The following is a 72,089-nucleotide window of genomic DNA, read 5'->3' as shown; positions in this document are numbered from 1 at the left end:
CCATTTTATTTGTTAGTATGGATGTCACCAGTAACAAAGTTTAAATAAAGAAACATTTTCAAATCATAGAATACATTTAAGTTTCTCCTCCTGCAACAGGAACCAAAAATATGAACTTCACATGTACGAATGGCATTCTAACAACCACCCTCCTCCCGCTTCCCACCACTCCAACTGTTGTGTTGTCTCAGTGCAGGAGGAGAAAAATGGCCTTGTAAAATGAAAGGAAAATGAACCATTCACCTTGAAAACCCCACCAGCCTGCGGCTGCTGTGAGAGCCGCTCTCTATCCATCCCATCGCTGGCTGAAGTCACATACATCTCTGAATAATCCCTTCCTCCAAAGCAGCAGGAAGTTGTCTTGTCAGCAGGAAGCTTCACCGTCTGGATTCTTTTTCCTGGAGAAAAGCATGCATGCAGTTTCTTGTTTGTCTACTTACAGCAAAAAATTTAAACAAATTATTGCAAATAAGCCCTGTGGAGTCAGGCGCTCCACAGAAGCAAACAGGGGGGCCCTGGGAGGTCCCACGCTCTGTCAGGACACTCATAGAACCCTGGGACACAGAAGGCAGGTTTCTGTTAACCACACTGCTGCCGATCAGGTGTTATTTGACAAGTTTCAATCTCAGTTATCACAAATGAATCGCGACCCAAATCCCAAATTAGAGCATGTCCTCTAATTAAATGCTAACATCCACAGCACAGACATCCCCATCTGAGCTCATCATCTAGGCTGCCATATAGGCAATGGAAATGGGATTTAATTCCTCCCTAAAACAGGTCACATGAAACCCGCCCCAGACCTGCTGACTTCTCTGTTTTAACTACAAAGGAAGCCTGGAGCGAGCAGAGCTCGTGCAGCTCTCGCTACACCGCCACTGCCTGAAGTTAAGGAAGATTAATTCCTAGAAGATTTTCCTGAAATTTTAATAACCTTTCAAATAATGCTTGCATAAAATAGAGATCATGGGACACGTCTGAAGTTTACAAAAAAACTCAGGGCTACCATAAATATTATGCATTTATTACGCCAAGAAATAACTATCATCCTAATGACAGAAGAAGTAAACAGATTGCCTCTGGTGTTAACCAGAAGATTGCTGAGACACTTCAAAGCAGATTTTTCTACAACTCCTCCAAATTCTGGGCAATATAATAATGGCTTGTAGCCATCATGCCCGTCTTGTTTATCTACAACTGACTTTCACTTTCTAGAAATACATACGAATCCCTTACAAAATACGTGATTTCCCTGGGTCTTCCGTTATGTGTGCACAAGACTTGGTTCCCTTACAGTAACACACTGTTCAGTGATGTGCTGAAACAGCAGAATAACAACCTTGATATTGGGAACTTTACAAAAGGATGAAAAAAAAATTGAGAACTAGGACTGCTGGACACCTCTGAGAACTTTTTGGTCAGCTTCAGGGTAGGGTGACGTTTCCTAGGATGTGTTTATCAAAGCACTTTTGTCTCATTCATTATGTCCTCTAAAACCTTTTGCCTCACCCAACAAGTTGTGCTTTGGTCTCCTGCAGTGCAGTATCAGAACTGTGAAGAACTGACAGAAGCACACACCAAATGGCTTCACCTGTTCCGCAATACTGAGCAGGGCACAGGCACAGTGGAAAAGAAAGATGTAGCTGTAGGTGTCCCTGTTCATTGCTACAGAGTTGAACTAGATGACCACTAAAGGTCCCTTCAACTCAAAGGATTCTGTGATTCTACGTTAATGAAGCTATAGGTACAGTTCTACCACAGTTTTGGCTCAGACACACCTGGTTGGGGTTGCTGCTCCCCAGGGATTGTATGGACTCTATTTTGGTGTGAGAAGATACACTGGCTGTGCAGTCTAAGTTACAGCATGGCACACGGTACAGGACTAAGGGGCTCATCTTACTTGCTAGCACGAACGTAACCCATCTACCCAAACCTTGGGACTGAGAGGGATGTGTGGGTTTGTTTTTGTTTTGCTAAATGCCCTCACACAAGAGCTGGATACTTTCATACTGTCTTACTTTCATTTCCAAAATAAATGAAAGAAAATAGCAAGCTAACAATGGTGAAAGAACCTCTTGTATGAAACGGACAGTGGAGTTTGACTCTGAGATTCCTTATATTGCATAACAAGCTTCTTTGACACTGACCCACAGTGATTAAAGTAAAAATCAAAATAAAAGTTAAAAAAAAAAAAAAACATTATCAGTGTAATGGTGCTCAGGTTATATACAAATGTGGTTACCTCCTTTTTTTTTTTTTTTTCCTGAGAAAAGCAAATTTATCTAAATATTTAGAAAATTGGGTGAGAAGAAGCCCTCTGTGTTACCTGGGAGTGACAAGGAGGGCCACGAAGATGGTGAAGGGCCTGGAGCATCTCTCCTATAAGAAAAGGCTGAGTGAACTGGGTCTGTTCAGCATTGAGAAGAGAAGACTGAGAGGGGACCTGATCCAGGTCTATAAATATCTAAGGTGTGGGGGGCAGAATGGCGAGGCCAGACTGTTTTCAGCAGTGTGTGGAGACAGGACAAGGGGAAACGGCCGGAAACTGCAGCATAGGAAGTTCTGCACAAACGTGCGCAAGAACTTCTTTACAGTGAGGTGACGGAGCACTGGAACAGGCTGCCCAGGGAGGTGGTGGAGTCTCCTTCTCTGGAGATGTTCAAGACCTGCCTGGATGCCGACCTGTGCGACCTGCTGTAGGAACCTGCTTTGGCAGGGGGGTTGGACTCGATGATCTCTGGAGGTCCCTTCCAACCCCTACAGTTCTGTGATTCTGTGAAGGACCAAAATGAGTTCCAAGGCAATGATCCTGCCAACTGGCTCCAGCAGTGGTTACTCAGTCAGCTGGAAGTGGAGAGATTACATGGCTATGGGTTACGTGGTGTCTTGTAAAACACTCCAGAGGCCACCCGAAAAAAAACGGTCTGACACAAAGCCTGAGCAAAAAGGAGAGGGAAGGGCATTCAGAGGGTGAAAACATGCATCAAAGAAGAGGCATGAGCCCATGAGATAAGGGAAGAGGCCCCGAGTGCATCAGCAAAGTGGTCCCAGTGGGGAACAGCCTGGATGATACCGTTTACAAAACTCTGAGATGAGCAACATCTTCCTGGAGATGTGAGAAAATCCACACCTGGATGCTCTGAATTCCACCCAAAAAAGTATTTTTCAAAGTTTGGTATCTCTAGATGAGAAACACTTCAACAAGCCTTTCAGAGACCCTGTGCAATCAAGGGATATTAAAAATGATTGATGAGGAAGAATTGGAAAACAACTGATTTCCCATTAAAAGGCATGGTTTCATAAAACCAGATCACTAAATGACTGGAAGGTAAGACACGAGTTGGCACACACACAAGTTGGACATCCCTTCTGAGCCCTTGGAAAGCCAGTGGGATCAGTCAGCACAGCCTTTCCCTGTAGCACATTCTGAATCCAAGGGCAGCAGCTACCTAGGCTAAAGAAGCCTCAACCTGAAAACCTGCTTCACCCTGAACCTCAGAAGCTACATTTAGAAAAGATGCCAAACCAACAAGTTTTCTTGCCCAGAGCTGCTGGGATCTCCCAGCTGGAGCTTCGTCCTTCTGGGGTTGTATTCTGCAGGACAGGAGGAAGTCCCACAGGTTGGCAGAGCCTTGGATGGATATAAATAAGAAAGAGAAGGAAAGAGGCTATCTGAACCTTAGTTAAGACCCTGGAGGAGTCAGTAGAGAGGTGGCAGCCTACTTGGTGCACAGTCAGGCTCTGCAGCACGCTGCAGAACAGGCCCACATCAAGGGATGCTGGCATCCCTTAGTCTGCAGCCCTATAAAACCCCATGACTTCTGTTAGAGCAGGACCAGCACAGCAGATCCTGCACTGCATCATGCAAACCTGTGCTGTCTGAGACTTGTCAAAAACAAGTTCTCATTCTCACTCACTGGCCCCTTGCAGACAGTGTGGTTCATTCTTTCTCAAGTGCTTTTCCAGAGTTTATACCCAGACAAAATCATGCCTGGCAGACCACCAAAGATGAAATGGGAGTAGCAACACATGGCAGACTCAGACAATGGGCACACCCAAGACATTACTGTGGGAATGATAAAATGCTGTGGGACTCATTAAATATTTTTTTGTGATTTCAGTTGCAAAATTTATCATGCAAATAATGTTCAACAATAAAAAAAAAAATGTTGCTGGCATCAGTGTCATGTGAAACTTGTATTAATTTCAGCAGGGTGTCCAAAACAAAACACCATGTTAAAAAAGCAAGACAAAAAAAAAAAAAAAAAAAAAAAAAAGGCTTAAATCACCATTACCATTTCATGGCTTATCAATAATTTTCCACATCACCTATTACCTGTAAAGGTGAATACTGATGTTCAATTTAGAGGATGCAAGAGGATGGTAAATCTTTGGTGGATGCAAGAGGATGTCATGATGGATGATTAGCTATTGCCTACCCACCAAGAGTGGTAACACAGATGAGCTGCTCCAAAGGCAGCTAGGAGAAATCTTTGGATCCACTGGCCTCATCCCTATGGCAAATTTCAACTTCCCAGACACCAGCTGGAAATAACACACTGCCATGACATGCAAGTCTGCAAAATTCCAAAAGAAAGCTGAAGATCACTTCCTGTTACAAGTACTTAGTGAGCCAACTAGGAAAGGAGCCCTACTGAACCTGTTGTTGAGAACTGAGAAGGCTGATGGTAGGTAGAGATGGTAGGTGGCCATCTTGGCCACTGTGATAACGAATTAGCTGAGTTGAACACTTTTGGTGTAAGAAGAAAAAGGGCCAGCAGAGTTGGCGCCCTGGGAATCAGCTCTGGAGTGTTCAGGGGTCTGGGAAAGCTGGCTGATTTTTAAGAACCACCTTTCAAGAGCCCAAGAGCAGGCAATCCCATTGTGTCAACAAGTCATACTGGCTGGCGTGATGTCTGACAACAAAATAAGCTGTTCTAAATATGTCAAGAGCGAGAAGAGGCCTAAGGAAAACACTGCATTGTGCAGATGGTCAGCTAGCATGCAGGGATCAGGAAAAGTCAGAGTCATGTTTAGTACCTTTCTTGCCTGTTTTCAATATTAATGTTAATATATATTTTAATATTAATGACAGATCTTGAGCTGCCCAATCCTCTGAGTTGGAAGACCATGACTGGGAGAGTGCTGACTTTCCATTTCTGGCCACTGAAATTGTAAGGGACCATTTGTAACAGTTGAATGTTCAGAAATCTATGGGGCCTGACAGGAATGGACTTCAGAGTGCAGAAGGAGACAGCACGTTATAGCTGATGACTCTGAACAGTTCACCCAAGACTGAGGAAGCCTGGTGAGACTGCCATTGACTGGAAGCCAGCTGATGTTACACCCAGCTACAAGAAGAGTATAAAAGAAGACATACAAAACCACAGAGCTGTTAGCCTAAACTCAGTACCCAGAAAAATTATAGAGATCGTTCTGGGTGCTATAAAAAGGTGCCTAAAGAACAAAGCTATTATCAGGCATAATCCACATGAATTCATCAAGAGAAAGTCCTGTCTTAGCAATCTGATATCTTTATACAGTAAGGTCACCCGCTTGGTGGACGAAGTGGATGTAATCTTTCTTGATTCTAGTAAGGCCTTTAATATCATCCCTCACTGCATCCTTCTGAACAAGTAGCCCAGCTATGAGATGAACAGGTACCTGCCATGCCATACTAAGTGTGGAACTGGCCTTGCAGGGGAATGTAGATAGACTAGAGCACTGGGCAATCAGCAGTGGCATGAAATTCAATAAAGAGTGCTGGGTGCTGCATCTCACTGCTCCCTGCAGCTCCCTGAGTTGGGAAAGCAGAGGGAGATGCCAGGCTTTGCTCCTGGGAACAGATAGCAGGACAGAACAGCACAAAGCTGCATAAGGGAAGGTTCAGACTGGGCATTAGGAAACATGTATTTACCATTTAGGTGGTCAGAAACAGGAACAGAGAGGTGCTTGGAGCCCCACACCTGCCAGCATTCGAGTTGCATTTGGACAATGCCCTCAATAATATGTTTTAACTTTTGATTAGTCCTGAAGCAATCAGGCAGTTGGATTTGATGATCTTCGTAGGTCCTTCCAAACTGATTTAACTGTTCTCATGTTCTGTTCAAATGTTCTATTTTAACTCAAACAATTCACACGTGTAACAGTAGTTCCTCACTGCAGCTTCACCTTTTCCAACACAGCAGAGACTGGGAACAATGGAAACTTATTTACAAAGCTAACTTCTAGAAGTAATAAAAGACACTTGCTAAAAACCAAACAAACAAAAAAAAGACTTAAGAATAACAGTTGTACCATTTCTGTGTTGAGGGGAGAAGAAAAACTACTTGTTTTTTTTTAAATGCAGACTTTGCAAGGACTCACCTGTCTCAGGATCAAGGCGAATCACTCTCCCACCATTGTAGCAAGCTACCCAGAGTTTGCCTTCTGTATCAATGCACATCCCATCAGGAATGTTCTCCTCTTTTTCCACTTTGTATATACTCCTACGGTTGCCTGCAAGGTAGAAGAAGTACAACTAAGAGATGCTCTCTTCCAGTGTATCACTCATGCTCTATATTTAGAATAGAAACTAATGATTTAGAATATAACCTAGTGATTTTTAAAATAAATACATATATGAATATTATATATATATATTCAGAACATGAACTATGTATTCTGAAAGCAGACTGAATTCTTTCAAGTATGGCTTGCTTCCAGTCAGAGAACTGGAGATTTTCATCAGCCTGCTGAAATATGCCAATTATCAGTGTTACAACACAAAACTGACCTTCAGCTACATAAACTGAGAGTTTATATAAACAGAGATTTAGGAAAAGCAATAACTTCAAAGGCACACTGTCAACTTAAAAACAAATAGTTCTATCTGAACTTCTATCCACTGTTATTAAAGAAAATTAAAACCAACTTTCCAACATTGTTTATTTTATGCTCTGACAACTTCAATGTTTCTCATATGTTGCAATGCTTTTAATGAGTTCCCTTTCTGCTCTAGGGATTATCAGATTGCCCACAGAAAAATAAGCAGGGGGAAGAAGGGAGAACCACACCATTTCCTAAAGGAAAAAAAAATAAATCATAAACCAAAAACATAGCAAAAACATCAGGACAAGATGCTACACCTAAAATGATTTAAAATGTTTTAAAATTAACAACATTTCAAATTGACAGGATTCTTTTAAGGCAAAATCCTGCAGTCTGTGCATTCAAAAGCAATTTCTTAGTCCAAGTCACTCAAATGTTTAATTTGCCCAAGCATGTAAGAGCCCTTATGGGCTTGTTTTGCTTTGTTTTAAATGAGTGAAGGAAGAAGACTTTTGAGTTACTGTTTTCCAGCTGTTGCTAAGATCTGTCTGCTTGGGATTTAAAAACCAAAATAGGGTGAAAAATAATCTAGAGAAGCCTAGCAGCAGTTTTGAAAAGCTAGCCTCATGCAGCCACAGAAATCTAAGCATACAAGGAACCCTGCCCTTTTTATGCAGGAAAATCAGATCAGATCATGTTTAATAACAGGAGTCCAGATTACTACTCAAACTCCACCGTGCAACTGTGATATTTTATGTTAGCAACTGCCTCTGATTTGTTTGAGATATGGACCCATGGGGGCACAGGTTTGTTTTAATACGGCTTCTGCTGCTTTGTTCTAAGAAGGATTCTGAAGAAGTGCACGTGAAGCTCAGAACATAATTCATTATCTTGGTAAAAACCAGAATGAAAACTAGCACGCCAATCTTCAGGCACAAATGACTATTCTAAAATACCACATTTCGTACCAATTTTTCCAGTTTGGAGATCATAATCAAAGGCATCCACTGAGTAGGTCAAGCTGTCAATGTAAAAGAAGGTTTTGTGATCCAGCGACCAGTCCAGCCCATTGGAAATGTCCACCTGATCAAAGTGCTTCACCACAGAGTGGTCAGGGCAGAGCATGTACAGGGAGCCCTGGCGAGGCTCCAGCACTGCGGGTCGAATCTCTTCAGCCATCGTACCTGTGCAGGGCCATAGGGCAGAAAGCAGGTTCAAAGGGAATGAACGGGGTTTGGTGGCAGCCCCTCGCTGTGATGATGCCCACGCTGCCAGTAGGAGAAGGGAGCAGCGGAGGGGCTTCAGAAATTCAGGGAAGAACAACAGAGGAAGGCAGATTTCAGAAGTGCCTGCATCTAGCAGATGACAAAACAGAGCCTTTGTTTTGACTGCTGAAATGGCATGCAGTCAAACTTCTCCAAAATGCTTTTACTTTCAAAAATAAAGAAAGGTGTTGGCAACATTTTATTTCCAACATACCTTAACATTTGGTATTGAAGAAGCATAGGAAATACTTTCCCTCAGAAACTGTCTTATAAAAACAAATCTCATCTTTGTGGCTCTACGTTGTCAGCTGACAGTGGTTCTTGAGAGGATGCAGAAAAGCAAGCTAAGGTAAACCTGAAGACCTAACTGCACAGCAGGCACACAGAGCAGTGCTTTTAAAGCCAGGAGAGAACCAGGAGATGGCTGAGACAGGAAGATACCTCTGGCTGCCATCTAGTCTCACCCCTGCTCAGAGCATGTTCCTCAAGACCAAGGTCAGTCTGGTCTTCAATATCTCCACAGATGGAGACAGCATAGCTGCTGTGGGAAACCTGCTCCACTGCCCGACCATCCTAACAGATGACCAGCAACAGAGTTCTCTTACATTTACACACGATTTCCTTAATGTCAGTCTACAACCTCTTGTCCTGAGTACCACTGAGCAGAATTCCAGATCCCCCTCCTTAACCAGCACCCCACCAGCTTCTTACAGCCATGGGTGAGACACCCCTGAGCCTTCTCCTCTCTGTGCTCCAGTGCTTCCACTGGCACTTCGTCATTCAAAATGAGCACACCAGCAGGGTGAAGACAAGGTGTCTTAAACTAGGCAGACCCTGAATAGTAGCTCTCTTTTTACAAAAAGAATCCTGATTAGGTGGTGGCCAGGTGATCCAAATACATTTCTAAATGGGACTGAATAGTGGAAGACAAAAAAATCCTTACTATAAACTATATATAAAAATACATGTAAACTATTTTTAATACTAACTATAAACCAACGCTACATCTCCAACTGACTGCTGCATGCTGGCAGTAAAACCACAGAGGAGGAGCATGGCAAGGACTGAGCAGCCACAGAAAGGAACCAGGTGCAGCATACCTGCAAAATACCTCCCTGCAGGATCTACTTTCCCATCGTTGAATCGGTTCTTTGCTTTATCTCTGTCCACCTGAGCAATGGGGGTTACCAATTGCTCTTTCCATTTCAAAGCAGCAAACTTGGTTCCCAGCGTGATGACATAATCCCCCGACTTCCGAAGAGCCACAGAGCTCACTGGAGCATCTAGAAACAGGAAGGGAGGAAAGTGCCAGTAATGGCAGATTAGTATACAGTAGTTAAATAAAAAAATCAGTGTGAAGACAACATCTCTGTAAAAGCCTCCAATCAGATGCAACATAAAAGAGAGCAACTTTAAATAAAGCAATAAAATCTGAGATAGGATTTAACAGAAGAGACTTAGGAATATGCATGGGACTGATCACCAACTCTCTAACTAACTAAAACATCTGCCATATTTATAGCTTTGCAGAGATATAGTTTTGCTAATTCAACCACCATAAGCCATCCATGCTGCCAAAAGGAGCTGCTCCCTGGTGGCCACCAGTTCGTGGCACCCTTTGGTTTGTAGCCCCACCAGAGACACCACCACACAAGAAACACAATGCAGGCACTGCCCAACTGCATGTGTGCATGGGGAATGGGGAGCAACACGAGGGCAGATCTTTAGGGTGTGAAGTGTTCCAGCCAACCCAGTGCTTCCCAGACCCTTGCTTTCTCCATGCCTCTATTTGCAAAGAGGGCACATTCACCTTTTCATATGACTTGCTGCACTGAACCAGGGCTGCCAGGAGCTCTGCTGGGCCCTGCTGAGGATGTACACGTGCAACAAAGACAGCACTGTATCAATATGGCACCCTCGTCTCCCCAAGCTGCAGGGTCACAGTGCCACCAGCCACAAAACTCTGAGCAGCAGCACTCATTCCAGGTTCAGTTTGGCTAACTGTCCTACTCAGGTACGTGAGCACACTGCTGAAGCTGCAGGTAGTCCTGGCTCAGCTGTGCTGGCAAAGTGGATGCCGCTTTCTTCTTCCTGGTAAAGCACTGCAGGAAAAAGGTACAGCAGGCCGGAAAGATGGAAGCAGCCACCACACTGCTCCACTTAAACACAGTGTAAGCAACCATACCACCCCTCACATCTGGCTTGGCCACAGCCACCTAGAGGGCTTTGCTGAGGAGCACCCATTGGAACTGCCCTTCTTTGCAACACCATTCTGAGCTGCACAGGAAGGTGGCTGTAAGGCCATAGCAGTCTTCTGCCTGATGAGCAGAAAAGAGCATCTAAAGCTGTTGCTAACTATAGGGTACCATAATTCTCTGTGAGCCTCAGTAATGCATCATTTCTCTCTCATTTTCCACTTTGGACATCAACCTACTGTTTTAACTATGTGGCACTCTCTGAGTGTTCATTTTTTTTTTTCTGTCTATACACTGTGGTATTCTCAAAGGCACAGCTATTCATTATAACTATCTTACTACTAAACAGAGGAAATGGAAGGAAGTTAAAAATACAAACAAACAAACCTGAAGAGCAGCTACTTTAGCTGCTATCCCTCCTACGTTTGCAGAAGCTGATCAGGAGACATGAGAGCAGCCTTTCTGTATCTAAATGGGGACTATAAGAAAGAAGGGGACAGACTCTTTAGCAGGGTCTGCTGTGATGGGACAAGGGGAAATGGTTTCAAACTAAAAGAGATTTGGGTTGTGTATAAGGAAGAAGTTTATTTACAGTAAGGGTGGTGAGGCACTGGAACAGGTTGTCCAGAGAAGTGGTGGATGCCCCATCCATTCAAGGTCAGTCTGGATGGAGCTCTGACCACTCTGATGTAACTGTAGGTGTCCTTGTTCATTGCAGGGGGGTTGGACCTTTAAGGGTCCCTTCCAACTCCAACAGCTCTATGATTCTCCAGTCACACCACCTGTGTGGCCCAAGCCAGGAATGCAGACAGTGGGCAGTGGCACTGCTGCAGCCAGGTCAGGGGAAGGGAGTTTGGGAAATAATGCTTCCAAATTAGCGTAACTCCTCCTCTCATCTTGAAGCTGGTAGCTATGCTGATTTTAGGGTCAGAAAATCCAGGCCAATGAGGTGTTGGGTAGGCAAATCAAGTGTCTTTCACCATGAGTTACTGACATAGCATTAAAACCCAAGCTAAAAAATGTCAGGAGCTGCCCTGAGACAGACCCACAGAAATTTACATTATCACTTCCAGAAGTTAATGTGCAACTGTTTATTAGCGCTAGCACGCCTCTTCTTTTCTGGAACAAAGCCCTAAACCATTGAACACAACCAACCATTGCACATCACAGAATTACAGAATAGCCAGGGTTGGAAGGGACCTCAAGGATCACGAATCTCCAACCCCCTGCCACATGTAGGGCCACCAACCTCCCCGTTTAATACTAGACCAGGCTGCCCAGGGCCCCATCCAACCTGGCCTTGAACACCTCCAGGGACGGGGCATCCACAACCTCTCTGGGCAGCCTGTTCCAGCACCTCACCACTCTCTCTGTACAGAACTTAAAGAACTAACATCACCAAGCATCACAGCAGCTCCTTACCCACGGACACAGCCTGCACCTGCCTGCTGGCTGCATCCCAGCGGCACACCTTCCTGCCCGTGATGTCCACGTACAGTAGCGAGTTCTCCTTCTCATCCCACACCGGAGACTCCCCGAGCCTGTATCGGTCACTCCCGATACACTCGATCTTAACGGAGGACATGCCTGAGGGAAAAGCACAGCTGTACACATCTGCGGGCAGCGGGAGGGCAGCGCGGCCGGGCACACGCGGTTCTCCACCGCGAAGCCGTCACGGCCAGCACGGGAGCCGCTCGGCCCAGGTCTGTGCCCGGCCCTCCCCGGTCGCCCTGCCGCGCCTCTCGGCGCCGCAGCTCTCGCCGGGCGTTGCGAGTCGTACCTGAAAGAAAGAAAGAGTCGATCCCAGCGGTAACAGCGCGCCTACCTGCTGCCGGCCCGCACCGCCGCGCCCGGCCCGACGCCACCGCTCTTATACGGCGGGAGGCGGGGGAGGCGGCCACGCCAGCCCGCGGCCGAGGGGCAGCGGCGCGGGGCCGGGCCCGGCTGGCGGCCCTCCCCGGGGCACTGCGGGGCGGGGGCCGAGCCGGGCAGGGAGCCGACGGCGGCACGGCGCGGGGTCACGTAGTCGCAGTGCTACTTCCGGAGCCACTGAGACACGAGGCGGGCAGCCGGGCTCTCGTGGCCCTGAGCCGGGTCTGCGCACAGAGCAGTGCGTTTCACTCAGTGCTCTCACCTCGTTCGCAGAATGACCGAATCCTCCCCTACGACGACAGGCTGAGGGAGCTGGGCTTGCTCAGCCTGGAGAAAAGAAGGCTGTGGGGTGACCTCATTGCAGCCTTTCAGTACCTAAAGGGAGCCTACAGACAGGAGGGGAATCAACTCTTTGAAAGGGTAGATAACTGCAGGACAAGGGGAAATGGTTTGAAGTTGAGGGAGGGAAGATTTAGGTTGGATGTCAGGGGGAAGGTCTTTATAGAGAGTGGTGAGGTGCTGGAACAGGCTGCCCAGAGAGGTTGTGGAGGCCCCGTCCCTGGAGGTGTTCAAGGCCAGGTTGGATGGGGCCCTGGGCAGCCTGGTTAGTATTAAATGGGGAGGTTGGTGGCCCTGCCTGTGGCAGGGGGGTTGGAGATTCATGATCCTTGAGGTCCCTTCCAGCTCAGGCCATTCTGTGATTCTGTGACCCAATGCAAGTTATTACTTACTGCCAGCACAGAAAACAAACATCCAGGAAAAAGAAGTGCCACAGTAGCTCTGGGTTTTGTGTATTTCACAAAGAAAGTTAAAAGATAAAAATAAAAATAAAAAATCATTGAGAATTTAATCATAGTATCATGGTTGGAAAAGACCTCTGAGATCACTTAGTCCAACCATCAGCCCATGCCCACTGACCACGTCCCTCAGTGCCATACCCCCACGGCTCTTCAACACCCTCAGGGACAGTGGCTGCACCACTTCCCTGCACCATCTACCTCACCACTCTTCTTAGATGAAAATTTTCTCATTATCCAACCTGAATCTCCCATGGCACAATCTGAGGCCATCATTCCCTCTCACCCTATTGCTGTTACCTGGTTGAAGAGGTCAACTCCCATCTCATTACAACCTCCCTTCAAGTAGTTGTGGACAGTGATAAAGTCTCCCCTGAGCCTCCTCTTCTCCAGACTGAACAATCCCAGTTCCTTTATCCCATAAGATTTGTGCTCCAGACTCCTCACAGCTTCGTTACCCTTCTCTGGATACTCTCCAAGGTCTTGATGTCTTTCTTGTAGCGAAAGGCCCAAAACTGAACACGGTACTCGAGGTGAAGCCTCACCAGTACCAAGTACAGAGGTAAGTTGAAACTCAGCTGTCACTTTTCACAAAGCTCAGCCATGTGTGCTGCTCTCCAGGTGCACACAAGTGAGGCCATTGGATGCACGGCCAATCAACAGCTCACTGCCTTTGCCAGCAGGAGATGCTCACAGCCCTGCCCCACTAGCAAGCCTCTGTGCTCCTCACTGACCTCGGCCTTTGCCAGCATGGTTAGAGAACATCTAAACGGGCTGCGTATTGACACACACCTTGGGTGAAAATTAACAGATGATGCACGCTCCAGGTTACAACACCAATTCTCCCTTCTGCCAAAGCATCAAATATTTTGAACTTAGACCTCTAGTTATGTGGCACAGTGCTCCTTTGACTTTTCTGTAATTGCTAACCCAGGCTTGCTGAAAGACAAAACCGAGGAATTTGTGGCTTCATTCACTCATGAGTGACTTCATGAAGACTGACTTGGCCTCAGGTTTAGCAGGAGTGGAAGAGAGATGCCAAAGGAGCTGGCCACTTCCCACTGCTGCACTGCAACCACAATGTTTACCACACGATGAGTGCTAGGGGGCACACAGCACCCCTGTGGCTTCTCACCAGCCAGTGGCTCAGAGGTGCTTGGTGAGCCCGCCTGTTGCTGCACCTGGTAGGGCTCCTTGCACTCACTGTAATCCAGCTGCATGGGAGTGGTGCATCATCACAACCACTAATAGCACAAGGCATAGAGATCCCACAAGGGGAAAAAGTAGCCCCACCCAACAAGAGAGGGTGGTAGACAACTTCATGGCTTGTAAAAAGAAAGCAGTTCTTGCATGTGCAGCTTCCTGAGAGGCTGCAGTTCTTTCTTCTTTTTCATGAGCCCAACCCTGCTGTTTCTTCATTTTTAGAGCCATCTCTGTCTTTTCTTTATTTACTTTTCTTAGTATATAGCTGGGGAAAGCAAGATGAGAAGTGGACATTGCCACATGTTTGTTTTCAGCCAAACATAATTCATGGAATGAGCTTTCCTGCCTGGATCAAGCTTTCATCTGTCAGCAAGCAGCAGGTAGGTGAGCATGCTGAGAGCTCACAGCCATGTACTGCTCTGGGTGATCACAACCATGTCTGTAAGCGCTCATATGATTTGAACATTTGCCAAAGCTCAGCATTTACCTGCTTTGCCTCCTTGAGAGAAGGCAGCACAAGGCTGGTAAGCAGCAAACTTGTGCCCACTGATTATTTTATATGGTATCTCAAGTCTAACACACCTTGCTAGCACGCTGTCAAGGAAGTGAACGCAGAATGGATTAGGAGTCCTAAATGGGGGAGATCTTTTCTAAAAAGGATTGCACCAAGTTACCATGAAGTTGTATCAAAGCATTTAGCCCTAGAAGACCAGTTTCTGTCACAGAACTATCAAAGGTACCCTTTACTTATTAAGATTTATTGGGCAGGCTTCTTTAAGCATCGTTTCTTGTGTACTGGGGGCAAACCCAAGTAAAAGCATCGCAGAATGGAGTGCTATAACCGAGCACACGGTGTGGCCTCTCTCGCTGCAGATGGTTTCTCAAACACCGCTCACACTGCCACATGTGCCTCCCGGCTCCTATGTCAGCACAGCACCTGCTAGCACTAGTTCCTGCCATCCCAGCCACCTCACAAAGCTCAAGTGTCAGGCCGGGCCTCTGCAACTCTCCACTCCGCCAGTGAGGAACAGGGTGCCTCAGAAAGGGTGAGCATTCTTCCAATGGAGCATGGCCAAGAAATGTTTCCTAATGCCTTGCTTTCCTGCTCTTTGTACCCCGTGTGGCCTGGATTTGCATTTTGCTTGCCTTGGGAAAAAGAAAGAGCATTGATACGTCCTGTGGCAGCTGCAGAATTACAGCCACAATGGCGGCAGTATCAGTAACAGTGCCTTCAGTGTTCGCAGCTTTCAGGCACACAAGCCCTTCTTCAGGCCCAAGTCAGAAGCAAACCTCAAATTAACTGCAGGTTTGGGACAACTGCTCTGAGTTTAATTCAGTGCGTTCAATCAGACAATTTGAGAGAAGTCTGTTTTCCGGACTAGCTGCCTGTGACCCATGTAAACGATGACTTGCATCACCTGGCCTACCCATTTCTCCACCTTTAGTCTTATTTTGGCCAGGGGAGACCAGGGGACAGAAGGTAAGCCTGTGCCCTTTCAGAGATAGCAGAACAATGCTGAGCCATCAGCTGGAGGAGTGGAGCTGTCTGGCTCATCCATCCAGATGCAAATGGAGCCTAACTTATCAGTGATGCGGGAAGCACCACCCCAGGAGATAAGAGAGGTGGAGCCATGGAGGAATGCGCCCAGACCCAACTGATCAGGTGGCAGCGGGTCCCCATGGGAATGATTTCTCCCCTCAGCTATCTCATCCCTACATTTCTGGAGCCAACACCATTTTCCCAAGTGGCACACAACACATTCTCTTTTCCTAAGTGCCATTCCCAGCAGACTCCCTGTGGTTACCGAGGCCTCGGCAAATATGAGGAGTGGCGTCTTGATGTCGGTCACAGGCTCAAAGGCTTTTGGACGACCAGAAAGTTTCCTGAAGACATCTTTTATGCATTGCTGTTGTATTAGGTTTGGAATTCCTCCTGATGTCATGGGCCCACCAGTCTGGCTGGAAGAACACCTCTGTAGCCATTAGGGCACCCTGTAAAGGAATGTCCGTCGCAGTGCCCAGTGCTCATCTCCAGGATGAAGGCAGGTGGGGCAGCACCTGGGGGAAAACAAGAGACTGGAAAAAATGTCTTGAGGATGGCAGGGTAAAAAGAAGCCATAAAGATGTCATTAGCAAGCCTAGCAGATTTAGAACAATGCCTCAGATAAGGCAGCCCAGCCAAAACAGATACCAGCTTCAGGGCTCTGGGAGAACAACAGCCCCAAACAAAAGGCAGAAAGGCAGGGCAAGGTGGATCTAGGACACAGCCCCAGCCATGAGAGGCCTGCTGGAGAAAGAGATTATCTGGAAGCTTTACTCATAGAGGCAGAGAAATTAATGGGCAAATACCTAAGGCTGCTTCTCCTTACACAGCAATATAAATTTACCCAAGCTACATGTGAAGGAATTATCTTTAGAAACACATGCATGCACATCTGCTATTTGAAAACAACTGCTATGTTATTTTTAGAGGAAAAAAATAGTTTTGCTTCAAGAAACTGTGCTTGCTGTCCGTCCCAGCAGTCTAGTTCTGCCCTATCACTGAAGAAGAGTCCACTTGCTGGAGTGGAGTGGAGCTCCTGTGCAGTTATTCCAGGATAGAACCACAGAAATCGTTGGGTTTGGAAGGAACCTTTGAAGGTCATCAAGTTGAATTCCCCTGCAGTGAACGGGGACACATACAGCTACATCAGGGTGCTCAGAGCCCTGTCCAGCCTGTTGGGGATGGCCCAGACTAGTGGGCAATGCTGCAGAATTGCACCCTAGAAGGTGCCAAGGTTTGCTGTGCCATGGCGCTGGCATAAAGGAAGAGTAAGAAGCAGAACCAGAACCCAGGACCCTGCAAGTCTTCACGTATCCCTAAAGCAGCAGTACTAAGCCATCCCATTGTTCCTTCTCTCTGCCCTTTGCCAGTACTTTTCCCTTGCATGCCTAGCTCCCAGATTGTGCAAGGAGCTTCCTCTTACTCATTAATTCACATCAAATGAGTGTTTTCCCAATAGATGTGTCAATTCCCTGCAGTGCTATACCCATCATAGGTACTAGGATCGTCTCAGTTCACACCGATCGTGATGACTGGCTTGTCATGTTATCTCAGTTCACATAGGTACATTTAGTAATTCAGGTACTGCGCACGCTTCTTGCTCTGCCACCTCTGCCACACAGCCTGCATGGCTGGGCATCACCCATGGTGGCAGTGAGATATTACATCAAAACCAAGCGTGAACTTTAAAGGTTGTTTTTAATAGTCAAGAATTTGTCATTTCTCCTTGTATGGTTTGGGATTCATGATGCAAAGGGAATGTTATACAAAGGATGCATGTAATGGCAGAGCCAAAGCACCAGTTACAGTTGGAAAGTGTTTTCTCTTTAGGCAAAGACAAATCCAGAGACAGTGGTGCTGGGAATCACCATGAAGGCCCTGCTTATGTTTGGGAGAGTTTGGCCCAAGTTACCATCAACAAGTAACCACTGTCATGGCTGTCGGAATTCTCATTTCTAATGACTGCAAACCAGCAGCAGCTGTTCAAAAAGGAAACAAATGGCAATACCCATGTCCTTCTTTGTCTGTCTTTCCCACATCCCAGGGACAACCGGACTGTACTTTCAAAGAGATGAGAGGCCACCAGTCAAAAAGCCACTAAAAGGCAGCCCCTCACTGGAACCAGCAAGCACACCTTCAGGGAAGAAATCTTTATCCTAAAAATCAGCTGACATTCTGTCACTCATGGCGTCTTCCTACTGCTATTCTTTTCCTCTCCTCTGTACGCACCTTCATTCCCCTTTTCCTTCTTCCATTTGGTTTTCTTCCCAGCCGTGGGACTCAGTGCCCTGTTTCAGCTGTCCCACTCCAGCTGGAGTTAGTACGTCCACTCACACACACATAGTTCACTGCTCTGCTCCTGTCTCACTTCACCATGGCCTCAGGCACACACACACCCCATCCCCGTCCCTCCTGGGCAGGAAGGATGCTGTTGGGGTTGCACAGCTGTTTGCTCTCCATCCTTGCTTTAGCTGCCTCCTTTCCTGCTTTCTCCCCAGCCCTGGGGCAGCAGCAGCTTTGGTCAAGCAGCATGGTACAGAATAGCATCGGCCTGTGTGAGGAGGGGGAACTACAGCAGTACATCAAGCAAAACCCACACACAGCAGCAGCCCGGGAAGGGGCTCGTGCCGATCTGTTCCTTGTACAGCACCAGCCAGTTATTTGTGCACATGTGAGAGCGTACAGGAAGAGGGATGAGGCAGGCAGCCAGGCCTCAGATCCCTCTCTATAACTTAATTTGTACAACCAAGAGAAGCAGACATACTAAAACACGAGCAGACAGACAAAAAAGTGAGACCAGTGCAGCAAATGGTCTGTCGCATTTGCTGGGCTAGGCAGAAACCAAAGCCAGGCATGGACTATTTGCTAAATACAGCACATCAGCGCTCAGTGACTTTTTGGGGGGGCAGGCTGAAGGGAAAAAGTTTTCCTTCACGTTTTGGCTTGTTAAAGTGTTACAAGCTCAAGTGGAAATGATTTACTCCTGATGGATGCGGCGCTGCTGTTGGACTGATGAGTTTAATAACCTATGGACACGGAGAGTGAAGCCCTAAATAAATCACAACAAATGAAAATACTGTTAGCAGTTTCATAATTTAATGAAAAAGTACTTGTAAAAAGGGGACATCTGAAAAAGACCGAGTCCATCTTGGAAAATTGAATATATATATATATATTTATATATATAAAACAAAATGCAAAAACACAACAAAAAAAAAAAAAAATCAACAAATAAGGTTAAGAGGTAATACTTCAAACAGTTAGCCACCGAACACACAATAAAAACTAGCAAATGCACTTTGGGAACAATACTTGAGAACTACACAACCAAGGGCTCCTTCATATATCTATTAAAATCACGTAAAAATTAGCAAAACCGTTGCCCAGGAATGAATAACCCCAGAAGAGCAGAAACACTGAGTTTTGCTGAAGCACCATTTTCCTCACCTCCTCCACACGCTGCTGGCCACAAAATGACATGAACACTTTGCTCGCCTCCCAGTGCAAGCTGTGTGGAATTTCGTGACCAGGAAGAGGATTGCTAATAAATATCGAAGGAGAACTCAGAGAATCAGAACTGGAACACAAATGAACAGACATCTGTTTCCTTATTCTGAACGGCCCATGGCTTAGAACGCAAAGCATTTCCCTTTAAAATAAAATATGGCGAAACCTAAAATGCTACTGTATATTTACACCAAAAGAAATAATTTTGAAGATACAGCTCTAGAAAGACAAATTACACAAATATACATAAAATCAAGAAGTGGGAGGGAAAAAAGAAAAAAATAAGATGCATGAAGCAAATAGATTAGAATTGCCAACTATACCGGGTTGTATTTTTTTTATTGTTATTTCACTACAGAAAAGTCCTCCAGCCTTGACCTGCTAGTCCTATTGCAAGTAGAGAGATTTCAACGGTTAAACCAAATCTGAAAATGTTGCTGTAATTTCCTAAGCAATAAATTAAGATGATAAAGGAAAGCAAGCTGTTGTTTGGGTTCTGCATAGTCATCTTTACGCGGGGTGTGAACCTTCCTAGACAAAATGAGCTCTCTAGGGACAGAGGGTGCTGCAGATGGCTGGAACGTGCAGCACGGCTGAGAACAGTGCAGTAGTTTTGCCTGGAAAAGGAGAAATTTGTCTCTATTCAAACAAAAAAATCCCGGATCACATAAACAAGCCAGAAGGGGTTTCCCCTTGCTTCTCACCTCCTCCACACCGGTTGAAATTTAAACACCAGTTAACAACTGGCTTTAAAGCACATGCAAAAAGCTTTAGTTTGGGAAACAGCAACTGATCCAGAGGTTGAAAAGCAGCTTAATGGAAGCAGTAAGTTTTCAGCAATAAAAAACATACTCCAGATGATGACTGGCTAAAATTTTACAGTCCTAGATGCCAGAAGCAGGGCTCTTAAGCCCACATTTAGGCAGCTAGGGTTGAAAATTTGTGCCTACGTAAAAAATTCGGACAAAATTATTTCTAATTCAGCTTATTTTAAAAACACCAGGTACAAATATTTCTGTAGGTGAAAACTCAATTTCAAGAGGAACCTGGCATCACTGGTGATTGCCTAAATGTAAGTGTCAAATAGCATTTTTCTTTGAAGTAGTACATCTACTTTTGTAAACACTATCCACAAAATTAGCCATCTGTACTTGTTAGCTGGGTAAAATATTTACAAGTGCATCCCACAACAAGCAGCTATGTACAGAGATTAAAAAAAAACTGAAGTACTACAAGTTGTATATTTACAAAATAAGCAAATTATTGTGAAGAGAAACACAACCCTCAGCAGGAGCGGGGAGCAAGGGCACAACAGAGGTCAGCAAGTTTGGCAGCTCCAGCGACACCTGCTCCAACTTCCACAAGGAGCCTGCAGGCACCCCTGCGGCTGGAGCCCCCCCGCAGGACGGCAGGGGACCGTCACTTAGTAGTCGCTTGGGCCTGATCCAGCAGAGCACGCCGGTACGTGCCTGGGGAGCTGAGCCCTGAGTTCTGGGAGAAATCAGCGGGACTCAGCACAGGAGTAGCTCTAACACGTACCTAAAGTGCCTTGCTGGATCAGAGCCGCGCTGCAGGTGCCGTAAGAATGCGGTTTCAGTGTCTCCATTCGCGATTCCTTGCAACACGCCAGAGCAATGCAAGGACTTCTCTAATGCCTGTCCACCACAAGACTGACATGAGGTGGACATCTGGCCTGGCGCACGTGCTGGCAAGGAGGAAGCAGTTTCCTGAATTTACGTAAGGATCAACCGCTTCATGCTTTCCCAGATGTTCAACTCTAATAGAACCCATAATTTCTTCGTGGCTTTGCAATAGCTCGGTTAACCTTGCAAAGGCTGCAAGCCAATTCACAGTTGAACAGAACTACTCTGATTTCACTCCCCTTCCCATCTCCCGCTGCAGTTCTTCCTAACGTAGCTCCTGTGCTGTTTTCTGGAACCTGTGGATGCTGAGCTTTGCACTGGTACACCAGAATACACAAAGGCTGAGTTACCCCGTGGGGGCTTCTAATCACCTTTGTACCGAACTGTGAGAAATCATATTCTTTTTGTTTCTATTGTGACACTCTCTTCCAAAGTCCTTACTTGGGCTTTCTCTCTCCGAGCTACTCCGTCTTAACCTCATTTGCTCTTTATTTTCATCGCTTTCTGCTTCAGAGTCACTCAGCTCCAAGTCGGGACAGTACCCATCATTGTCCTGGTACGGAGCCCCTTCGAGCGTCTGCTTGCTCCACAAGCGCTCTTTTGCTGTGAGCCTTCTTGTTGGCTTCTCACAGCACCGCAAATCTTCCGTTGTCCTCACCAGACTGTTAGTGGCCTCCTTAAAGGACCGGCTAAAGTGTTCGATGGTGGATTTTCTAAAGCCGCTCTGGCTGGCCAAATGAGCCGTCAGCACAGACTCCTGTTCAAAGGGCGTCTGGCTGGAGCTGTCCCTCTGGCTCACGTCGCCAGTCCTGCCCATCAGCCCGTTGGATTTGGCCACCAGCCGCGAGCCATCCTGCTGCAGCCGCCCATTCCCGATGGAGGACTGTCCGTGCAGAGCAGCCTGCAGTGCCAGGGGCTTCCCTGATGGTTGGCCCCGGTGGAACTCTGGCACCTGCACAAGACCGGAGTCCTTCGCCTCGCCACGAGGCTTGCCGATCCCTCCTGTCACAAGCAACCCATTACTTCTGGTGTCGTGCTGATACCTGGGGTAAGATTTGGCTTTGATTTCAAATGCTTCCTTTGACATCGGCACGCTCCTTTTGCTGTAAACAGTGCTGTTGTTGTCAGGAGAGAGCGGTCTGTTGCCTGGCTTCAGCGAGTTATTTTTGCAATCTCCTAGTGCTGATTTGGGCATTTTTAACTTCAGGGTGATCCTGGGAGGTGGGTAGAACAGTGTGTTCTCTAGTGCACTTGTCAGGGTATGGCCTGTGTGAGAAAAAGATGAGGAAGCAGAAGATGAGAAGACTTTCAAAAAAGAGGTAATCGCTTCTTTACCTGTAGGGTTTTACAGACTATGAGAAGGTCATTCAACAAGAAGCATTTGCAAACAGTTACTGTGAAATTATGTTAGGACATTAAAGAGAAGTCAGGCAACTGAAAACAGCTCCGTATCACTTACCAGCTCAGCATTTAGGTACGCATTTTAGAATTTGGATTAAAAACAATAACGTCCCCTTTCATGGGACTTTAAGCCAGTGAATTGAAGCAGTTTTGAGATGTGACTGAAGTAGTTCCAACGGAATTATAAAAAGCTCACATCCAGCTTTGGATAGAGAAAAAACAATGCTTCAAGCTGAGTTGCACTTTGGACTTAGTTCAGTTCTCTGCTTTGTTTTATAAAATTCTCTGTTTTAAAACTCTTTTCACTCCAATATGTTAGTCACTGTGATATAATACACTTGCATCACCACTGCAAAATAGCTATCAAAACATTCTAATAAGCTTTAAAAAGCACTTGGCTTTGTCTTAGTAGACATTTCTAATAAAATCTCATTACACAAAACCAATGTGCTTTAGAGTACTGCTGCTTCCACCAAGTATTGTAGAGTCAACAGAATGGCCTGGGTTGAAAAGGACCACAATGATCACCTAGTTTCAACCCCCTGCTCTGTGCAGGGTCACCAGCCACCAGACCAGGCTGCCCAGAGCCACATCCAGCCTGGCCTTGAATGCCTCCAGGGATGGGGCATCCACAGCCTCCTTGGGCAACCTGTTCAGTGTGTCACCACCATCTGAGTGAGGGTGTGTCCTGGTCTCATCCAAAACAGTTAAAAAAACAAACAAAAACCTGTCAGTGCTAACAAAACTTATCCATGAGTAGTGAAAAAACACAAAGCTTTCACTTTAAGAAGGTTATGGAAAACACAAGAAGTATCTTGAACAAACATCAAGATTTCTATTTCACGCTGCAGAAGCAATTACCTTCCTATTAAAAAAAAAATAAATGGCACTGTAATATATACTCTTTCTCTTTCCAAATCATAAAATATCCCAAATTGGAAGGGACCGATAAGGATCACTGGGTCCAGCTCCTGGCTCTGCATAGGACCACCCAAAGTTGTGTTCCTCATTTCAGGACACAGATTTAATAAAAATTAAGGGCGGAGTTTGTTTTGGTACAAAGCAGTTACTATTCACTGTTAGAAACAAGAGTGCTTAAACTCTTTTTGAAGGAAGTTTAGTAACTGCAGACCACAAGCTAAGAAATGCCCCTCCGTAACGCTCATCAAGTACTCAAGGCAACATGAGAACAGCAATTCCTATCAGTCACTCTTCTCTTTTGCCGGAAGAAATTAACTACAGCAAGCAAAAAACTTCTCAGCTGGAGAGTAGAGCTTGCTGTGGGCAAACAGCAGCATGAAACAGTGGCCCAGCGAAGCAAAAACCTAGAGATCTCCATCAGTTTGTTTCTGCTTCCTGGATGCTACAGTAATTGGAAACTAACTGGCATATGGCAGCAGCATCTATGGAGTAAGAAGAGATCCAACTCAAGATTTTAAAACATCAGTGTTTGTGGATGTTGCTAAATTAATAAATGGTATATCCAAAGAAAGTTTTTAAAGGCAGCTGTCAAACATTAAAACACTAAGCAGAAATTTAATGGGAACATTTTTTTCAGTTTGTTGTAACTTATAAATATTTTACATTCATATGATTACCTGCAGCAATTTCCTGATTAATGAGCTGAACTTGCAAATTGAAGACCTGTTCATGTACTTTACTGTGAGACAGCTTCAGTTTCTCTCTCCTGCTTACCATGTAGCAGAGATTTCTTACCTGCAAAAGAAATAACACTCAGTATAAAATTAAAAAAAAAAAAAAATCCTGACTTAGGAAAAATATTGGCTCAACAACAGAATTATAGAAACATTGCGAGCAAAATCCCTTGGCAAACACCTCATGAATGTTACTGAACAGATGTAACTAAGAATATAAAACAAATCCTGCATTTTTTTTTTAATTGCCAGTTTACTGAATGCCCTGATGAGACAGCAGAATGTATTTTCATACATTCTTCATGAAGAACAGAAAGGGAACACAAAATTCCAGTCAAAGGAAAAGCACACGATCTGTACAGCTTGTTTGTTTGAAGCCTACTTCCACCACACATTATGCTGGGGATCCTACTGCAGTCAATACTCAGTTCTCCCAGAATTTCCTTGCAAAATGTTTCACAGAATGATTTTTAACAGCTAAATTTGTTTGTTTCTCCTAGGATTACTGTTACATTGGAAAGTAATACTTTTAACAAAGCTACTCAATAGAGCTGGCACGCCTGGACTTTACGTTTACACGTCTGGAATTAACGTGTAAATCACCCCTAAAAGAACACTGCAGTTTCTTGTGCATTTTACACATTTTTGTTGATTCATTCAGCAGTTTATTTTCAGACTCCATTGCAGTTCTGCACATATTTCTGCTTTCACTGTTGGAGTTAATAGCAATATTTCCACCTAGCGTAACGAAAATAGGAAGAGATGAAGAAAGTTGTGATACAGACCTGAAAGAGCCTGCAGAACACAGAAGCAGCACAGCGGCTGGCTGAAAGATACTTGCCACGTGTACTTCCCCCCAACACTTAACTTGAGCTGCTCAGAAACCGAAGCCTCTCTCCCCAGAAAGGAAATTCCAAGATTCCCAAATTAATTTTCACCTAAAGACATATCTGAATTGGAAGTCTTACGGTGTGGGAAATTCAGAAACTTTGAGATAGATTTCAAACTACCAAGTCCCTCCACTCAAAGTAAACTCATCCATTTCAACACAGTCAGATATAAAACAACTACTCTTCGAACAAAAAGGAAAAGCTTGAAATGCTTTATTGAGAAAGCAGACAAAAAAAAAACAAAAAACAAACCTTCCATTCAAAGCATGTTATGTATGTATAGAATATACATACATAACACAAATTCCTGCTCCGGATTTTGCTCAAGGACTCCATCTTTTCTGAATGCTGGCTAGCTGATTATCTGGTAAAGAGCCAAGCTGAATACTGGTAAAAAGATCATTTCCTTTTTACTCTACTCAGCAAAGCCACAGGCAGTACTAGACCTGGCGGGTTGCTTTCCAACAGCTAACTAACTGTAGCATCCTGGGCAGCTACGTGCAGGGAAAGTGTCCAATTTAAGAGCATGAGATGTGATTCAGCCTCCCTTACCTAGGGCTAGCTGACAACAGCACGCTGTCAAAGAAGGGAGGTAAGGGGCCTGAATCAGGAGCCACGGGAAGCCGTCTGAGCACAAGCCAGCATTCTTCTTCGTGTGTGAAACAAAAAAGCCTCTACAGTAGTTAACCCAGGACTTCACCTAATTGCCCTTTAACTATGAGGGTGAGAAGGTCTGTTTCAAGTTTTTGCAGAATTCCTAAAAATGTTAAATCACACTCACCACAGAATACTTGGTGCTTTACCTAGGCAAATTCAATTTACATAGAAATCGAAGAGTCAGTGCTCAAGTGTGTCCATTGTGCATGGAAACAGACAGTTACATTATACAAAGGAGAATCCTCTAAGCAAGGCAGGAAGCGTGGTGCTCACAGTGGATCTCTCACTGAACTGAAAAGGGACAGCTCCTGAAAGTCTGCAACATGCAGCGTACCACCAGAACGGAGTTCAAGCCCTTACCTTTTTATCATTATTATTTCATAAATCATCTCCCTGCGCTTCTCTCATCCCCACTTTTGTTTGGACAAAGCTGCTGCTCACTTGCACATCGTTTTTGTCAGTTAAACTCTTACCCTCTCTAGGTCCTGCCTCAAATGCATGAACATCCTCATGCGAGTATGAATGCTATCTTCTTTTGGCTGCACCAAGCCATTTTCTTCATCCTCCTTGGGAGGAAACAAAGGTTTGTTAAAGTTACTTTTTCGCTTTAGTTTCCAGTAATTGTAGATGAAGTCTACAGCAAGTTTAGGGAGGCCCAGTTCTGCTGCAACATCCTCCACTTTAACCAGTGAGTAAAACTCTTCTTCCAGCTCCCGGAGTTTCTGGGCTCGCAAACTGGTTTTCTCACTCTCTGTTTGCTTCTGATCTGTTATGCTCTTGGGATGTTCATCAACATCAGGCAGCGAATTCTGTTTGTTCTTGCTGTGCTTTAGACAGTATGACTTGAATTTGACCTCATCCCCATCATCCAGGATAGTCTTCATCTCTAAGCTATGCTCAAAGGCACAGGTGACATGAAAGGCAGTGATGCAGCTTTTCACTGAACACTACAAATGAAAGACATAAAACAAGAAAGTCACTAAGGGTAGTCACAAACTAGGAAAAAAACATAATTACATGAAACTTCGTCCCTACAAAACCAAATTTAAGTACCCTGAAGAAGTCAGCTGATATTTCTAAGTCAGAATCACGTGATTTGTTATTTTTTCATCTGTGAACAGCATTCAGTGATTTCTGATCCAATTGGTGGATTTCTGATCCAACTTAATGCATCTCAGCCTCATTCAAAGGAAGGCAATTGATAGACACTTCTCACTCTGTGCTAGACTGCTTAGGGAACCAATTTGTTAGCAGCCACAGTGATATGGATAGGGAGCTATCCAACAATTGTCTTCACTGAATAAAGTTCAAAAACCTTAAAGTCCCCATCTTGCAGACTCAAGAGTCACAGGAAGACAAGTACGTACCTGAATGCAAGCACCGGTTTTCAGTTTGCATAAACTACACACTAAAGCCCATCGACTTGGTGGAATGTGAGAGACCTTTGTGATCGGCTCCATCCTTTCTGGGCAAGCAATACTAACCTGAAAATAAAAGACAGCATGGAAAGCAGTTATCAAGGCAATAAAAACAAGCTCTTCGCTAATACCAGAAGTAGGACTGTGAGTATGACCGCCATTTATCTCATTCAGAGATCTCTGTGTGCTCATACTTCATAACAAGTGACTTGAGGAGATTCCACATGAACAAAACAATATTGTGGAATGCAATTAGTTTAACCTGGTGGCTAGAAGTCATCATTTTTCAGAACATTTTAGGCAGCTACAGCATGCCTTGTTATGAACCATTTAAGAGACTGCAGCAAGTGATAGCAAAGTTTATTCCCTTTCAATTCTGTCCATCTACTCACTCTGATAAAAATTTATCAGCCAATATTTGCCCATATTGGGAAACTAAGACTGTCCTCTATAACTTGGACACCAAAACAGATGAAAATTATCTCCTTAGTCACCCCCAAGATGCTCCTGAGCAATAGGATTTATCCAAGGGCAGAACAAAATTAGTCAGCTCTGAGTGATCAACATGCAGAAGTGGGTCAGTAACCAAATGGCAGGTGGCAGAAGACTTCGGTGAGATAACTGCTCTGCCCCAAGGGTGCCAGTTTCCAGAAGCTTGGATTTTGGATGCTTACATAGAGATCAAAAATCTTTTGAATACAGTGGTTGTACACTAGGGAGGGCTACCTGCCTGAAACAGAAATACGGCGCTTCGTCCAGCTACAAAGATCTCCACGCTTCTTACCGACAGTTCACCTGTTTTGCCACTGGTGGGATAGGGGCCCCTTTGCAAAGGTACTTCAGCTATCACCTGATGCACACATTAATTTTAAAACCTGCTTAATCCCCGATGAAGAAAAACTTTGTTTCACCAGACCTCCTCTGTGAGGCAGGCATTGCCAAAGATAGCAATGCCAACTTTAGCAAGTCTGAAAGTCCAAGTTGCTACTCCCAAACTGAGTATTTTTGACACTCTCTCTTTCCTATCTTTTTCACTATTTTGAACAACAGACAAGTAGGTGAGAAAGAAAGCTTTGCAAGAGATTACTCCATCCATTATTTTTGCATTTTAAGAGGTTGATTAGTAGTTTGTAAACCAATGACAAAAATTGACTCCAATAAGGTTTGTTATATAACTTAAACCAAGCCATATTTTCTGCGATATGCCAAGGTCAGCCAGTGTTGTATGGCATTCCTATTTAGCCCAGTGACAATTGTGTGCACCCGTCTCTGATCTACAGCGTCCAGGAGGCCCGTAGCAGCTGCACTCAGCCTTCTCTTTGGCCAAAACCAGAGTCAGAAAAATTCTTGGGGAAAAACAACAGGACTTTGCACCTAAAAAATGGGGAGGCAGTATGCAGTGTCCTCATCAGGTAGAGATGAAGAATAATTTCATTTGTTGAGGACTTCCTATAAATCAGCGGGAAAGAGACAAAGCTGTCCTTGAAACTCTTGAATGGTTCCACAAATTCAGGTTCAGCACTCTTAAATGGCAAAGGTAGCTTTTCTGCTTCCAAATTGACCAATCCAACTTGACCCTGCTAAGAACAGAGCTGGTTACAAGTTGTACAGGTACTTCTAAAATAACATTGTACAAACATTGACCACAAATCTTGTTTCATTTACTAGACCAGTAGGCAAGATTTTCCCTTGGGAATTATGGGGTTGCATCAGTTTCCATGTTGCCTATATACCTTTCAAAAAGTAACCTGAAATGTCAGTGATTTTTTCTGTAGGCAGTTGCACCAGCTTTTCACTGTGCAGGAGTTGGAACTCACACATACTCTTCTTGTCACTCTTTGCCCCTTTTCATCCTCTCCCTGCTCCTTCTCCAGAAATATTTATGTTAGAAATATTGCCCATTCAGCTTGTAATGCTGCCTGTTTATGTTACTCCACTTTGTAAAAACACAAAGAGGTGCTTGGAGTCAGGTGCAGTTTATTTATACTGGCCTCCTGCCGCCTGCATGTTTCTAACGTTCAAAGAGAGGAGTCAAAGCAAAGCCTGTTTGAATTTCACTGTTCATGAGGGATCCAGAGAGCACAGAAGCCAACCTTTCCACTTCCCAAAACCTCCCATCCCGAGATAGAAATGACCGCCTGCCTTAACACATAGCTTCTCTGTTATTTCTCCGTGTCGTGTCCGGTTACATTTTGTCTGCCATACTCTGAAGAAGTAACAGTGGGAGAGAGTGAGAACAGCGGGCTGTTGAAGCCTGCTCTCTCCAATTTACGCACAGAGCTGACATCTCTGTTGTCACCCTGCTATCTGCTGCTCCGCTGATGGCCTGCCACCAGCAGCTGTGTGTTAGCGGGCAGTGATCTGCACCAGTGGCTGGGGAGGCATCCCAGCAGCTGGAGCACAGCCACTCACAGCAGCGGCTGAAGGCGGTCATTTGATAGTTCTGCAGCTGTAGCAAGGAAAAATTACTATCTGCTTCAGCCAACAACGCACCGACCAAGGGAAGACGTCTCTGCCATCCGTCATCTAAGGCAGAGAAATGAATTTCAAAACAATGTAAATTTTCTGATGTCAAAGTCTCTCCCTTTTTTCCAAGAATATCTTTTAAGAAATCACGGAAGAAGAGACACGTTTACACTAACAGACAGTGCTGGCAGAAGAATAAAAAGGATAAAAATCAACAATGAGTACGCTTTGTAAAAACCTTCAAATGTCCCAAACTCAGTGAGGGTCAAGACAGCCTTCCCACACCATTAGCTCACGAGGAGAGGGAGGCAGGGAAGAAACAGAACAAAACAAAGCATTCTAAGAGGGTGCTGAATATATTGGTGATGGGAAATACCTGGTGCAACTGCCTACAACAGTGCTAGCCTGTATTTATGAACTCACTCAAGTCCCTCTTGGATCTTTTACCACAAACATGAGGATGGCTCATTTTCCTCTGCACTCTGCCTTGCTCCATTTTGCTAGGGGTGTAGTGGGGGAAGTGGCAGTGACTTTATTATTTGTTTCTTTGTGGGGTGTTACAGGGGAGTAAACATTCTTCCATAAGGTATTTCAAGGTCTTGAAAACTCTGTCCCTTTCTAGTCTCCCAGAGCACATAAAGCCATGGTGTCTCTCCACACAAGAACCCACTGTTTTAGCGGAGATTCTCAAAAAAAAGCCAGGCTTCTCTGGTGATGGAATTGTAGTTCACTTTGTTTTTAAAAGCACCAGGTGCAGAAGAAGAGGCTGAATGGATCCAAGAGGCATTTCCCACTTCTCCTGGCAGGTGCCACCTCCTTGCTATGCCTGACACACTTGGCATGGGCACAGAGAGGAGGAGGTGCCTGAGGCCTGGAGCCATTGACTGGGCTGTGGGAGCAGCTGGATTCAAGCTCTCCCACCTGGGCAACTCTGCTGGCTGCTCTCCCTCAGCCGGAGGGAGGTGGGCAGGTAAGAAGCAGCAGGTGCTCCCTGTCCCATGGTCAGCTGCTTTCCGAACCTGCCAGTTCATCTCCTGCTGGGGAGAACATCAAGGCAACCACATGCAGAAAGAACCTCTCAGGGAAACCAGTCTGCTCAGAGCTAGGACAACTTCCAGACAAGGCACTTTAGGAGTGCATGAGGAGAAGGCAGGAGACTTTTATTTATTCATTTTAATTTTTTTGTTTTGTTTTGGTTTTTTTCCTCTGCTCCTTTCTCCCTAAAGGTGGGTGAGACACCAGATCTACAAGCTGGCCTGAAGGGAAAGCAGAACTGCAAAGATAAGCCCACTGATAATCAGATATATGCCTGGCACAGAGCTAGGAGTTGCGCAGAGCAACAGGCTGCCACATTAAAAAGCCATCCAGAATCTTGACATCTTCTTTGTGAAGTTTTGCAAATGCAAGGCCTGGCTGCTTGAGAGCAGAAGGTTTGGGAATAAGGCACCCCGCAATGTCATGGTGCCAACAGATGTGGCTGCAACCTCACACTACGTCATTCACTCTAAGGGATCTATGGATCTTACCAGAAGGAAAGCACAAATATCATTCTGAGTACAAAATTAAACACACACGTCCTCTACACCTATTTCAATTTACAGAATAATAAATGATGCTAAATCTGATTCTAAATAGAGGAAATGCAAAGTTTCATCATTAAGCTCTATATATGAACACAAGCATCAATCTGAATAGTCATTCTTAAAAAATATAACATAGAAGAAAAAAGCCTCATCTCTCCACCATTCAGGAAAATGTCTCATTTTAGTGCAAAGAACTTGTCTACAAACATCTCCCCATCTTAGAATCCATCCAATACATCATAGAATGGCCTGGGTTGAAAAGGACCACAATGATCATCTAGTTTCAACCCTGCTGTTATGTGCATATATATCATCCAATGATGATGTTTGATACATATCATAAAATATGCCTGGCTTTTTGTCTCAAAAAAAAAAGAAGAAAAAAAAAGAAAAAACAAAAAGGACATATTCAGTGCAAATTACACACCTAACTGAGAGCACACAAACTGATCAAGAACTAAGGGAGACAAGGATGCTGCAGTTGTGCAGCGATCACTGGCTTACATCACTAAACCTTTCCAGCAGGTCACTCAGATCTCATGACACCATGAAGAGACTGCTCAGTAAATGGGGAAGGACAAAGAGATTCATTAATTAATGAACATGAGCTGGACTCTCTCCAGATCTCTTCAACAGATTCTGCAGACTCACCAGAATAACACCCATGCAGATACCGTAAATCATGAGAATGTGAAAAGGTAGAGGGAGGAACACTGAGAAGGCAGAGAAGGGAGATTAGAATACAAAAGAATGAGACAGAAATTCAGCTTTACCTCTGGAATCCAGAGAGCACAGCTCACATGTGCCCACTTGGTCCCTGTCCTGGTGGCTTTCATTGCACCTCCTCGTTTTGGACACAGGAGGCACTGAGGATGTATTCCCAGAACACAGGTGCGGCACAGCCAGCTTCCTTCGGGGACTTTCAAGATTCCATAGCACGCCTTGGAAGAGCACAGGGATTGAGATCATTGCACTGATAATATTTGACATCCAAAGATTAATTCTCATAAGGCATGAAGCTTACAAATCCTAAAAGCACAGTCTGCCCTTTACTTAATCTTTCTCTAATTTCTTTTCCTTAAAAGGAGTCAGGTGATCAAAGAGATTGACAACCTATTAAAACAAGCCTTTTCATGCCAGTTTATTTTTAAAACATGTCTTGGTGTTATTTGTTCCTGTATGAAACAGCCATTGTAACTGAACACTGGTGTTACAACCTTCACCTTTGCATTCAGTGTCTTTTTATGTTTCTGAAGCAAAACACAGGCATCTCTTTAAGCTCATAGTCTTCTACTGTTAACAACTTTATGCTCTAATGTTATTCTATTCAGATGTGAAGTGATAAGAACTGTTTGAAGATTCTTTCCTGTGACATTAGATTACTTTTGTGGTTACAGTTCTGAGAACCGTTTGTGACTTCAAATATTTATATATAATATTGCCTCAAAAATTACAACAGTATATTCTGAAATCACGAGGTTCTGCTTTTTATGCCTGTTTCCCCGAGGCCTCTTAGAAACTGAGAGATTTATTAACTTTTACTAAGTTTGAAGATAAAAATGAAACTTACGTTCAGGTGCAGGTTCCTAGCAGTTCTCAATGGCTAACTATACCTGCACTAGACACATCCTGCTGCATGGACACACGTATTCAAGTGTGACCATATTTGAAACCATTGGTTACCAAGGTGCAACTCCACTCAGCTGCTCCCAATAACAGCTTTATCAATAAACCAGATTTCAAAGGAAATAACACCATTCCCAACACATACCAGGGAACAGGAACACTGAAAGCCTTGACAGAAGAAGAAGATTATTAGCTATAACCCAGTCTCTTAGATTCAAATCTAGTACAAATTCCCCATGCTTGCTTTCCCAGCCTTCTGGTTATAGGGTCTTGGTACTTAATGTGAAGAGATGTCCAATATTGCACAATCATGCTATGCTGAGAGGGAGAGTGAGTTCCCTCAATGAAATCCTGCATTATGAAAGCATCAAGTCAGACTAACCCAAATGTTATTTTCACATTTGACTGTTGCAAAGGCCCAACAGGGGGAGCTGTAATCTAAATTTTACAAAAGATTTTTATTTCCTGCTAAATGGTACATTCTCATCAACACTTTATACTACCAACTGCAAGATTTGGAAGGGACTTCTAGAGATCACTGAGTTCAAGTGGCACTACACCAAAAGAACACTTTTAGGAGGCTGGAAATGGACATACAACACTTCCTAATTCAATCCAGCTAATAAGTGGAGGTGGTCTAGACTAGAAAACCAGTAATTTAGCAATCTGAGCCAGCATGAGAGGGCACTGCGAGGGAGGAAACCTCACACACTCCTCTGCATCTCCAAGTGGTGTTCTGGCAAACAGACCCGAGGCTGCTTGGTGAACTAGAGCCCATCCAGAATTAAACCTGAACTGATAAATATTTTCGGTTGGTTGTTTGCTGCTATGCTTTGTTAGGATTAGCTCCAGCCCAGCTTCTGCAGAGCAGGTCCAGATCCTGTGGCTGGGGAAGAGGCAGAGTTAGAAAGCAGCAGGCCATCAGCTCCAGCTCTGCAGGCAACCCCAAGCCTTGTGCTGCAAATTCCTCCATATTTTCAAGGGGCACAAGCAGGGGCTGCCTTTGGAGCCAACAGCCCAGCTGTAAAATTCCTTCTCAAACAGGATGCACTAGAAACCACAGGGCTCAAATCCACTTTAGTTATGAGGATACCTCTGCCTGATGAGGCTGAGCTCAGTCTGTGCGAAGTCCTGCCTACATCTGAAACACCACAACCATGAGCAGCATTCAGACTGAGAGCACAGCTCTTGCAGGTGCTTGCGCCCTCTAAAAAAATCAGTCTGTTAACGCATCTAAACACATGGTTTCAAGTGGCTAAATTTGGAGCCAATTAACCAGTCAACTAATGAGAGAAATGCCCCAGCTGCAAAACAAATGATCTTTTAACATATAGGCTGCTGCCAGCATCCTCTGGCCTGTTTATTTACAAATGCAGGTTTACTAAGGATGTAGAGGGGAACTGTTTATGATTGTATTTGCAAGTCCAGACAACGCTTCACGTTACAGCTAGACTACACAGACTATGCTCAGCCACTTATCTGCTGTAATTCTCAGAGTACAAAACTTGACCTTGGTATTCTACATCACCTTTCGTATCCAGAGAATCACAAAGGCCTCCAAATTAATACTGATTCAAATTCCACACTTGCCAAGGTAAAGCAAGACAGGGCAGCGTCAATACTTCTGCAGGCACTGACCTGATGGACGCAGATATTACACTTGTCACAAAACACCATATCGTTCCCATCTTCACTGTCAGGAGAGCGGCACACGTCACAGATGACATCTTCATCATACTCTATACCCAGACCTTCTTCAGTCTCAATAGCGTGATTCATATTCTCATGACAGTGTCGCTCCAGCACTTCAATAGTTTTTTCCATCGTGTTTTCATCCAGGGGCCCGCATCCTACAGTGCAGAATAGGGAAAAGGGAAACAGAAAACACTCAGATGCCTCTGACCAAGTCTGAGAGGCAGAAAAACAGGGCAACTTCTAGCAACTACTGCAGTACAAACATTACTTACATCAAAAATAAATGAACCTTTTTTCCAGCTCGCTTGCTAATATTACCTCTACCTCATAAATACAAATAGAACTACTACTGGAGTAAAAGTTTGAGTTGTACATAAGACTACATGTTGAAAAAAGCACTACAGCATGAAAGTCAGCAGCTTCTATAACTTCTTGCTTCTCTCATGCAAGTCTGCCTCCAATTCCATCATTCTAGGAAACACTGATGACTCAACGTCATACACAATGTTCTTTATTCTGAAGACAAATCCCTTAGCAAATAAAACTTACCAAGTACACTTTAAATGTTATGAAGATATAAAAGTTGCCATCAGTCCTTGAGCGGCCAGCACAATGGATATGAAAGGAGCTCTTATCCATTTTTTTTATAAAACAGTAAATAAATGCACTGTTAGCAATCCATGGCACCCATTTACTTGAACAATATGCCTGCTATACCCACTTGCCACTAATAAAATGCAGTGTAAGCAGATCTACTTGAAAGGATTTGTTTTGAGATTGATCCCTCAGCTTGCAGCTGTAGAGACTCCCTTAGAATCTCTACAATGTTCACAGCTACAAGAAATCTCAAAGTCACATCCCCTGAAAAACATCAGTCACAAATGCTGCCATCTCCTATTGTACAAAATTTACTTAGACTAGCAAAGGTTGGGACATCCATGCAGCACTGATACCAGAGGCTAACACCACTGTAACTGCTGGATTATGTACAAGAATACATGTACTAATATTGATTTCTTGTTACAACTGATAAACAATGAGATGGAAAAGATAAATGATTGTTGATATAAAGTGTCTGTTATTAAACTGTTTTCTTTAATGCCAGGATATTTTTTCACTCCTCTTATAAAAAGAATCAGAATAATTCAGGCAGGTACAGACCTCAGAGGGATTCAGTCCAGCTCCCTGCTCCAAGCAGGATCAGCACTGAATCCAGATTAGGTTGCTCAGTAACATCTTTAGTCAGATCTTGAAAATCTCTGGATGGATAGAGACTCCAGCCCCAGAAAAGCTTTGGTTTTGAAAACAGCACCCAATATGACTAGGAGGCCTGTCCTCACACCTGCCTTTAACATACATCATTTGGCTGTGGAGTTCTGTCATGAGCTCCCTCCTTTACCACGTTGGTCTCCTGACACATCTATTTGTTTTCCTGAATGCCTGGATGACCATTCTTGGGCTTGGAAGAGATTGTCCTTAAAGTTTTGCTAACTCTGTCCAGCAATTTCACCCTTCAGAGCTGCCTTGCAGCAGTACATCCAACCCAGCAGTTCCCCAGATAAGCAGAAGACTGTTCTCCTAAGTCCAGGACCAGAAGCTACTTTCTCTCTTTGCTGCCCTCAAGATCTCAGTCTCCACTATTTCATAGCTGCCACAGCCAATGCCACCACCAATTAACTCATCCCAATTAGTTCTTCTTTCTTCATGAATAGCAGATTCAGGAGATGCCAAATAACTCTTTTTTCTACCTGTCCTTCATCAAGAACCTGCACTCACCCATGGAAGAATGTCAGCCAAACAGGCTATCCTATCACAGCTTGGCTAATCCAGCAGCAAAACCTAATTACTCCTTTAAGAAAAAGGCATGTTATAGCTCCTCACAACTCTGTATTTTGCAGCAGTAATATGCTCTATTTTTAAAAATGGAAACATCTGTTTTTCCTATGCAAAAATTTTAACTTTTAAAGTCCTAAAACTAACTCCACCTGGTGTTGGCTTTTTCCCTCGTGTGTCAGTCTGCAGAAGTTGCACATAATTTTGGATGTGAAGAAGTTTTAAGGCACAAAAGGCAAAAGAAAACACTAACTGAGCTAGCAATTCATTTTCAACATTCTATAGCTTTGCCATTATTTCATTTTTGTTAGCATTTCCATTCAGTGCTCAAAGATCTTTAAGAAACCGCCCAACAGAAATTAACTGCTGCTTTAAAAACCAGAATGTGTTGTGAATTACCCATTTCAGTAAGCTCTTCGTTTAGTTCCTGGAGCCAAAAGATGTCCATATCATCCAAGTCATAGCGACACACAGATTCTGCCAATTCCAAAATGTTGATGTAACCTGGTTCTGTAGGCTCTTGGCTGGAGCAGTGGATATACTTCCTGGGTCGTGTATACAGTACTTCTTTCACCTTTTCTGCGACAACCCTACATAAGGGAAAAAGGAAACACAAAGTTGGCTACAGCTTTTTAAGACTCAGCCTTGAAAGACATAAAATATTTGTTATCAATAGCATTTCACACACTTTAAGTTAGCCTGTAAGCGAAGCCAGAATGGGTAGACAGGATTCTGTAAATGTCATCTCTTCACATAAAATATGTTAAGGTTTGCTATGTATACAGAATCGTTTTTAAAATGCAAGCTTGTGCATAATATTTTCAATTTAAGAAATGCTACTGGAATATGAATGTTCTTGAAATGCACAGAAAGTATCATGCACAAAACTCCCTACGATCTTGTCAACTGATGATCTTCAAGACACCAGCTTTCTCAGGAAAAGCTTGATTTATTCTGCTGCAGGCGGTGGGGGAGGGAAGAGGGAGATGCTTGCTCTTCATTCAGGTTAAACAGTCTACCACTGTTTTACAAATGACACTTTATCCATGCTACATAAGTATTATTTTTGTTCTGCAAGAACGATTTTGTTGCCAAGTAAAAATGTACAGTGGAAAAACAGCTAAAAATCATCCAGGAAGTAAGGGAAAAAAAACAAAACAAAAAAACCTAGTGTTTTCAACCTTTCAATTATTTTGTGAGATAAAACTTGGTGTTTGCCTAGTACGTTAGCCTATGGGAATGGAGAGACTGACCCCAGCTAGATAAAGTCAACCTTTCTCTGCATTTAGTTCAAGAGGCCCTGCATGTGAAAGGAAGCCAGGGAGATACCGCATGGAACGGTGCCATGCATGAGAAGCTCTGCATGCCTTCCACAGCTAGACCTTCCCAGAACCAGGAGAAGAGAAAAGCTGTGGGAAACAAGGCAAGAGGAAGAAAGAGGGAACAGGCAAAAGTCAAGCAGTATCCCACATAATTCTAACTGGACAATGTGTGTTTTCAATGTTAGCACTATGTTCTTCTGCCACTCTTCTCCATGCCTTCACATCGCTTACTTTTTTTCTTGTTCTCATGAGATTTTCTGTTCTCTGGTCCAGCCAAATCTATAGCAATTTTTTCCTCTAATGTAATATTGCTGGTATGAGATGCAATATATTTATTTTAGCAACTTGGTACTGATAATAGCCTCAGTGGAAATTAGATTATGCTGCCACAAACACTTGCACTGGACAGTTCATTTATTTTTGTCTCAAAGCCCACCCTGGCATGAATACTTCCATGTTACAAGACACACTTCTACCAGGAAGGGTTGCAGGACTACACTGTTATGTTTTCCTGGTCTAAGTACAGCGTGAGAGGATGAAAGATCTATCTCCTGAAACTGAGATCACTGAGCATGTATAATAATGCTTACCAGCTATTACCAGTAGAAAGAGAAAGCAGAAAGAATTAAAACTTTGGCAACAGAAACAAAAATTACATTACACAAACAAGTGAGTAGCTTTATCAGGTATCAGTTATTACTACTGAGTGGCTTCATCTTACTTTATATAGGGAAGCCTTACAAGTAACATGAAAACAACACAAGATTTGGGTTTATGTTTAATTTAACTTCCCACACTCAAATGAGAAAAGTTTTATCCACATCACTCAGGAAAAAATAAATCCCCTTTTTGAACTTTAAACGCAGATACTTGTTGTATGCAACAGAACCAGATCTGAAATGCCACAAAATGTTTTCCAAATTGGTTTATTTGGTTTAAAAGCAAGCTTGGAAGCTACTGCATTTGAGACTTAATTATAACAACAAGGAAATGCCAACTGCATTTAGACCACCACTTTTTGACAGACCAACTTCTCCGAGTTGACGCTCTGCACACACGCTCTATGTCTAATTGCTGTTACCTGAGAGATGGCTGCGGAATCGTTTCTGGACTGGCTGGAACTTGGACTCCTTTCTCCCATTCCTGTTTCCACGTGTCCGCAAAGACATAATATTCATCGGGGTTAACATGGTGAGAATCCGGTAGTTTCATGGCACTAATGAGATCCTTGCGGAACACCTGCAGAGAAAACCCAGAGAGGAGAGAGGTTTGAGGAAAAAGGGTTGCCCAGAGAAAGTAGTAGATGAAGCAGTACATATTTTCCTAGTTTGCACTGAAACAATCCACATTTGTTAATAATTTTTTGAGGACTGCCAACACACAAATACATTAATTTGCAGTATGACATGAAGTTTAAGCTTCTTGTCAGAATCATGACGCTGCTCAAAGTCTAACCAGAAGGAAGAAGGTTGTTTCAGGTAGCCAAGATGAGGAGGAAAGGACGCCTGTACCTAGTTTACTACTTGTATGTAATACCATTTTCAAACAGCTCATTTCATTTGCCAATCTGCATGCTTTATCCTAACTTAGGTACAAGGTAAGATATATATATATATATATATATACATTTATATATATATACATATATATACACTTAAGGCAGCTTAACTGAGAGGAAATATATATACATATTTCCTCTCAGTTAAGCTGCCTTAAGTTGCCATATTCTTCACAGACTAAGAACAGTTGCCTTGGCAAGGTTGATATATAGGCACTTGTTCATCTGTAAGCCCATCTGAAATTTTAGTGGTCAGGATCTTCAAGATCAAAGACAAAGAGCTGCCTGTATCAGAAACACGAACTCTGCATTGCTCTGTACAGTGATGCTACTGCTGCAGGACAACCCAGCTCAGAACCCTTTGGCAAACCTAGCAGGTGAAACATGCTATTGCATATCACCACAAACCTATCCATGACAAGCCTCTAGCTGCACCGATCAACATCTGGCTTAAGAAGATTATGTTTTTAAGAACACGGAACCACTATCAGTTGTCATGAAGCTTACCTAATGTAAATACCTGTCAAATAGAGGTGCATGAAATTTAAATAAAGGGCATATGAATCCCTCTTTTGTTGTTGTTTGATTGGTTTTTGTTGTTGCTGGTTGTTTTTTTTCTCCCTGTTGATACCTTGCACCAGTTTAACATTCATTAAAGCAGAGCAGTGACTGTGGCTTGGTGTTGGTGAGACGTTACAACTAATTAACTGTATTGTCACAACGAGAAATCAAATCTTCAAAGGGTGACAAAACGAAAAGGAAAATACCCCTGCAATAAGCTGTGGAAGGTTGTATGGGAACTGCTGAGTCACGGCCTGAACCTCTGATTAATCACCTGAGGCGAGCCATGAGTCAGCCAGAGGAGCACAGGTGAAGGCAATTCACCTGTGCTGCCGGAAGGGGTGGAGCCAGGCTCCACCCCTCCTAGACCTATTTAAGAGCTGGCTACCAGAGGGGAAGGATCTCTTCTGGAGATCCCCTCTCTTGGTGTCTTCTGGTGAGCTCAGCCGAAGGGTAAGCTCTTCCGCTTATTCTCTTTGTGATCATTGTCTACCTTGCTTGATTCTCTCGATTATATTGTGATTACAACATCTTGATATCTGTTGATTAAACAACTATATTGCAATTATAGCATCTTGATTATACAAAGGTTGAACTCCTTCTTACTAAATTCGGTTTTGTAGCGAGAATAGTAATAAAAATACTTGAGAGCCAAATATCTTAATGCACCCTTTTCAATTTGACAGCACCAGACCACTTAACGTCTATTGCAAAAATTCTCAGCTGTCCTTGGAAATCATCAAGTTAACTGCTACAAAAGAAAAAGAAAAAGAAGCAAAAAAAAAAAAGCAGCACTATGCTTTTAACTAGAAACAAGTATTGAAAGAGGCTGCTGGTAGCTTGGAGCACAAGGGTTGCTTCATTACACGATACAGCTGTATCACTCACAGACAGCTGGGAGCTCAACCTGGGAACTCAACAATATAGAGCAACCAGCAATCTCCTGAGGCTTCTGTATTTACTACTAAGGAGTATCTGCTTTGCTTTACATCAGACTGTTTACTGCAACCTTCTGTCTGCAGCTCTTTAGCTTTTAGAGAAAACAAGAGCGAAAGTGGAAACACTATAAGCACCCATTTTTATCCAAGCAGCATGTCTACACGTCAAAAATAAAATGTGATGTGTTCTACACCATTTAAAAGAAATGTTCATATTCTTTGCTATAAGTAGAGCTAGGTTTATGAGGAAAACTAGTGTGGCACGGTTCCATAGAAATCCATGAGGAAGAAATAATCCAGTGATAAATTCTATGACTGGTTTAATCATTAGAAAATATATTCCTCAAACCTTACCTAAGGTAAAGCATAAAGCACTTTTACAAACTACCTTTTCAGTCACTGAAGAAACACAGGAGAGGCTCATACCAAACCCAGTGTTTTTCAAGCACTGAATGAAAAACGCTGTGAAAGGCATTAGTATTCCAACTACATCAAACTACATTGCTTAGCAGCAAATTCATCTTCTGATCATCCATTATGTATGTGAACTGTACCATCTCTATTTTTAAAGCACAAAACCTTTGGAGCATGAACTTTTTTTTTTCCCTGTGCCTGACCAGTCTAGTACCATGCAAGCAACGCAAAGTTCTCTGCTTCAGATTGCTACAATTTGCAAATATTGGTATCACTGAAGGTAAAAGACTTCATCAATATAAACCTGACTGTTGAAACCTTAAGAAAAGCCAAACTCAGCTCAGATTTCCTAACAATACTTTCCTTGCTTTTCATGCCCAAGTACAACTGAGTATTTCCTGCAGACGCCTGGAATTGTCATAAAGACATGCCAACCTGTAGCTCATCTCATTTCTCATGTCCTCACACACGGCCAGTCTTCCAGCAGCAAAATACTCTCAGAAGACAATGTTTCAAAACATGTGTCTTTATCACTCGCTCTGTGCTGCGTTCTGGAAGTAAACCAAAACACCCAGGGGACCCAAAGAGAGCTTTCTTATCAATCAAATGATTTTTTACTCCAGCAGCCAGTTCCTAGGCTACGGTCTGGGCCACTCAGTGAGGAGCAGACACACACGTTCAGGATTTAGATAGCCAGCTTTTCCTCACAGTTGTGTCTTTTTGGACTCTTATTGCCTCCATAAGGCACTGGTCAGTCCTACTGATAGCACAGCCCCTCCTCTTGGCAGCAGCCACTTGCTGGTGGCAACCCAAAAGCAGTTACACTTCTCAGTGTACACAATACACAAGCCTTCAACTCTATTTCAGCATCAACTGTCACCAGACGAATCGAGAAGGACTGAGTAAGGAACACAGCTGGCCTAGGCAGGCAATGCCCTCCCACCCCTCTGGTAGGACACAGGGCACTTCATGAAGAGGCCCTCGCCAAGGGGAGCTCCGGCACTAGAAGGCGGCAGGTCACGGCCGGTGTGCACAGAACAGGAAACTGCCCACCCACCAGAAGCTTCCACAGAGGTTACTGTGTGACAGGGGGATCGGTTTTACGTATTTTTAGCAATTGAAAGCCCTGCTTAGCGCTCGACTGTTTGTTCTGAACTTCGTTCCATTCAGCTGCCAGGAACTTCTAAGTTTCAGCTGAGAACGGTGCAGCAGTTAGCCTGAATGAAGTCAATGAAAACAGTGTTGGCTTGTGTCACAGAAATAATACTAAGCATTTCATGAAGAAACTCTAAAATGTTTTTCATACTTCAAAGCTGAGACTCAAAACTAGAAGAGAAAACCTTGCTCTTTGGTCAAGTCAAGCTTTTTGCTCTGCAGAAAAGTCTGATAAGATTTGCTCAAGCAACGAGAACTCAGACACCTCTAAAAGATGCACTGCTGCCTCTGGGCCTTTAAAGCCTAAATCCTACACAAATCCTCTTTAATAAGCATGCTCTGCTCCTCCACCAAGCACTTACAGTGACACTGTAGAGCTGTGGATGGAAAGATATGGTTCATGTGTCATGTTTGTTTTTCAGGCTAAGTCCAATTTGGAAATTATGCTAGAAGAGCATGTCCAAGGAAAACGAAGCTCATAGAATCAGAAGTTTGTAAACGCATCACCAAAAGCTGTTCATGGCTTCAACATGAAGTAAGTCTACAAAAATTCAATATACAATCTTCCTCACACAACCCTCCCTCCTGTGCTGACTCTATGAAAAAATAATTCTGTCTAACAAAGAACATCATTTGGTGTGCAATATACTTATCCACCAGAGATGTGATGGAGGGTACAAGTAATGCTGTAAAGAACTTAAGTGAAATATTAGCATCCAAGACAGAGAGCAAGTCTTCACCATTCAACAGCCTTCTACAGCCTCCATCTTCAGCAAGCAATGCAAATATTGGATCTGCACAGAACATTTTGTTACCAAGCAATACAAATCTAAAGCCACACTTTGGGAAAACAAAACCAGAACAACAACAAAATTCCAATAAACTGCAAAAAACCACAATCAAACAACAGTCAAAGATCTTCAAAGATCTATTTCAATTCTCTCCTGTAAGCTTCTACTGACACTGACTGATCTCACTGCTCACTCACCGCATCCTGCCCAAATGCATGTGGTCCGGGAGAACAGACTGGATCATCTCTTTGAAACAGCAACAAAAATGGTACTTCTTGTGACATTGAGCTTTTAAGCATTTGACCACCTGTTACTAAATTCCACAACGGTAAGACCACTGGTGGGAAGCACACATCAGAGGTCTAAGTGGAGTACATGTCAACCACTCTGTTGCTGTAACAATCAAAGCAGGATTTCTGCTGGATTGCATCTAATTGCTTCATGCTAAGGCTTCCCCTGGTGCCTGGCAGAGCCCCTAAGGAGTTAGCAGCATACATTTCATTGCCACATACTCGCTACCTAGAGACAGAAAACCCTCTGTCTTCTGAGACAGAAACATAAAATATCCATTTTTAAAAGGCAGAATTCCATCCCCGTGCCCAAAGTCTGCCAGGAGACTACCCTCAGAAATACCCTCAATATCCTCTCTAAAAAGAGAAAGCTGAAACGGCTAGGATCTTTCTGATTTTTGCATCTCCTTTACAACCCTGAAGGCCAACTGTGAAATTCCAGTTGCCAACTACTCGTTCAACAGCAGGCATTTTCTCTAAAATGTATAGTAAACTACACGTGAGTTTTTCATCTTTTTGATTATTTTTCAAATACACCTTCAGAAGAATGCTCTATGTTTTTTTATTCCAAAGTTACCCATAAGCACCAAAGCTTATTCTACCACTCAACACCTCCAGCAAAAAATTAACAACATTTACAAAGCGGCAGTTTATACCCAAAATCACCACATAAATGATAACACGGAAGCTAAATGGTACTAAGACCTATTGCACGTGTAACATAACCACATCGTATCTGAGCAGATAGTCTCATCTAACATATCTAATCTTCGTATAGATGTTTGACAATGTCTGCTAAAGGCTGCCTATCTATTGAGAACGAAGCTGCAAGGTGCACACCACTTTCCAGAACTTGGTAGGCTCATCTTCCCAAGGTTGAATTGTTATTGTTAGTACACTGCAATCTGGGCATTAAGTTTCTGAATTGAGGCACTTTATTAAAAAGGAGTATACCCTATTATAGACAGGATGAGTTGGATGGGGTTTTTTTTGTAGCAAAGCAAATCAAAAGCAAAATAATTTAAGAATGAAAATGAAACTACAGTTCCAGGGACGTATACTGACTAGACTGAAAAACTAATGTTAAAAAAGCTAGGGCAGACAGAAGTGAGTGTAGCATTGTGCTTGGGCTTCTCGGACATCTCAATAATTTGAACAAGTTCTGCAGCAAATCCTAATCTTCAAACTCCCACTCCCAAAAACTATTTTTATGTATCATCCAAGACTCGGGAAAATGAAACATTGCATCTTTCAATGAAGCAGCCACAAGTCTTCCGAGCCTCCTTTACAGGTGTATGTAGGAAAAGTCAGGAAATCAGACAGTAAATCAACCATACCTAACATCAAGTCTCTGACAGTGTTATCTCATGAGCCAGAAAAACACGCAAGAACTGTTTAAGAGCATGTCAGGTTTTCTTCAGACATAAGCTTCAGATTTGGGAATTAATCCTAACAATCAATTTTTCAAAATGGTATTAATTAAACAGATATTTAGAAAAATCTGCACTCGTTCTCATCTGTTCAATTCCTTTTATAATCATGTTTAATTCTCAGTCTCAACAACTTCCTGTGGCAGATGAGCTTCACAGTCTAATTATATGGTGCATGCAAAAGGATATCCTATTAATTGCAACAGACTTCTTAACTTCTGGCCTCATTCATACTGTCTTGCCCTTCCCAGTTCCTCCGCCACAAAGACAGGCAGGACTGAAGCTCTACCTCTGCTCTCTCCAGACCATTTACACTTAACTGCTTTGCCTACTCATCCAGTTCCAAAAGCAAAACAGCTCAGCTTTTTCACAAGCAGGCTCTTCCATGCCCTTAAGCATTCTGGTCACCCTTTGCTAAAAGCGAAAAGATCAAAAAAAATAACCAGCAAGGTTGCATTTCTGATGTACATGAAAGTACTGTATGTTCTTCTTCAAAATCAACTAGCCCACACAGGCTAAAACGGAGCTCATCAAAATGCACAAGGCATGCTGACCAGCGGTCTTGAGAAGGCTGCAAAGATGACAGAGTCGTGAAAGTTAATTCAGAATCTTCTAAGGTAGGCGCACACAGAAAGGTGACAGTCTCCCGGTCCATTATGCATGGCATACGCCAAGCAATATGAGTTAATCACGGCGTCCATTCATTCACAGAACAAAAATGACCGCTTTCAAACTGCCAAAAGAATCCATTCTCTGCTCGCAGTCTAATCTTACAGGGTGCTCCTCAGGATCAAGACCTACAATTTATGTGACAGTTAAACGCCACTAAAAAAAAGTTCCACATACGCAAGTAATGAAAGCAGGCCATTTTCTTGTGGAAGACAAGCTACATTTCACACGATAACACAGCTGTCACTATCAGCAATGAGGGACCAAGAACGACAATTGCCACGGGATTCAAAACCTTATTTGCAAAAAGAGGTAAAATACTGCCACCTTATATGGGTAGGTTCCAGACAGAAAACCACCACGATTTTAACTTAACTCCTTTTACAGTTTTAAGATGGAGCAAGTACTAAAAAATAATACATAAGCTTGAGTGCCATATAAATCTCTTTGGCTCTTTTGTGCCCCCACTAGCTCGAGGCAAAAGAAACAGTCAGCCTTTCAGGATGGCCCAGCTAAAAGGTTTTCCCTGCAAAAATGATTCCAACTATTCTGCCATCATTTTCTGCTGCAGCTTCCAAGGAGACAGGAAACAGCAAAGCACAGGTTTCATGCTGAGCCAGACATCCAAATGCTCCTAACCTGCTACTCCCACGCAGCCTACTGTTCAGAGCTGAGCCCCTCCTGTCTCAGCTCAGGTCCATAAGGGGCAACTCTGCAACTGGCACACAGCCAACACCATCATGAAGCTCTGAAAAACAGTTCAGACATATACTGCAGGCCTGCCTGATGCCTTAACATTAATTATTAAAAGTAAATGCTAAAGCTAATTGGATAGCAGAATTGTCAAGACACCATTTCAGTTGCTTGCAATAGATTACAACCCAAAAGGAGCACAAAAGAAAGAGCTGCAGCCTTGCTCCGCAGCATCATCTTAGATTTTCCTCATCTTCTCCAAGCAGGAGGGTGACACAAGAAGGTCCCACTCAGAAGCGTCCCTTCTGCGCAGAAGCAAACATCTGATAGGCAGGCCCAGAGAATACGCTTGGACATCTGCACTCCAACACCATTCCCTGTCCCACAGTACAAGAGGGGAGATTTACAGTAGATGTTAGGTGGAAATTTTTCACTCAGGGGACAGTGAGGCGCTGGCACAGCTGCGCAGAGGAGCCATGGTGCCCCATCCCTGGAGGTGCTCAAGGCCAGGTTGGATGGGCAGCTGAGCTGGTGGGGGGCAGCCCTGCCCACAGCAGGGGTTGGAGCTACACAATCTTTTGAGGTCCCTTCCAACCTAAGCCATTCTATGAACCTCACTCCCCTGATACCATTGCCTGCATCTGCTTCCTTCCTGAAGAAAACAAGAGGCAAGGCGCGCAGCCCTCAGCTGCAGCCACCTTTGGTGTTTTATAGGCGACCACAGAGGAGCAAGGGAGCTACAAACAAGTCTTGTGGAGCAGCAGACAAATATGCTAACCTGATTGTCAGTCACAATTCTGAAAATGAGCTTTCATTTGGAAAGAGAACCCAGGTAGTAGATAATAATCTAGAGATGGCTGAGAAAGTGGAGAAAATCCTATGTATCCACATGCAATATAATCGAGAAAGCCAGGCTTACTGGCATGAAAGAAAAATTAATGTATGAAGACCATGAGCAAAAAAATTCCCAAACAGCTATTTATAGCTTTGACCTTTTAGATTTTCTGCATCACTAACTCAAGAAACAGTCTGCTGCCTGGCAAGCAGAGGTGAATGAAAGCAGAGCACTGCCAACTTGCTCAAGAGATCCCTTGCTGAAGGGATGCTGTCAGCCCGAAATTTCACATTTCTATCCAATACTAGCACAAAAAACTTGTGGAATTACTGTAACATGATTTTTTGAAGGGTGTGTGATAGGGTCAGTCTTTGCTTTACACTCTTGTCACTAGTTGGTGTGTTAATAATAAATTGCAATGCTCTGCTGACAACAGCGCTTCATGCAATGCACCATTGCATGCAATCTCCAGCATATGATTTTCTAGGGCTTGGAAGGAACACTTGCTCCCAGCAGAAGGAAAGGAAAAACAGGAAGGATAGCCAAGAGTCTTACGTACCAAGGGTAGAGATCATTACTGCCACCCTCCCTACCAGTCCCCTTCTCAGAGAACTTTACTTTTTCCGTTTTGTTTTTTTAATTTTAATCTTTAATATTGCAATATTGTACTTGGGACACTCTTGCAAAAGAGGACATCTTCTAAGATTTGATTTTTCAAATTATTTTTTAAACTGGGGAGGGGGCCTCTTAAACAAAAGATGCAAGAAAGATGCCAGCATTACAAGAATGATGATGTTATGACATACACTTCTAAAATTCAGCGTATATTCTAGGCTTTGTTCTTCAAAGTTTTGTATTTTTCAAGTTTTGATGGGCTTGAAATTTTGTCTTGAAGCAGGTAGAAAACAGCAAGGAAGATCACAGAAGGAAGAACCGAAAACACTGTGCATTTTAATTCCTCCTAGAAGTCTATGTAAATAAGAACACTTGCAAGCTGTATTCATGGACCACATTCTCGTAATTATTGTTTATGCATCCACACAGTATGGAGAAAAGGGAAAGTAAACAGTAACAGGACAATTTTTAGGCAGAAGAAAAGCAAGACAGGGTGAAGGGACTGGTGCTAAGGTGTATTTGAAACAGCAAGTCTAGCAATGGATTTGTTTCTGTTCCCATTTGCCCAGCTTGGCAAGTAAGAAAGCTACTGCTAAGAGAAACATGAGCAATGATTACAAGAACTCAACAGCCACAAGCTGTTTTGAGATTTACATTCTCACAGAACCACAATCCTCAAAGACTTTAAAGGTAAAAAGTACAATAGACTTTTCTTAACCTTCTTGGTGGCTGCAAACAAACACTGTGTAGTTAGTTCTGGCCAATTTTGCTCTTCTTGAAACATTCACACAGGATTCCCTTTTACAAAATGAATCTTTACATCCTCTTCAATTAACTTGTAATGAAAATTAAGCTTCCAAAACAAAGGACACTTCTCGAACGTTCACCTTTTATCAAACTGAATTAATCTACTGGGCAACATTCAAAAAGGAAGCATGAAGTATGTTTGCTGAATAGCTTTTGGTATATGAACACAAGCTTTATGTTTACACAGCCTCTCATAGTAGAACGTAAGCAGCTAAAAACCTGCTCTTACTGTACAAAGAATTACTTCTGGGACATAACTCTCAGTTTTACATTCCACTGAAGAAAAGTATGTTTTGTCAGTCTTTTTCTCAGTAACCTCGGGCATCAACAGTCATACCAGCATGCTGAAGGACTCATTTGGAGGGAATGTGACAGCAAGCAGAGGGAATTAACTACAAGAAACATTTCTCCTATTCGCAGTTATCTGACTTCAGCCCTCAAGAAAGCAAGCATCAAATATGGAGAAAGCAGCCAACAAATCCTCCCCAAGAAGGGCAACAGATGGGAATCGTTGCTAGGATGGATTTCAGTACTGCATTGTACATAAACACCAATGGAAAAGGACTCAATTAGCAAATGCAGATCCAGTGAGAGTGGTGATAGGTGTTGATAGGCAGGGAAGGCAAAATAAAACTCTTACTGAAGGGAACAAGTGAATAGTGAGAAAGTGGCAGGAGAGTAAGCACTGCTCCTATGTAACTCACCCACTGGGGTGTCTCGCTGTTCTATCCTAAAGCAGAAAGAAGGCATCCTTCTCATACACACATATATGCGAGCTACTTCCTTCTGTAGCATGCTTTCAAATCACAAGACCAGACCAGCTTTTTCAGTATCAACATGAGTCTACATTTCAGGGGAAGAAAGAACTACATGTCACTGTCTGCAATGCCATAAGTCATGATAAGATGCCAGAGTTCCTGTATTAATCACACACTGAAGAAAAACAGTGTCATGGAGGCAACAGGTAACCAAAGAATAAGCTGGCACCAGTTCAAAGCTCACTATTTCAAGGCATAGAAGCTTGAAAACGACATGACAAAAAACACTGGTAACCAGTCTTTAAGCTTGGTTCTTACCTCAGCAGGTTTCTTTTGTTCATTTGCTGGTGTTTTTGACTTGCTCCTGTATTTAGCACAAGAAGAAAAGGAAGTGGAAGGACCTGTTTAAAAAAACAAACAAAAAAAGAACCATTATAACTAATTTCAATTCACAATCACTCAGTGCAACACAAGGCACTCCAATCTCGTGACTTATCTAGTTCTTGATAAGATATGGGCAAAAAGCTCTTCTGTAGCCTGTAGGCTTGAATACAGCTCCTCCTTTTCCATTTGTTCTTTGTAAAACCGCAGCTCTCCAAATTTATGGGTACATTCTGCTCTGATCAGTACAAGTGTGAATAAACAGAACAAACATGCAGACCACTGCCCTTCATTGCCTTTCTATCTGAAGTGGAAGCAGGAGCAAAACTGAGACAGAGCTTGCAAGTGCTAGAAAAGCAACGTGAAAAAAAGCAGTGATACTAAAGGATACTGATGAGAAAGGCAGGAAATATAGTGCAATGTCTAAACATCTCAGAACAACATGTTAGTTCAGTACGTTACTGAGCTGTAATAAACATGTTAATGAATCACTGTTAAATATAGCATTATGAGATGGCCATAAGTTTTAAAGAAACAAGCAAGACTCTGCCTGCAGTTTCTTAACAGGCACAAGAGGAAGCTGCAACCTCAGCCAGATGCACTAAGGAATTTTTAACAAATTTCATTGACTTGTCTACCAGACGACCAGGCCACCAGAGCAAAGAAGAATGATGAAGAACCAGATGCTGCAACACGAGCTCTAACAGCTCGGTCTTAAGGCTGAGGCTCAGCATATGAGACAGCAGGACTTTCAGACAGCTCGAGCCATGCAAAAACTTCTCTGGACAGAAAAGTTTCTCTTGGAGTAAAGAATTATTTTTCTCAACTCTGAAAAATTTAGCCGCGATTTCTAAGTAAATTTAACTCCACCACAAGTTTAGTCTCGTTTTCCTCCCAAAACAGGATCTAGAAACATAGAAGACCACAGAAGATGAGAAGAAATCAACGAAGAAACACTGTTTTAATTATACGAGGTAAAACAGTTTGCCCTCAAACCACAGAAGGAAACCACAAGGAGGTGACAGACCAAAGAAAAACTAGCACATGCTACTTACTCTCATTGTCTGAACTGTCACTGGTGCTCAGATGCCTGTGGCGTTTCATCCTGACGCATCCTAAGGAAGAAAAAAAGAAAGGTGTTGATGGTGACCATCAGAAGATGACACACTGCAGGGACCTGCCAGCTCATGCCAATTCCAGAGTAGAAAAGGAAAAATTCCCCTCAAGGAGAACTTTTGGGCACAGTGTATGGAAACGATCACCCCCAGTCTTGTTATCTCTCCACAGAATACACAATCACAGTTCACCTTTAAGGGAAGAAAAACCAAGCCCAAAGGGATCCAGGTAAAATGAAAGGCACTTTGTAAATAATTACAGAAAATGGAGGCTGATGCCACTGAAATCTTCTGGTCACAACCTAGGTCACCCATAAGGGTAGCTCTCAAGTTTGTAAAGCCATCAAAGGTATAAGCAAGAAATTCTTATAGAAATTCCACGCCGGCTCCATTAATAACAAGATATCAAGCTTTATGGAGTCAGTTTTTTGACATACAACATGTATGAAGAGTGGAGAAGGTGAAAATTCTGAATAATTACTTAACAAAGGAAGGATCACAGCAGGAACCAGCTAGGCATTCCAAACAAGTACCGACACAACCGCATGTACATTCCCATCAGTCCTGCCATCCAACAACACTCCACATTACATTTGTTAAACACAAACTAATAGCAGTTTACATGAATACTGGTAAATGAAAATCATCCTTGTCTTTTTTAATGGCTTGAATGTGAAAACCATTAGATAAAAGAATCAACAACAACAGAAAGTGCTCTGTTTTTTTTTTCAAAGCGCAAGACAAGCGTAAGTTACAGACTTCAGGACAGAATTCTGGGTAGATGAAATACCTGTGGTACCAGAGCTGCCAGCCTGACTGCACCTGAAGCTCAAACAGCTCCATTTCTTAAATAAAACAAAATCACATGCTTTAAAAAGAAAAAAAAAAGAAAAAAAAAAAAAAAAGAGAGAAGGAGGGAAGGAGAGAAGAGAGAGAAAAAGCACAGCTAAATAGCCCATTTGATAAACCCTCTACATTAGTTACTGTACAATGGGTCCTGAGATTATTCAAAGAGCAGGGGATAAACAGGATTTCCGGATAAGAGAAGCCTATCCACAGGCTTTGAAGGGATTGCAAGTGAACCGTTTGCAGCCGAATTGCTTAATTTAGTGGAAATTTTCAGCAGCCTTTGCACTTAAGTGCGAGTTTGATCAGTGCATTTAGATTCAGTACTCAAAGTTTCAAATTCTCCTTTGATGTATCTTTCATAGAAAGACACTGCCCACACCACCAGAAGCTGAAAAGGTAACCGAGGCATGTGTTTTTCAGCTCAGCATACACAGAAAGCCAGAGTTGGATATTTAGCCTGAAGGGGACAGTGATTAACAGGACACGGTATCCTTTTAGTAGCTTACCTATAAGCTCCCACCAGATAACTTACTTCATATAATCAGCCTTGCTCAGGGCTCAAGCAACCTGGGGGCCACCTCAACACACACCAAGAGCAGTGCTCTGCAGCCACACATCTCCTGGCAAAAAATCTGTCTGTCAGGCAGAAAGGCCTCAGGCCAGAAGGTCTCTTTTTTGTACATGTTTGGGGAGCTAAGCACTAGGCAGCGAGGGAAGGAGAAGATGACTGCTCTCATCTTGCCAGTTCCTGCAGTTCAAAGGTATGGGCTTCAACCAAGAGCAGCTAAAATGGTGCTGCCGGGGTGAGGGCTTCTCCCCCACAGAGCCAGGCTGTGCTACATCACAAGCCCTGCTGGGAAGAAGCAGGCCCCACCTGCTCCTGTGCCTCCTTTGCTGGCGGCTGCAGCTCCATGCAGCCCTGTGCCCACACCCTCGGGCACGCTGCAGGCCCTTAGGAGATGCTGAGAAGCCACATGTACATGTGGGGAGCAGCGCTGCTCATTGCCATTCCTTAGCACTCGCTGTTCGCTCCGTTTTTATGTTGGGATGAATTTTTGAGCAGCTGTTAAAAGGTGCTGAAAGCTTATGGCAGACGACTCTCGTCTTTTATAGCCTACATAAACATGCAGCAATAAAACCTCTTTGCTCCACGTTCAAGACAGCAGCTGAGGAGCACAGCGTTCAGTTAGCGGGGTTAAATGCAAGGTCAGAGCACAGAACGGCAGGGATACCTGGGCACTGGGCAGGGCAGAGAGGAGATGGCTACTTTGGGGACTGCGCACAGAAACAGTAAACGTAAAAAAAAACCAACCCACCACTGTACACCTCTGCTAACCGCTCCACAGTGAGAAAAAACACCACATTTACAGATGCTGCATTTCAGCCATGGATTTATAGCAGCTCAGGCAGGAGATTTACACCTCCATCACAGCAGACAGCGGCAGTTACCCAGGGTAAGAGCCCCGCGCAGTAATAATGCCGGATTGCAGCCTGATTTCTGCAGCAGTATTAACTGCAACGACCATGAATAAGAACCCACCGAGCTACAACAAATCACAGAGCGCTGTGCCCAGAAGACAGGCCATTAGGGTGAGCAGCATGCTATGCACTCTCCGCTGGTGCCCACCTGGCGTGGGATGCAGCACTGCTGTGCTAGTGCCACCTCTGTGGGAAATGGGAGAGCCCAGGCTGAAAGATGGCTTGGAGAAACAGCCATCATCTGTCCCTTGCCCACCTGGGAGGGTGGAGATGCACACGTGGTTCAGTTTTGTCCCTTTTCTAACTTCACTTTAAAAACCATGGTGATTATGTCTAGAATAAGGGAGATATCAGGAAAAGATCAGATATGAAAGTGAGAAATTCATGAGAATACCAATGCCCTTTTCTAGGTTCAGAATACCGGTTATAATGAATGACATGGCAACCCAAAACCAGAACTAATTTATTTCTTAACACACAAAAAGAAAAAAAAAATATTTCATAATGGATAACATTTTTTCCTCAGAATAGTTCAAAAAAGAAATTCAGAAAACTGCCTCAAGTAGATGCTACTTGTAAAGGAAAAAGAGATGAGAAAAGATGAGCTGTCATTAGGAACATGATGGAAATGCCGCACAGAGAGCAGCTAAAAACAGCCTCTTTCCAATTCCTTTATCTTCACTCAGGCTTTTTGCAAATTTGCCTGTGGAACTTTTGGTCTGGATTTGAGAATTCACTTTTACACTTCGAACTTTCCACTCGTTCCCATGCAGAAGCTAAGAAAAGCGACGAGTGTCACACAGACAAGAACTTCTACGCTACAGAACAAAGGAGGGAAGTGCTTAAAAAAACTCAAATTAAACCTTACATCTCATTTCCCAGTTACCAAGTAATAATTCTCACTCTCATGAAAGATAAGCAGGGGTGCTTTGGCTGCAGACTCAAAATGTACTCAAGCCTTCTGGTCGAACACAGATCACCTTAGAAACAAATACTGAAATACGGGCATGTAACATTTTTTGGTATAATTTTTTTTTTAAAATCAAGAGAAGGACTAACAGATCACTCACATGACAACAAATACAAACGTGAAAGATGCTCACCTTCATAGATCTTTTAAACGAAATATAAAATAAAGGAGTGACATTAAGAAATCACCACGTCGCAAGCAAAGAGGCACTCGACTCTCCAGGCAGCTACTGCAGTGGAACATTCCTCTGCTATGGATTTTAATGCCAGATACCAGAACAGTCCCTGGACTCAAGCCACGCTCCACACCGGCTGTGTGCACGTCCCTGATCTCACCCAAGAGCTAAGAGGAAAAACCACAGGTCCAGAAAAAAGGAATCCACAAAGCCAGAGAAATTCTCCTCCCTGGCCCCAACAGCAGAAGGAGGGTCAGGACGCTCCACATCCTTTGGGCATTCAACCACAAATAAAACCCAGAAGCATGTTCTCCTGAGCCACAGGCAGTGAAGTGACACTGCCAGCAACCACCTGGTTTCCCAAACACTGCCTAGATGAAGCTGGGACTTGCACTGCACCCAACTCATCCTTCTTTGCCTGGAAAACCAGGAAAAAGCCAACCTGCACTCACCTGACTGGAACTCGATATGCCAAGCTACAAGTAATCAATGTATCAGCCAGCACACACAGGGATGTGGTAAGAGAGACAATATCATTTCTAAATTTCTAAAGCCTAGGGGAGATGTTTTATGGTTAGTAATTTCTAAGTTATGGTTGCTCCTTTTGGCTTACCCACCAGTACCTGGCACTATATGAATTTCAGTATTTCCACAAGAAACAACCACTTGGTTCTGTACTGTCTTCTCTCCCCCAGGAAAGCCAGCACAGCACTAGTGAAGGCTCTTCCCATCTCTGAACAGTCAGTTATCATGCGTTACTCAAAAAAAAAAAAAAAAAAGTCAGTCAAGCAGTACATGTAAACAGTAGACAGTTCACAACATTTCAGAGCCCCAAAATACCTCCAGAAACATTCTTCCCTGTTCAGTTTGCATCAAAGTAAAAAGCTAAATTTGTAAACACAAACCATTAAGAGTCTATCCTCTTGTCTTAGCATATTTTTCAGTAGTTTTGGGCCTCTCACTACAAGAAAAGCATTGAGGCCCTGGAGCATATTCAGAGAAGGGCAGTGAAGCTGTGAGGGGTCTGGAGCACCAGTCTTATGGGGAGCGGCTGAGAGAACTGAGATCGTTCACTCTGGAGGAGGCTCAGGGGAGACCTTATGGCTCTCTGCAACTGCCTGAAGGGAGGTTGTGGTGAGGTGGGGTCGGCCTCTTCAGCTGTGTTAACTAGCGACAGGATGAGAGGGAATGGCCTCCAGATGCACCAGGGGAGATTCAGCTTGGATGTTAGAAAAAAATTCTTCTCTGAGAGAGTGGTCAGGTGCTGGAATGGGCTGCCTAGGGAGGTGGTGGAGTCCCTGGAGGTGTTCAAGAAATGTTTAGATGTTCTACTGAGGGACATGATTTAGTGGATTCACCTACTGGTGATAGGTGGACAGTTGGACCAGATGACCTTGGAGGTCTTTTCCAACCTTGGTGATACTATGATTCTATGATACTATGATTCTATCGGGCCACAGTAAAAGAGGCAGCAGAAAGGATGAGGTACCCGAGCCTGAACTCAGCACAGCACATTATGCAAGAGATACCAGAGATAAGTGCACAAAATGAACCCTTAAATCCACGTAGGATTTCTGAACAAAACAGAATCCCTGGGGTATAACAGTCCTTTCTTCCCGACTTCAGTTTGCTGAAGAGAATGGTTAAACATGTACATGAGAGACTCAATACCTGGGAAGGCCTTTACAGAAGGAAGAGGAAGCAAAAAATTAGGGAACTGCAACACAAACGCAAAAAACAGATTGATTAACTTTCAAGAGGGGCAAACAATAGCCAGCTTTCCCTATCTTATTAAAAAGAAAAACAGCATCTATGTATACAAATGGAATGACAAACTACATGCAAATCCCAGATAAAAATGATGTACGTGCATTGTACAATATGCCTTGTCTCCAAAAGAAATAAAAGAGGGGAAAAAGGGAAAAAGAAAAAGGGAAAAAAGGCAGAGGCAGTAGGTAGAAATTTCCAAGTCTTCAAGATGTGGCTTATGTAACTGTTAAATTTAGATTAGGAAGCAGATTATCTTGAAAGGTCTTCAGGAAATGTACTACAGTAAAACCATTTAAATAGGTCAAATTTCATAGTCAACTGTCAGGGAAATTACAAAATATGAACAGAGTTAATACAGCCTTTCAAATAACTAGAGGTAGAGGGATCACTTGTGTTTGAGTTTTTTATTATTATTTTTTAATATCCTATCCAACCTCACAAAGAGGCTACATAAATGGGAAAAAACACCCGCTCGGAGCCTGTGCTAGCAATATTTGCTGAAATGAAAAGGTTTGAAAGGTTAAACAATTCACAGGAAAGAAAGCTCAGGAAAGAAGTAACATTGTTTCTCTATTTCATTCCAACCTGAAAATTAAATAAATGAGTAATATGCTCCTACCAGATGCACGAACCCCACAGCAGAGCGACCACATACAGCCCATGCTCCCTTCACCTTCAAAGGAATTTATTATTATTATTGAATCTATAAAGACTGCTGTGAGCCTACCACATACTAAAACTCTTCTTGCTGCTACTTCACATTAGTGTGAAGCACTTACTGTCCATCATTTTGCTTGGTGGTTACAGAAGGGGGGTTGGCAATGCCACCTGATGCTTACAACAGGTTGTGTGGGTGAAGCACAACTCCCCCAGGCACAACTGCCTCCCCTACCTGGAAAACCAACATACAGCTCTTCACTGCTGTGTGTGAAGGCAGGAGAACATGTTTCCATCAGGCAGCTTCACCCATATCACCCTTATGCTTCTCTCTTTAAGGAAAGCTGCATGCTTTGCCTGAGCGCAACCCAGCCACGTGGGCCAGGCAGGTACTGATGTATTTCTGCCCATTAAATACATATACACCAGTTCTGAAGGCAACATGAGTCTGAACAGAGAATACCATTGGATGGACATAAATTAAGCCAATAAACAAACATGCACGTGCACATGGCTGCTCAGGGCCCCAGGCAGGATCCTTACCCTCCCTGCAGTGCTGCTCTCAGCTGTGTTTGAGGCTGAAAAATTAGGGCACAGCCCCACTAGCAGCAGAGAGAGGAGAACAGAGGAGCCTACCAAGGCCTGCTCCTCACCCACATCCAACGGCCAAGCAGCAGCTCCAGCACACCCAAGGCAGGAGATGTGTGCAAAGGAGACGGTGGGGGAGGGCAGTAGCCAAGGGCTGCACTAATTGATTCCCAAAGGACAGCCGGCAGGAGGGAGTGAGTCCAAACACAGACCCCAGCTGTACACGTGCAGACCCACAGCAGTGGGTTTTGCAGAGAAGCAGCCATCCCTGTGCTAGGAACACGTTCACACCAAAGAGGTTCATGCAGCAGAGGTGCAGCTGCTGATGAGGTTTGCAATCTGCTTTATCAAGTTCCTCAAGATAACTGGCGCTTGACATCAATGCTAAAGCATCTAACTACCAAGGGGTAAGAGAAAAGATAAAATAAAACAGACCAAAAATATCACAAACCCACATGAACTCACTCAACAAAGGCACTACCAAGGACAGCATAAGCTTTAGAGAAGACAGCTGTGGCTGTGCTGCTACCTTTGAAGGAGCAGCCCTTGTACCAGGGCTGGCATCTGGAGCCAGGCAGGCACTGAGGGATCCACACAGGGTCAGCAGTCACAATGAGGGAGCGCGCCTCACCAACACCACCAAGCAGAAAAAACTAGGAGTATTTCTTGTGGCTTTCTATTTTAAGCACTGCTATGATTCATGTCACCCCAGTTCCTAGTGTTGTGCAGTCTTTACAGTCCCTACCCTTACAACAGGCTCATGTTCAGCTGAAGTCCCCAGTGTCTCAGCACTGCAGTGCAGAGCCGCCCCACAGCAGCTGGGAGCCTCCACAAAGGGGGACAGTAAGAAGACAGGATCACAGGTGGGAAACACAGGCAGTAAACTAGGTACTGCCTGGATTCCTAACCAGAGAGGCCTGATGGTGGCTGCACCTCCTCACAGGGAGCGGAGGGGCAGCGCTGAGTTCTGCTCTGTGTGATAGCGACAGGGCCCGACAGGGCCCGAGGGAACGGCATGGAGCTGTGCCAGGGGAAGGCAGCTGGGGGTCAGGGAAAGGGGCTGCACCACAGGGAAAGGGGCTGCACCACAGGGCGGTGGGCGGGGAACGGAGGGCACGGCCTGACGTGCTACACTTCAGGGAGTGTCTGGACGCTGCTCTCAGACATAGGGCCTGAATTCTGAGCGGTGCCACGTGGAGCCAGCAATTGGACTCGGTTATCACTGTGGGTCCCTTCCAACTCAGGATTTCTGTGATTCTATGACATTATCAAAGACGCAGGAGTGTAGAAATATGTACTGTTTGGGATTAAAAGTCAACATTTATTATACTACTAACAGCACAGTCAATAGTTCCCATATTCTGCAAGACACTTAAATTAATCACACTTTTTTCATACTTGCTAATAAAAAATTAAAGTAGGTTTTACTGTTCTTTTTTCCCCCTCTAAATATCAAGTGATAAAAGCGCTGACAACAGTAACCTGCATTAAATATTTTATTTGTTTTGACTCATTCATTTCTTGCTATAATGCTTTAAAAAAAGCTAACTGCTTTGCTGCAAAGTTTGCATCACTCGCAAAACCTAACGGTTTGCAAAGAGGCAGAAAAACATCGAGTTGTGTCTTTATATTCTATTCAAAGAATGAGAGAAAGAGAAAGCAAGAACACAAATATTTTCCTATTAGGAAACATTAATTTGTCCATTTCTTTCCTCATCTGACAAGAAATGGTTTTCATTAACAAGTTTAAAACAAACAATCTGGACAATTAAGTTTTCCTAGTAAAAAAAAACAGCAGCAAGGGGATCGCTGGATACAAACAATTAAAGGAACATGTATCACAGCCAGAACTCAAAATATTTGGAACATCCTAAATCTTTAGTTAAATACTGAAATCTACTATATTTTCTATTATTTACTGTTCCGACATTTTCATGCAGTGATTAGTTCTCTGTGTCAAAACATGAAAACATAAGCAAAAACCTACTAAAAGGAGCGAAAGCATTGTTTTGGTTTTAAGAATGTTTTAAAAGGCTACAAAACTTGTCTTAATAACTGCTAAACTCAGATTACTTGTAATGCCCTGACAGCTAATTTAATGTTATGTGCTAAAATCTGTAAGATAAAAAGACCTAAGATGTTTTAGCCAGTTTTTAAGCAGATTTATAAAAACATAAATAGCATTCTAGGCTTCTGTAAATCACCCAACTCAGGTGGACAATGACATCCTGAAAAAGTTACTGTGACCAACAGGGGCCCACTGGGCTGACACTGCCACAAAAGGGATGAGTGCAGCTGCTCAAGGTTTCTATAATGCCACAACTTGATGGAGAAAGCAGTAAGGACTTGGGTCAAACATACGGTTCAGTCTGTCATCCAGTGGCCAAGCTGAGGCAAAAGCACATTTTCATGACAGCAGCATTTGAATAGGAGGCAATGTCCTTTCTATGCCAGGAGGATTAAAGAAATGTTGCAGCTAACCTGCCAAAGCTGCAGGATTGTGAGATGCTGAATCTGACTTCAAAGGAAGTCCCACCATCCATTCTCCACTGTTGTACTGGGATGAACAGAAAAGACTACAAGCCACAGAAGTAGGGAGGTGTTTCACCACATCTTTATTCACAGTTAAGAGCTCTCAACATGCTGCAGCTGCTGACAAGACCAGGAATTTCTGCTGAGAAATGGGGAGGAAAAAAAAAAAAAAAAAAAAAAAAAAAAAAGAGAGGCTGCAGCTAAAAATGCAGCTGTAAAATTGAATGAACAAAACTAGAACTGAGATCTGCCAAGCAGATTCACCCCCTACAGCACAGGTGCTCTTAAGACACAACAATCCATCACAAAATCTGCAGATGATGTTTTAAAAGCACAACTCCAGCTTGGTGGGGAGGGTTTTGTTCTGTTTTCAATAGACCTGTACTGGAGTCTCCTTGGCAAACCCTTACTTGGTGCAGCTGGAGAGATGAGGAAAGGATGCAGTTGCAAAAGGTACCAGAGCTCTGCAACAGAAAGATGGCACAACTGAACCTGCACCCAGGCCTTAGCAGAATGAAATCACGGAGGTTGGAAAAATCTTCAGGATCACTGAAGTCAACTACCAACCTGACCTACTAAGACCCACCACTAAACCATATCCACATCCACAGATCTCTTAAATACCTCCATACATGGGGACTCTGCCGCTTACCCGGGCAGCTGGTTCCAATGCCTAATCACCGTTTCTATGAAGAAATTCTTTATGATATCCAATCTAAACTTGCTCTGGTGCAAATTGAGACTGTTTCTTTATGTCCCATCACCTGTCACCTGAGAAATGAGACCAATGCCATCTCAGAGTAGCCTCCTTTCAGGTAGTTGTAGATAGCAGAGGTTTCCCCTCAGTCTCCTTTTCTCCAGACTCTCAACCCCAATTTCCTCAGTTGTTCCTCTCTACTCCAGTTCCCTCAGCTGTTCCACGTAGGTCTTGTTTTCTAGTTCCTTCTCCAGCTTCTCTGAATTCCAGCAACTCAATGTCCTTCTTGTAGTGAAGGGCCCAGAATTGAACGCACCACTCAAAGTGAAGTCTCACCAGTGCCGTACAGAGGACAATTGTTTCCTTTGTCCCTCTGGCCACACCACATATTGCTCTGATACAAGCCCAGATGCCATTGGCCTTCTCGGCCACCTAGGCACACTGTTGGCCAGTGTTCAGCCAGCTGTCCACAAGTACTGCCAGGTCCTTTTTTGTCAGGCAGCTTTCAAGGCACTCTTCCCCCAATCCATATTACTGCACGTTACCAAGTCTTGCTGAATGCCATGTGATCGGACTTGGCCAGTCTAGGCTATTCAGATCCCTCTGCCTTCCTACTTCCAAGGGGATCAATACTCCCACCCAACTTGCTGTCATCTGCAAACTCAGTGAGGGTGCACTCAGTTTTCTCATCCAAGTTGCAAACAGAAACATCAAACAAAACTGGCCTCAATGCTTGAGCCCTGGGGAATGTCACTGGTGACCAGCTGTTCAACTGTATTGAACTCCATTCACCGTGGCTCTCTGAGCCCAGCAATCCAGACAGTTTTTCACCCAGCAAACCATACACCTGCTGAAGGTCTAGAATTGCTAGTTTCTCTAGGAGAACACTGCATAACATTTTGTCAAAACATTTACTTCATTTTTAGTAAAATTCAAGTAAACAATTCACAGCCTTTCTTTCATCTTTTAAGTGGGTCATCTTGTCATAGAAGGAAATCAGGTTAGTCAGGCAGGATCTGCCCTTCAAAATCCAGACTGACTGCTTCTGATTACTTGATCATCTCTAAGGGCCATGCAATGGCATTTAAGATGATCTGCTCCATGACCTTCCTGGTACTGAGGTCAGACTGACAGGTCCCTAATTCCCTGAATGCTCCTTCCTACCCTTCTAGTAGATAGGAGTCACATTTGCTAACCTTCTGTCAACTGGGACCTCCTTAGTTAGCCAGGACTGCCAGTAAGCTATTAAAAAGTAGCTTGTGATCATTGCCTCCAGCTTCTTCAATGTCCTTGGCTAAATCAAGTCTTGCACCATAGACTTACAGACATTTAAAAGATGTAGAAGGTCACTCAGAGTTTCCCATTGGATTACAGGGGCTTCATCTCACCCCCCATCACCATCTTCCAACTCAGGAGGCTGGGTACTCTGGGAACAACTGACACTGCTAATGACCAGCCACTGCTAAAGACCAAGGCAAAAAAGGCATTAACTGCCACAGCCTTATCTTCATTTACATCAATACGTTTTCCCTCACTGATTTTCCTCACACTGCAGTTGTGCTGCAGGAGCAGCATAGGTCCATGCTGGTCCTTTGGCTGTACTCTGCAAGGAAGGCAGAAGGCAGTTGCCTGCTCAATCACCAAGTCAGTACGTACACAGCCATGCCACAGCACCTGAAGGACACCAGTAAAAGGTCTTTGGTAGATGAAAATTAAGCACATTAATTGTACAACTCTAAAAATGAGGTCCTTGTACATTCCCAATTCAGCTGTAGCATCAAATGTTTTATGAGTACACCCCACAGAACTGCACAGCGATACATCCTTCCAGCAAGGTTTCATAGCAGTGAAGAACACCAATACAAGCCTGTATGGTTTCATCCACTGTGCCCAGTGGGCTATACAGAAAAATCTTTATTGATGAGCAATACTAACAAATCACTCATTTTTGCTAAGAACAGGGAGTATTTTCTCCCTCTCTCTAGTACCGCTGAAGAAAATGCATCTGCAGAACTTGAAGCTCCAGATCCAGCTGTACAGGGAGCATGCCGTGGCTTGAGGATAAGAGATGAAACAGAGTGAGACTAACTAGGTGAGAAAAGAGGATGTGGAATAGGAAAAATCCGCCACAAGTGATAAAGAAAAGCAGACTACTCACTGCTTCTCATGGCCCAGAAGACCAGTGGTATGGCCCAGAAGACACAAAGGTATGGGGCAAAATTTAAGTCATTAAAAGCAAAAACAAACAAACAAAAAAAACCCAAACAGACAAACAATCCAAAATGTCTTTACACAAAATTAAAATTACTTAGAGAATCTCAGTCCTATGAAATGTTGTAGGAGTTGAAAAGTAAATAGATAGAACAGAATTTGGCAAACAGAGAATGAGGGCAATTAAACACAATTAAAAAAAATGTATGACATGATTTGCCATTCACACAACCCCAAAGTCAAAAATCTACAAGAAACAGAGTGAGTGTACACTAGTGCTACAATGGTATCTTTTCTTAAGTGTCCATGGCTGACCATTATCAGATATAGTGATTGGTCTAATTAACTAATGGAGTTCATATGAAACCAGAATTACACTGAAAAGTTCACATCCATGGAATGGATCTTTTTTAAACGCATCAGTTCCCAACCTGATCTCTGTGAACTATGGATCAGATATGTGATTTGCACCATGGTAAATAATGAAAATAGTATATTTATCAGAAAAAAAATGGAAGACTGCATGGAAGAAATAGACTTGGGGGTGTTGGTTGGTACTTGACTGGACATGAGCCAGCAGTGTGCTCAGGTAGCCAAGAAAGCCAATGGCATCCTGGCTTGTATCAGAAATAGTGCTGCCAGCAGGAGCAGGGAGGCAATCATCTCCCTGTACTCAGCTTTGGTGAGGCTGCACCCTGAGAGCTGTGTACTGTTTTAGGCTCCTCACTACAAGACAGTGAGGTCCTGGATTGTGTCCACAGAAGGGTGAGGAGTCTGGAGCACAAGTCTCATGAACGATTGAGGGAACTGGGATTGTTCAGCGTGCAGAAGGGGAAGTTCAGGGGAAACCTTACAGCTTTCTACAACAACCTGAAAGGAGGTGGTGGTGAGCTGGGGGTCAGCCTCTTCTCTCTTGTAACCAACAATAGGACAGCAAGGAATAGCCTCAAGCTGTGCCAGGGGACATTCAGGTGAGATATTAGGAAAAATTTCTACTAGCAAAGAGTGGCCAGGTGCTGGAACAGGCTGCTCAGAGAGGTGGTTGAGTCACTGTCCCTGGAGATGTTAAAGAAACATTCAGATGTTGTACTAAGGGATGTGGATTAATGGGGAAATATTAGTGGCAGGTGGATGGTTGGACTGGATGATCTTGGAGGTCTTTTCCAACCTTGGTGATTCTGTGGATGGAAGAAGAAGCAAACAGCATCCTGAAACAACTCAAAACATATGTGTGCATATGCACATACATATATGCATGTGTAGATGTACAAATTACATACACTATTCCAAAAGCACGTAAGGGAAAGCTGTCTCTGCCTTATGTTACTGCCATTGGAGGTGCAGGTTCTTCCTTTTGTAATCACAATAAAGAACGTAAAATTCATGAGTAAAACCTCCATGACTTCTGCATAGCTATTGAAGAACTGTTTCAGGAAAACAGTTGCTTTGGAATCTGTTACTCTGGCATTTCTTGTCATTTTTAGTATCCACCACAATGTAGCAGGGAGGAACCTATTTATATCTATTCCTAACTCCTACAGCCATGTCAGCATCTCATAGAAACATCTACCAAACACACACTGTTGCAAAAAAAAAAAAAGCTTTACTCCCTTTTCCAGGTGTTGCAGAGTTTGAATAAAGATAAGAGAAAACCAAAGAGAACGTTCTGTAAGGAGTTTAAAATGGCTCAATCAACTTTAAGCCAAAGGAGATTAACATGAAAACAAACAAATCAAAAACAGGCTGTGAAAATTTCTCAAGACCTTTTAAAGTTTCCAAGTTCAGAAGATAGAACAGGATGACAGATAGTACTTCTGCAGAGCAGGAATTACTTGAGTTATAGCATTCCCGAAGCAGATTAAGAAGGCATTCCTGTAAGTGACAAGTTAGGAAGCAGATATACAATGCAGAAAAACACATTAAAGTTTATCAAATTCTTTTTTTTTTTTTCTTTCCAGCCAAACATTTTACTCTGCTGAGATGCGATCCCTTTCCTAACAGTCCTACATCTGAAATTTAAAAAGCCATGGCACTTCCATTTCCTTCAGTTTTTCCAAATCTGGATGACTAACACAGTGTTTTCCTGTGAATTCTTACAGGTTTATCGTCTCACATCTTTCCAAGGCACATATCTGAAGCTGTTCTGTTTCTCTCCTCACTCAGAGAGGAGAAATAAAGCCCACAGCCAGAATTTATGTTGTTGTATATTTGAATTCTGTAAGTTAACCTCTTAAAAACCTACTTAAAGTAGTTAGGAAAAAAGCAAGGAAGTTCAAACGCTTGCAAAGCCCAAGGATAACAGAGATCCATCTTATCCGAGCCATTAATTTCACCAGTTTAATCCGTTCAACATTGTATTTTCCAGCTGCAAGGGCTAAACACGTTATGTTTTAGCCCTACTCACAGTATACAATCAGGAAGGAGGAAAAGGCTGTTTTCTTTGTGAAAGAACTGCTAGGTCCTAACTCCCTGAAAGCAAAGGGAATGGTATGGGAACAGTCAAGGCCAAAACTCCATTTACAGAAAATCAGTGGGTTATGCCCAACAGCGGCTGCACTCAGACCTTCAGAGCCCACCTGGAGCCTGCAGATTTGATCTCTAAATTATGAGAATCAGACACCGAAAACTAGACAAAATTTTGTTGGTTTTTTTTTGTTCTTCCATTTTTTAAAAACGTCCAAGTAGAAGCAAGCTTTGAACTGAAAGCCTTGAAACTGAGATCACTGCATCCCCTCTCTTTGCCCCTCCTTACAGTGCTTGGTAGTCAGCCAAATGGCTCAGCTTAGCTCCATTTTCCACATCAGTCCAAAAGTAGAATAAGTACTAAAACTTGCATCAGGAGAGGGGCTTATAATCACATTAGAGACATGCAACAGAGACTAGCTACCTCGGTTCAGTGGACAGCTTGAACAAGGCTCCATAATGAGGTACAGGTGTTGGCACTAATTAGGAATACTCAGCCCGCTGCTAACATCAGCCCTCAAAGCAGTGACTGCTCTTTAATCCTTTCAACCACATAAAAGGAAAGCAGAGAGGGGCAGACAAAAAAAAAAATCTCTGTAAATGCCCATGCAGAGGATAGAACATTTTTCCTTACTGAAGTGTGAGGGGAGGAAAAATAGAAGTATCACAAAACTCTAGGAAGTTTACTATGGAGTATCCAAACATGTAAAAAAGAACCTAAATCTCTGCACGGCTGGACTTTTTTTGATTTTAGGAAGAGTACCACAGCATCAGTATGTATTCATCACAACTATCAAAATCCACATGCAGAAAAAAAGCAGCACAATCAGCCCATGTAAATAGCATAACGACATGAAACTCTTCTCTCTGTGCCTACCAACAAGGGTACATCACTACAGATTTTAACTGAAATTATTACGAGGACCTGTGCACGCTGGAATCTCATCATTAACAGCTTCTTTTGCGACTTCATCTCCCTTGAAAGCCCTTATACTCCTTTGGAATCCACAAGGTTTTCATTTAAAATGTGGTACCTGAATGCTGAAGGTATACAGGTTCAATTTAGGCATTGTAAACACCAACATGTGCATTATTTTCTTTTCTTAAAAGAAATATGAATTCCTCCTTCACTTACATGCCAGGTCACGAGGTAGATGTTTTCGCTTCATCTGATGACATCACAAGCTCCTAAAAAAATGAAAGGAGTGCTATTTAGGGAGGATTGACACCAGGCATTTCATGTTTGAGCTACAATTTCACTTTTGGCAAGTAAGTGAAGGGTATGTCATATTTTTATTGCAATTTCCCAAAGAAAATTACACTTCTAGAACCTAATTCCCTAATTCTCACTCAGTCTATGGAAAAATAAAATGCACCAACTATACATACAACACACACTACAATATAAAAACACAAACTACTACAACAGTAAGTGAATTCATAAGAATAACCTTAAAGTCAACTTTGCCATTTGTATGAATAAGAACCATCTTTATCGATATCAACAAAACGAAACTTGACCTAGAATATTCTGTTTCAGGAATATGAAATAAAGCGTTTAGGTAACTGCCAGCTCATTCAGCTGGTCTAAAATGTTGAATTCCTCTGATATTCAGACGCTTGCTTTATTCTACAGGGTCTTGGATGAAGGGAGCATGTTTATAAATTCACATAAAGGCAAATTAAAAAATAGCTCTAGAGAGAAAGGGTCGAGTAGCTCTGGCCTGAATTCCTCCCCACATTCCTCAGGCTCCTCTGTGATGATCCTGGACAGCTCAGCTTCTCTGGCAGGGGCTCTGCTTACTTGCTCTTTTTAATTGACTAACTCGCTTCAAGCAATAAGAACCATGGGAAGAGGAGGCATTTCTCTGCCCGCAATCCCCTCTTGAGGGGTTACGCACATGTACATTTGAGTCCTATTGTAAGGGACACGACAAAAGCATTACAATTGTTACACCCAGTAGATTTGTGACAATGCTCCTGGGGGTGTCAGCCACTAAGAGCTGGGAAACGCAGTATTAGAGAGCAGAAACGAAGTATAAGACCGAGATCTGATATCTAGGCACACACACTGCCAGAAGAAAAAGAACAAGGGTGGGTGGAATGGCACTCTCTCCCTGAAATAAACCAGCTCCCAGCCCATGTGTCAGCACCACGTTGCCGCTCTGCCACCCTCCCGCAGCAGAGGGCCGAGTCCCACAGCCCAGCAGCCAGAGGAGCAGCAGGCAGCCGTTACTGAGAGCAGGCATTGCTCAACTGCGCCTGTGCCATCAAAGGAGAGCAGCTCCTTATAAGCTGGAGAAGGGGTGGAAAGAAAATTTTAAAAGAAAGGCCCACACAATATATTTTAGCTCCCCTATTGTGACCCGACAGTATTTTAAAGTTTTAACTACCGTTTTCTTTGATTTAAGGTTTTGGGGCTTTGTGTTTGCGTGTTGCTGGGTTACTTTTAAACCATCTCAGTGTCCCTTCCCCATCTCCTTGCCAGTCCCTGGCTATGTACCCATGACCAGCAGATGAAGCAGCAGCCAAGGCGAGGTGCCCGGATGGTGACTGGCAGCACACAGGCTGGCCTGCGCCTCAGGCAGGATGCAGGCCATTGCTGAGGGACTGGCATGGCTGGATGCGAGCCAGGAGCCCAGCCTCTGGCCTCAGGAGGGCAATCCAGTCTGCAGCCTACAAATGGGGCTGAGCAAACGGGGAACAAGGGAGCCACCACAGAACTTGCCAGGGCTCCGTAGCAAAGCCCCATGGCAGTACTGGCTCGCCCTCCAGCTGAGGGGACTGCATATACAGTGCAGGGGCTGAGGGAGAGATGAGGCTGAACAGAGCGTCCCGGCCGATTTTACAAACCTGACTAAGCAAGTTTATTTCTCACCAACGTTTCATTTCTGAGTTTCCTTCCTTAATGTCCCCCCACTGAATGCCTTTAATGTAAATTTTCCATAGAAACAAAAGCAAAGCCCTGGTCACGGCAGCTCAAATGGAATCATTAAAACGCAGCGGAGCTTACAACTTTTAAGTGTGAACAAAACCACAGCCTCTGCCTCCCAGCTGAACCACAAAACTAATATATTTTTGAATCATTCATTAAAAACACGTTTGTTTGCTCAGTTAAAGGCCAAGATGAACTCCACAATACCAAAAGGTTCAACTAAAATTCTTTCTCTTGTTCTTTAACCATTCCGCTGTACAGCTACAACCTGCAGTACCAGTTTTATTTATTTCACAGTATATACAAGGTAGCAAGGAAGATACAGCTAGCTTGTTTGCTTGCTTTGAGTTGTTTTTTTTTCTTTTCTGTTTTATGTGTATGTCGGGGGGGGTGTCAGTCCTAATACACTGACTCAGAAACACAAAGCTGATTCATCTCAAATGAAGGAGTAGGGGCTCTTTGCCAGAACCCCAGCAGAGCTAGGTGCCAGCCCCCAGGGGCAAACAGAGGCCAGGGGTAACAAACAGGGAGGAACATGCACTGTACCACTGTTTACCAGCAGAGCCTGGTAAACAAAAAGCAACACGGCAGCAATGGAAACTGCAAGAGTGAAGCAGAAAAGAAAAATTAAAAAGGCTTTTATAGAAACTAAAGACAGCATAGATACAGAAAACAAAACTTGGAAATGCAATGAAGTTTTCCGTTAATACTGCCTGTGAAAATATTGCATCACCAGGGGAAAAAGCCAGATATATTTCTTAAAATCAAACTTTTAGCATTAGAAAGGTAATTGGAATCAAGACCAATGCTTCCCTAACCATATCACACATTGATGGCCACTCTCAAAAAAAGAGAATGACAGAGAAACGATCCACAAGGTGCTGGAGAAGGGCAGTGAGATAGGACCAAGAGCGTGACATTGCCCAAAATGCACATGCCAGCTGTGCTTCAGAGGGACCCTGCCACCTCTTCATGCCACCCTTAGCAGCAGAAGCTTCCTAGACAAGAGCCAGCATCCCTCCTCATGTGGCTCAAGCCCTCCACCATTTCTCTACTAGCAGCAGACACACAGAGAGCTCTTCCTTTCCTGACGCTGTCAGCATCACGGACACTACTCTCACCATCTTGTTTTATGCCACTACCTTCCCCAGGCCAAATACAACTGGCTCAGTCACCTCTGCTCACAGACCACGTTTCTTTCATTTCTGATCCTGCTTATTGCTCTCTACTACCCCGCCTAGGGCTGGTCCACAAGAAACAATAGGAGACTGCGATGCCTAAATCCAGGCAAAGTATTTCAGCTGTACACTTCCCTACATAGAAAATTGTTCTTTCCCATTATGCAACTTCCAGGCAGTAGCCCCACATACAAACCCAAGTGTGTTTGCTTTTTGCAATAAGGTGGTCCTGCTGCCAAAAAGTTAGGGAAGCTTCACCAGCCATGCACTCCATCCTTCAGGCTTCCTTCAGACTGCTTCTCCAGTTTGTCAGGATAGCTGTTAGCACAAGGCATCTTCCAAGCAGAAGTGGAGCCCCACCCAGCTTTAGCTGGATATTTAATAAGCAGAGTCCTCATTCCTTGGTCCACACCATTAATCAGTTATTAGTTGATACTGAACCTTGAAGAGACCAAGGTTAAACTCAACTAACTCCACGTGTCTTGTTTAAAATTAATTAGCAACTATCCTCTTAGATTTCCAAGCAACTGCAGACATTCCTGTGAGCACTTCATCTAATCCACGTCTCCCCAGCTGCTTCTGATAGCATGTCTTGTCTGATAACTTGTATCACCTAACATGCAATTCCCACTTCACAACTGACTTGCAGAACTGCATATTAGAAAGTTGGTCTTTGTGATGCTTCATGTCTCGTATTCTATTCACAATAAATAATCCCAGAGATGTAACAACTGCTTAGCTGGGAAAGGTATTAGAAAATCATTTCCAATTTTTTCACAGACTGTTTCAGATATCTAACACATGTAGTCAGCTCCCTACGGACTACCAGTAACATTACACAGATGCCTTACAAAAGGCAGATCAAGCTTTCAATGCTACCAAGGCAGCACAGGCAATAAAGCCAATAGATTTCAAGGTTACAGATAAATAATAACATCAAGCAGGAAGATAATGGCACTCTTTCCCTTATAACTACAAGGCAAGAATCATTAACAAGTATCCAGACATACAGTGGATACTGCTTTGGTGTAACTGAGGAGATGCTTCTGGGCGGCAATCATCCTAAGGGGACTCCAAGTAGACTAAGTCATCAAGCTTTGAGAAAAGCATTTTGAAATCCTTAGTAAGCATTCATAATGAACTGGACTGAATTTTTGACTGTTTTAAACTATGATCCGTTGCTTTTCCCTTCCAAGCCTCAAACAGCGCTGTCTTCACTCAATATTCAGGAGCTTCTCAATTTTTACCCCTGCTCCAAACTGGCCACGAAGACCCTGGATAAATCTACAAACTCATTGTAGAAACCTAAAATAGTCCATTTCACCTTAGGGAAGGTCAGAGATGCAAAAACCATCTACTAAAACCTGCTACTCCCTGTCACCTTCACTTTCTCCTTCCCTCACAGAAACACTCTGTTGTACCTTCACAGCCTTGAGCCTACTGTTAATAGTAACTAGCAACTCTGTAATTCTCAGCAACCTATTAGGACTTGTTGGGAAAATCATTTCCCATAGCGGCTCACCCCATTTCAGATGAACAATACAACAGGATGTCTAGAATGACAGGTTTCATAAGACAACTAACCAGTACCATCAACCCCTTGTTTTATGAATTGCTCTGAAGTCCTTGGCCCCCGGGCACTTGGATGGTGACCCAATGGAGCAGTTACTTGGCCCATGTACAGAGCCAGCCATTCTGCAAAACGCTCACATCTTACTTATTGCTTGAAATTACTTGTTTCACAATGTAATTAGCATATACACACACAAAAATAAGGAGATACCAGACCTGAAGCAGCTGCCCTACAGGAAAAAGCCACCAAGATCAAAACACACACAGGATTCGACAAAAACACCCACCTTAACGTGCACATAAAGTCATTTAGACTCTTGATATACTGGCAGGACATTAATGCTGTTGGAACAAAGGAATGGGCCTGTGAGAGATCAGAGGTAATAGGATAAAATCCGAAGAAAAAAAATAATTTCAGCTTAGCATTAAGGAAACTTTATGACAGTAAGAGCTATTGGTCTGCATCCCCAAGGGGAAGTACAGAGGCTGCAGCTCTTGACACTGAAACAAAGACTGGATGTTGGACAAGAGTGCTGGTGCCCACTCTGCCAAAAGAACATCCCCAGTTCTGCATTTCTCAAACCGGCCCGAGGGCAAGGCAGCAACAAATGGCACCCAAGCACAAGAAGGAGAGGCTTGCTTGGCCTGCTGGCACTAAGGATGGCACACACATGTTGCTGTGGATCCACAGTGAGCCCTGTGCACGTCCTCCAAAGCACATAAGCACACCAGTACCTCCTGGTGAAAGCTAAGTAATCTCAAGTGGCTTATTCCAGCCCTACCTCTCCGCCCTCCATCACGTAGTGGGCTCTGTGTACTCTGGGGGAAGCTGCACACAGCTGCACTCAAGGACAGTCACCACACAACAGCACAGGCACATGCTCCTCTTTTTCAAGATGAAATGCTAAGGAGATACATCACTTCAGTACAGGATGCTCTTCTCCCTCAGAAAAGCTCATTCTCCCAATGACAGGTCACACAGCAATACAGAATTATGAGAAAGAGCACATAGGCACAAAGTTAAAGCTTGCAAATTAGCATCAAAGTATTGACGCTGCTGACAGAAGGCTTCCTGAACCCAGGATGCCTGGAAGGGGATAGAAACAGATATGACAAATCTGGTTTGGTGCTACCAAAAAGCTAAAGAATGAAGCTGTCAGCCAAGAAATAAATGTAAAAAAAATGAAGTGAAAAACAAGCTATTTGTGACGATCTGGATCCACAAAACTAACTTCAGTTCATAAGGAAAGAAAATACTACATCTTCCCATCAGCCACTTGTTGGTAAGTTGGGGTTTAACTTTCAAATCTCCTCATTTAACTCGCACATCCTGTTCTAAATACACGGGCTTTTTTATGCATTTCCTAAAGCAGGGTGATGGCAGCACTATTTCATCTAAAGTTCTGAAGGGAAACTCAAGAAAACATTGCAGAGGCAATCATCTAGACGACCTAAAAGCATCCTTTCCCATAGCTAAGTTTCCATTATTTAATGGAAATTATTTGTGCAAAGTTAAGGACATCTTTAGTGGAGATCTTAAAATAAAAGAAAATGAAATGGTTCACCAAGTGTGAGAACTTCTAAAACATGGTAACAGATGTCATGTTTTTGATGGCAGAGCC

General features: G+C 43.5%; 2 protein-coding genes across 2 annotated transcripts in view; both read right to left on the bottom strand.

The window, feature by feature from the left end:
• The window catches only part of LOC306957517 (regucalcin), a gene marked incomplete at both ends in the record, with an annotated part of 12,448 nt that extends 593 nt beyond the window's left edge, over positions 1 to 11,855 (bottom strand). Inside the window, 5 exons of the mRNA XM_079549009.1 lie at positions 244 to 398; positions 6,367 to 6,498; positions 7,779 to 7,994; positions 9,176 to 9,358; positions 11,693 to 11,855. Of these exons, the coding sequence (XP_079405135.1) occupies positions 244 to 398; positions 6,367 to 6,498; positions 7,779 to 7,994; positions 9,176 to 9,358; positions 11,693 to 11,855 (849 nt within the window). The remainder of the gene's footprint in view (positions 1 to 243; positions 399 to 6,366; positions 6,499 to 7,778; positions 7,995 to 9,175; positions 9,359 to 11,692) is intronic.
• A 9,347-nt stretch (positions 11,856 to 21,202) lies between these two features.
• On the bottom strand, positions 21,203 to 50,386 carry JADE3 (jade family PHD finger 3; the record flags this gene model as incomplete). The annotated part of the gene is made up of 10 exons (XM_079543920.1): positions 50,332 to 50,386; positions 49,214 to 49,296; positions 38,463 to 38,620; positions 36,459 to 36,649; positions 34,170 to 34,381; positions 31,679 to 31,846; positions 26,806 to 26,922; positions 25,912 to 26,385; positions 23,835 to 23,952; positions 21,203 to 22,101 (listed from the first exon to the last, which is right to left on the bottom strand). Exons 1-10 carry the CDS (start codon positions 50,378 to 50,380, stop codon positions 21,203 to 21,205), a joined length of 2,469 nt encoding a protein of 822 aa, XP_079400046.1. The 5' UTR covers positions 50,381 to 50,386.
• Positions 50,387 to 72,089: the final 21,703 nt, after the last annotated feature.

This window comes from Tetrao urogallus, assembly GCF_951394365.1.
Source record: "Tetrao urogallus genome assembly, chromosome: 1".
Taxonomy (NCBI): Eukaryota; Metazoa; Chordata; class Aves; order Galliformes; family Phasianidae; genus Tetrao; species Tetrao urogallus.
The sequence above is the reverse complement of the archived record's forward strand: the minus strand, read 5'-3'. Positions and strand labels throughout refer to the sequence as shown.